Below are 72,089 nucleotides of genomic sequence, written 5' to 3'. Positions count from 1 at the left end.
GCCACACTTGAGATGCTGATAGTAAGAGCTAATCATGGTTCAGGAATGTAACAATGAGGGAAAATATAACAAAAAGTGATATAGAAAGAAAAATTTTATTTCAAAGAGAGAAAAGATTTTTCTATTCTTTTACATTTTGCACATTTTGGGGGTATGTATGTGTCTATCTGTGTATGCCCATATATGTATAACACACAGTAATGGCCATGCAACAGTAAATGAGTGGAGTTTAGAGCACAACTTTTGGGAATATCTTCTTTTTTCTATCATGTGGGTTCAGAGGATGGAGATACTTGGCGGTAAATTCTTTCACCCCCTCAGGAATCTCTGGCCCACATGAATATGATTCCTAATAATTTTCACTAGTACATGATTGTAGTAATGTAGAAGGTAATCCAGGTTATTTTAGTTTGTGGGTAAAACCATACTACCCACACCTTAGAACACAACTGTAAGCACTACTAAGGTTTTGGCAATTTCTAGGCTTTTCATAATTCAAAATAGAAGCTTTCGTTCCATTTTTAACACCAGCAATAAGTCTTATATTCTCATGTAGAGGACTGTGAATGTCAACATGGAAGGCTGTCATCTATTTATTATATGTAGCTTTAAGGCAAATTAATCTCAATATGGATAGGATTCTTCATTCTGTTTATTGCTGATTTTCTTTTATTTTGTGAAGTCTCATAGTATACTCTTTTTGGTTTGTTCATTTTGTTTGTTTGTTTTAAACTTCAGGTTTTATTCCCTTCCTGGTCCACCCTCTTACTGTTCCATATTCCATACCTCCTCTCTGCCCCTTGTCTCCATGAGGGTGTCCACAACCCCCACTCCTACCCCTCCAGTCCTCTAAACTCCCTGGGCCTCCAGTCTCTTGAGGTTTGCGTGTATCTTCTCTGGCTAAACCCAGATCCAACAGTCCTATGCTGTGTATGTGGTGTGGGCCTCATATCAGCTGGTATATGCTATCTGGTTGGTGTTCTAATATCTGAGAAATCTCAGGGGTCCAGGTTAATTGAGACTGCTGGTCCTCCTACAGGGTCACTCTCCCCCTCAGCTTCTTCCAGCTTTCCCCTAATTCAACCACAGGGATCAGCAGCTTCTTTCCATTGGCTGAGTGCAAATATCTACATCTAATTCTTTCAGCTGCTTGTTGGATCTTTCAGAGAGCAGTCAAGGTAGGTCCCTTTTTGTAAGCACTCCATAGCCTCTGTAATAGTGTCAAGCCTTGGGACCTCCTGTTGAGCTGGATCCCACTTTGGGCCTGTTGCTGGACCTTGCTTTTCTTAGGCTCCTCTTCATTTCCATCCCTGTAATTCTTTCAGACAGGAACAATTATGGGTCAGAGTTTTGACTGTGGGATAGCAAACCCATCTCTCATTTGATGCCTCGTCTTTCTGCTGGAGGGAGACTCTACAAGTTCTCTCTACCCACTGTAGGACATTTCAACTAAGCTCTGCCTCCCAAGTCTCTGGTACATTCTGGAGGGTTCCCCCAACCTCCTACCTCCTGAGGTTGCATGTTTCCCTTCTTTCTGCTGGCCCTCAGTGGTTGTATGTTCCCCTCTATGCCCCATCCCTAGTTCCCTTTTCCTCCCAGATCCCTCCCTCCCCCATTGTGGTTGCTTTCTTCTCCCTCCCAAGTAGAACTGAGGCATCCTCACTTGGGCTCTTCAGCTTTTTGACTTTCTTTGAGTTCTATGGTTCTATGGGCCGTATCTTGGGTATTTGGTAGTTTTTTTCTTTCTTTCTTTCTTTTCTTTTCTTTTCTTTCTTATTTTTTGGTAATATCCACTTATTAGGGAGTACATACCATGCATGTCCTTTTGGGTATGAGATACCTCACTCAAGTTGATATTTTCTAGTTCCATCAATTTGACTGCAAAACCCAGGATGTCCTCATCTTAATATCTGAGTAGTATTCCATTGTGTAAATGAACGACATTTTCTGTTTTCATTCTTCTGTTGTGGGACATCTGGGTTGTTTCCAGCTTCTAGATATCACAAACAAGGCCTCTATGGCCATAGTGAAACATGTCCCCCTGTGGCATGATGGGGCATCTTTTGGGTATATTCCCAAGAGTGATATTGCTGAGTCTTCAGGTAGATCTATTTCCAATTTTCTGAAAAATATTATTCTCTCATGTATTACATTCCTTATTTCAATTTTCTCTCCTTACAATCCTCCCAGTCTGTCTACCCTTAGGCTTTCCTCTCCCCCTCCATTCTGCTTCAGAGAAGAGGATGGATATCAACCAAACACAGCCGAACAAATTATAGTAAGAACAGGCACATAACTTATATAAATGCTGCCTCAAGCAACCAGTAGAAGGAAGGGGTCCCAAGAGCAGTCAAAATTCCAGAGTTACCCCCAACTCCCACTGTTTAGAGTTCTACAATAACACCAAGCTACACAACCATAATAACATATAAAGAGATGACCTAGCACAAATACTAGCCTTCTGATTGTCAGTTTAGTTTCCATGAGTCCCTGATTAGTTGATGCTGAGGGTCATGTTCTTGTGGTGTCTTCAACTCCACTGGCTTCTACAATGCTTTCTCCCTCTTCTTCAGTGTTCCATAAGTTCAGCCTAATGTTTGGTTGTGAGCCATCCTCTCATCAGTTTCTGGACACTCCAGAGACCATGACAAAACCTAACATAATAGACAAAAATAAATAAAATAAAATAAAATAAATAAAATAAAAACTGAAACTCCAAATGATATTCTGCAGTACTCATAGATCAGCTGTTAGCCCAATCGTTGTCAGAGAGGTTCCTGCAGTGTTACTCTTTGAACAAATTATTATTCTTTCATACAATATTTCCTGACCACAGAGTCCTCTCCCTGCCCCCTTCGATTCTCTCTATTTCTATCTCCCCAAGGTCCAATGTTTCCTTTCAGAAAAGAGCAGACATCCTGGTGGTACATTTAGACTAGACATAAACCCTCACATCAAGGTGGAATTAGGCCATCCAATAGGAGGAAAAATGGTACTGACCAAGCAAAAGAATTAGAGATATCCCCATTCTCACTGAGTCCAACACAAACCTCCAGCTAAACAACATACATTCAGAGGGCATCACACACATCCGGGTAGGTTCGGTGGTTGCTACATCAGTCTCAATGAGCCCTTATATCCCTTGCTTAGTTGGTTATGTAGGTCATGTTTTGACCTGTGTACTCAATCCCTCTGGTTCCTATTATCATTCCTCTCTATCTTCTGCAGGGTTTCTAAGGTTTGTCTAATGTATGGCTGTGGGCCATTGTATCTATTCCCATCAGCTACTGGAGCAAGCCTCTCTGATAATCAGACTATTTCCTGATCTTATAAATATAACAGAATATCACTAAGAAACATTTTATTTCATTGACTTTTTTCTGCTTTGTGAGTCATGTTTGATTTTATCCTACGTCTCTTACTCACCCAGCTATACAGCTTCTAGATCTCATTCATCTAGGCAGTCTCATATATGGGCGACCTCCCATGATGCAGGTTTCAAATTAGACCAATTATTGGCTGGTCCCTCTAACAAGCTTCATTCATTATTTCCCCAGTGCATCTTGCAGGCTGCACAGATTGTGGATCACAGGTTTTGTGGCTGGCTTAGTGTCCCAATTCCACCAATGGGAGCCCAGTCAACTTCTAGAATATGGCCAGTTCAGACCCCCATATACTGCATTACTAGGAGTCCTTGCTAGCATCACCCTTATAGGTTCCAGAAAGTTTTCACTTCTCACTACACCAGGATTGCATGTTGTTGCCTAAATGTCAACCCATTCCAGGCACCTCTCCCAGTACTATCTCTATTCATCTCTCTCTCCTCTACCTGATCCCTCATTTTTATCCTTTAGTCTTTGAGAGTTTCATAAAGTCTATTTTGATCATATTCAATCTTTCTTCTATGTATTTCCAGATCTATCTATTTTTCTACCTACCCAAGCTTGTGTCCTTCTTTTTTCTTTTTAAAAATTTAAATGCTTTAAGAGCAACTGTGTTTCCCTAATATTCTTGGATGTGTGACCTTACACTAGAGTGTTGCCTGGAGCTATATTCAGAGAAAACACTGACTCTTCATTTCTCAGCAGCTATGAATCAGTTTGGGGTAGAAATGTGTGTGATTTATCCTGGTGTAGGTTTGCACAGGTTTTGTGCATGCTTTCATAATCACTATGTATTCATTCTTCTAAGTTCCCTGCTGTGTCCAGAAGACATTATTTTTCTGTGGTTACCAACTGACCATGACACTTTGCTTTTTATACCCCATCTACTGCAGTAATTTTTAAGTCTTAGGAGGAAGAGGTGAAATATATATGTGACGTTTAGAGTTGAGAATGTTTCAGTTTCTTATTCTTTGCATCTTGGCCAGTCATGGTTCTCTCTATTAATCACCATCTACAGTAAATAAAAGCATCTCTTATGAGGGTAGATAGCTATGTCAATTTGTGGTATTATGATAAGTCATTAGGACTTGGTTTAATGCTATGTCTGCTTTAAAGAGTAATAGTTACTCTTGATAACAGTAATCTGAAAGTCAAAATTGACTTTAGAGGCTTCATTTACTGATATTTTAAGATTTCTTCTATTTTTTAAAGTAACATTGTTTAGCTTCTGGTTTGCCTTTTCTTTTCTTGCTGTCAAGTGGCAAGTTCTATTTTACTCCCCAGCTTAAAATGAGAAGAATATGTACTTTGTTATATTAGCCAGGAAATGTTAAGTAAATGCAGCCTTTTATTCTGCCACATGTTACATGTCACAGATCATTCTAGAGTGTACTCTGCTGATATAGTCAATGTCTGCCTCCAATACTCTGATCGCTCAGGAAATGAGTAAAAGTAAGTAGAAACAAATCCCCAGAATCCATGTAAAAAGGACCACAATGGGCATCTGCACTCCAAGGACTCTGATCGTAAGAACAGAGGCAGAGGTGGAAGAGCTGGACTTCCTTAAACACATCTGTACCAAATAGCTAATAGAACGTATTGTACTTATTACTATATCTACACATCAAATACATATATATATCCATACACAGAGGGATTTATAAAATGTATTAATAAAATATTAGTAAAACATATGTTGACCAGATAAATTATTCTTTACATTATATGACCACTATTCTTTTAATGGCATAGGGTTCTAGTATACTAGTATTCTTTGCAAAACATTGAAGACTGTCAAAATCATAAAAATAACTTAAGCTACATAATAGTAAGAAAAATACAGGTATTTTTAAATATATATAAGACTGAGCTAGTATTCATTAAGTGAATAAAGTTTGCTGACTTTTGTAAATATATATTTTGTCAGAGATATATAATTAAAGGAAAATATTAAAGTTATACATAGGAGGAAATTTCCAGTGACATGATTGACACAGAAGTTATAAGATATGACAGTATAGAGTTTTATGATTTGTGTCATGTTGTTGAAGTAAAGGATGTGTACTTGAATATTTGATAGGAGATACACGTGCTAATATGTATTTATTATTAAGGACAGAGTCACAGTACTTAAGTCTCATATTTCCATACATTAGTTTAAAAATTACCTTGAAGAATATATCTATATTTACTTTAGAAGTAATTAAGTACATCTTCACAGTTTTGAAGAATGGGAGGGACAGATATACCCTCTCCTTAATTAGCAATAATCTGGGAACATTTTTATTTTAATGCAGATGGAGCAGTGAGATGATGGGTAGTGTTTAGAGAACATGGAGTTAAAATGAATTTGAGATAAAAAGAGTCCAAAGAGGAAAGAGTGTATGCCGGGCCTTTTTATATCAATCAAATTATTTATCAGTTTCTAATTATTTCAGCTAGTTAAAATTAATTTGCCATGTTGTTCAATAAAAATACACAGTAGGAGACATTAGGAGTGTAGGTAGCTTGACATCAGAAAATGAGAAAGCTTGGCGTGGTGCTAGTATGGCTGATTATTGCTGGCAATCTGTATTGTCCTACAAAAAAATTCTTTGTATTTATTTGGATTAAGCATATTATTAAAAATTGTCTATCTACTCTTTCAGCTAGTAATTAGTAATATTCTTGTAGATCATGCGTGGACACTTCAGATATTAGTATTATTTCCTTGACAAGGTTTTGAATTTAAAACGTTATGGGGAATTTTGCATTAATAAGCCATGGGTTTTATTTCTGAACTACTTTTCTAGTTTTCAGGAATATTTGAAGCCAAAAGTACTGATGTATTCTGAGCCCAGTGTGGCCCTGGTGGGGACAAAGTGACATGGTTTCTGTCCCTGGGCACTGGGCCCCATTGTGAGCATCTACAAATATTGATAGTTGCTGTGGGCATAAGGCTTTTTTGTGTAATAATATACACATTTTTTGGATCCACCAGCAGTGGAGGACTCTTTCCTTCTGAGGAATCTCCTCCCCATTAACATTAAGGATTCCATGATAATTTGAAACAGCATAAGTGTAGGAGTTGAGGTTGTGGCTATGTATAGGCAAAATGGAAAACTCATGGACCTTCAGGACCTCCTTTAAAGCATTGGGAGAAAGCTTTAAATACATGAGTTCAAAAATATATAATTTCTCAACTGTGCAAAAAATAAGGATGCAATATGAATTCTATGAGGGGCTTCACAAATCTAAATGACAAAAGGCAGTTACACTATGAGCCAACTTGTCTGAAATATCCAACTGAAGGGGATTAAGAGACTTGGGGAGTGGTGATTGCATGAGTTCCCACCCAGCTAAGTTGTTTTCTTTATGCTTACTAAGGCAGATCAATATCTGACTTCTGAATCAACCTAGGAAAGAACAAGTTTAGGCTCAGATGTGATGGAAGCAGTAATTTCATCTAATATATCATCTGTGCTTAACAAAGGCAGATAGATCTCTGAATTCTTTTGCAATGTTAAGAAAAAAAATGTATGCTTGCTGTCTCCTAAGAACCAAAGGACTGGGGTTGGTCATGGCATGCTGATTCATAAGACAATCTAAAAGAAAACCTGGAGTAAGTGACTAGATTGATATGGAAAATAAATATCTGAACCCCTGTTCTGCAGTAGATAAGTTATTCAGAGAATTTTTTAGGACAAAAAGAGAGAACTGCTTGGAGAATCTCTCTCTGTGTGTCTCTGTCTCTCTGTCTCTGTCTCTGTCTCTCTCTCACACACACACATACACACACACACAGGCAAGCAGAACATGGACAAAGAGATCTCTTAAAATAGCAAGCAAACATAATATAGACAGAGAAATCTCTAGAAAAAAAGGAGAACAGAGAGACACAGACTGGAAAAGCTGTATTAAGCAGAATACAAACTGTCAGCTTAGATCCACAATTTGACTTCAAGTCCTTCTTTTTTTTTAAATTTTTTTATTCGATATAATTTATTTACATTTCAAATGATTTCCCCTTTTCTAGCCCCTCCCACTCCCCGAAAGTCCCATAAGCCCCCTTCTCTTCCCCTGTCCTCCCTTCCACCCCTTCCCAGTTCCCCGTTCTGGTTTTGCCGAATACTGTTTCATTGAGTCTTTCCAGAACCAGGGACCGCTCCTCCTTTCTTCTTGTATCTCATTTGATGTGTGGATTATGTTTTGGGTATTCCAGTTTTCTAGGTTAATAACCACTTATTAGTGAGTGCGTACCATGATTCACCTTTTGAGTCTGGGTTACCTCACTTAGTATGATCTTTTTGCCACTCCCAGATACCCCTTTTCTCAGAATCCCTATCCAAGCCAATACTGGTCTTTGGCAGTTATACATTAAGAATAATTTGTAAAAGTACATATCGAAGTCAGCTCTTTGAAGCAACTCTTGATGAGCAATAAAAAATATTTAAAGGTTGCCATGTCTTGTTTAAAGATGATTAATATAACAATGAGTAACTTGAACTTGCTTTGTAAAGAACATAGTTGTTCGAGTATGTTATCAATCACATCAAAGAATTAGAGATAATTGTTTTCTTTTGTTTCTAGACATATTAAGCACTGCTGTAATTTAGAGTTCATTTATTGAATCAGCGGTTTTGAAATCACCTTGACATTTGGAGAGATTAGCAACTATAATAGATGCTTTGTGCAAACGAATACTGCAAAAAGTTTTGACATCAATAAATGCCATCTGTCATTTTTGGCTACCTTGAAGCTGAGATGGCAGTTCCATAATGGAAGAACCTAAAGACCAACAGTTCATCTAGAGTGGATGGTCAGTGAACTCCAGGCATGTGCCTTTCTCCATCACTATATATTGTCTGCAACACTCAGAATGTTATATGAATTTAGGAACTCCACCTTAGAGCTTTACTTTACTAGTTGAGCCAATTTCCTGGATTTTCTCCCGAGAATTGGGAAATAAATATTTTTAACTTAAAATATTAGTATTTAGAAAAAGCAATATGTCTTTTTTGTTAAGTGCAATGAATGTCTGTACTAGAATGATATTTTTAGCCATAAAGTAAGCCAGAAAAAAAGTGAATTTGACATACTTACTTCAGAAAAGAAAGAAATAATAATTGAGATGATTATGCTAAAACTGGGCCTTTGGTATTGGACAATCATTATGGCAAGGAGATTGTAGTCTGCACTGCACCCTGTGTACTCTGTGGCGCATTAGATTATCAGTGAGCATGCTACCAGTATATCTGCAAGGTGTCAGTCACCAAATCTCCTCCCTCACCTTTATTTAAATTCTGTATCCTTAAACAGATGTTACATAATTGAAAGTCAGTGACGAGAATGTGTGCATCTCTTTGCCAACTGCCTTCCACAGCAAAAGCTTGCCTTTCTGACTAAGGCCTAGGGAAACTCAGGTCTACTGCTGGAAACAAATATTTCTTAACTTGGCAGAAGGACTGTTTACCAAAAAACAGCAATTCTGGAGTAGGGTTTAGGGTCTCCTTGGAATTAGATTTTTTAATGTGTTTATTATTTATTTTAATTTATTTGTATTTTAAGTATTATCCCATTACCTGGTTTCCACCTCTCCGGGAAACCCCTCTCCTATCCCCCCAACCCCTCATCTATAAGGGTGTTTCTCCACCCTCCCACATACCCCCTCCTCCACACTCTTGATTCCCCTGCACTGGTTCATCTATCAAACCTTCATTGGACTAAGGACCTCTCTTCTGATTGATGTCTGACATGACTGTCTTCTGCTACATATTCAGCTAGAGCCATGTGTACTCCTTGGTTGGTGGCTTAGTCCCTGGGATCTCTGGAGGGTTTAGTTGGTTGATATTGTTATTCTTCCTATGAAGTTGCAAATCCCTTCAGCTCCTTCAGTCCTTTCTCTAACTCCTCTATTGGGAACTCTGCACTGAGTGCAATGGTTGACTATGAGCCTCTGACTCTGTATTTGTAAGGTTCTCGCAGGGCCTATCAGGAGACAGCTATGTTAGGCTCCTTTCAGAAAGTGTTTCTTAGCATCCACAATAGTGTTGGAGTTTGGTGACGGTCTCTGAGATGAATCCCCAGGTGGGACAGTCTCCACGTGGCCTTTCTATCAGTCTCTGCTCTGCACTTTGTCTCCATGTTTGCTCTAGTATGTAATTTGTTGCCTTTTCTATCAAATTAGGTATATTCTTTATTTACATTTCAAATGATTTCCTGTTTCCTGGTCCCCCCTGAAAATCCCATAAGCCCTCTTCCCTCTCCCTGTTCCCCAATCAACTTCCTCCTGCATCCCTGTCCTGGTATTCCCCTACAGTGCCTTTCCAGGACCAGGGGTCTCTCCTTCTTCTTGGGCATCATTTGGTATGTGAATTGTGTCTTGGGTATTTCAAGCTCCTGGGCTAATATCCACTTACTAGTGAGTACATCCCATGTGTGTTCTTTTGTGATTGGGTTACCTCACTTAGGATGATATTTTTCAGTTCCAGCCATTTGCCTAAGAATTGCATGAATTCATTGCTTTTAATAGCTGACTAGTATCCCATAGTATAAATATACCATATTTTTTGTATCCATTCCTCCATGGAGGGACATCTGGGTTATTTCCAGCTTCTGGCTATTATAAATAGGGCTGCTATGAACATAGTGGAGTTATATCCTGGGGAATCTTCTGGGTATATGCCCAGGAGTAGTGTAATGGGGTCCATCAGTAGTATCATGCCCAGTTTTCTGAGGAACCACCAGACAGATTTCCAGAGTGGTTGTACCAGCTTGCAATTTCACCAGCAGTAGAGAACTATCCCTTTCTCTCACATTCTTGCCAGAACCTGCTGTCTCTTGAGTTTTTTGATCTTAGCCATTCTGAATGGTGTGAAGTGAAATCTCAGGGTTGTTTTGATTTGCATTTCCCTGATGACTAAGGATGTTGAACATTTCTTTAGGTGATTCCTAGCCATTTGGTATTCCTCTGGTGAAAATTCTTTGTATAGCTCTATACCCCATTTTTAATAGGGTTATTTGGTTCTTTGGAGTCTAACTTCTTGAGTTCTTTGTATATATTGGATATTAGTCCTCTGTGGGATGAAGGGTTGGTAAAGATTTTTTTCCAATTTGTTGGCTGACGTTTTGTACTTTTGATAGTGTCCTTTGCCTTACAGAAACTTTGTAATTTTATGAGGTCCCATTTGTCAATTCTTGATCTTAGAGCACAAACTATTGGTGTTCTGTTCAGGAAATTTTCCCCTGTGCCCATGTGCTCAAGGTTCTTCCCCAGTTTCTTTTCTATTAGTTTCAGTGTGTCCAGTTTTTATGTGGAGGTCTTTGATCCACTTGGACTTGAGCTTAGTGCAAGGAGATAAGAATGGATTGATTTGCATTCTTCTGCATGTTGACCTCCAGTTGGACCAACACCATTTGTTGAATAGGCTATCTTTTTCCCTCTGGATGGTTTTTCCTTCTTTGTCAAAAATCATGTGACCATAGGTGTGTGGGTTCATTTCTGGGTCTTCAATTCTATTCCGTTGATCTACCTGCCTGTTACTGTACAAATACCATGCAGTTTTTTAACACTATTGCTCTGTAGTACTGCTTGAGGTCAGGGATACTGATTCCCCCAGAAGTTCTTTTACTGTTGAGAATAGTTTTAGCTATCCTGGGTTTTTTGTTATTGTAGATGATTTTGAGAATTGTTCTTTCTAACTCTATGAAGAATTGAGTTGGGACTTTGATGGGGATTGCATTGAATCTGTATATTGCTTTGGCAAGATGACCCTTTTTAGCTATATTTAGGGATTAGACAAGACTGCCCCGTCTCTCAATATTTGCTCAATATAGTACTTGAAGTTCTGGTTAGAGCAATTAGACAATAAAAGGAGGTCAAAGCAATGCAAATTGGAAAGGAAGAAGTCAAATTATCACTATTTGAAGATGATATGATAGTATAGTTAAGTGACTCAAAATACTCCACGAGAGAAGTACTAAAGCTGATAAACAATGTCAGCAAATTGGTCAGATACAAAATTAACTCAAACAAATCAGTAGCCTTCCTATACTCAAAGGATAAACAAACAGAAAAAGAAATTAGGGAAATGACACCCTTCACAATAGCCACAGACAATATAAAGTATCTTCGTGTGACTCTAACCAAAGAAGTTAAGACTCCGAAGAAAGAAATCAAAGAATACTTTGAAGATTGAAAAATCTTCCATGCTTGTGGATTGGCAGGATTAATATAGTCTTGCCAAAAGAAATATACAGGTTCCCATTTCTAAAAAGGACCAAATCACCCACACTTTGGTCTTCCTTCTTCTTGAGATTCATGTGGTATGTGAATTGTATTTTGATTAATCAGAACTTTTGGGCTAATATCCAGTTATCAGTGAGTGCATATCATCTGTGTTCTTTTGTGATTGTGTTACCTCCATCAGTATGACATTTTCTAGTTCCATCCATTTGCCTAAGAATTTCATGAATTCAGTATTCTTAATAGTTGACTAGTACTCCATTACATAAATGAACCACGTTTTCTGTATCCATTCTTCTGTTGAAGGACATCTGGGTTCTTTCCAGCTTCTGGAGATTATAAGCAAGACTGCTATGAAAATAGTGGAACATGTGTCCCTGTTATATGTTGGAGCATCTTCTGGGTATATACCCAGGAGTGATATAGCCATGTCCTCAGCTTGCAATCCCACCAACAGTGGAGAAGTTTTCCTCTTTCTCCACATCCTTGCCAGCATCTGCTGTCACCTGAGTCTTTGATCTTAGCCATTCTGATGGTATGAAGTGGAATCTCAGGGTTGTTTTAATTTTCATTTGCCTGATGACTAAGGATGTTGAGCATTTGTTTAGGTGCTTCTCAGCCCTTCAAATGTCCTCAGTTGAGAATTCTCTGTTTAGCTCTGGTCCCCATTTTTTAATATGGTTATTTGGTTCTCTGGAGTCTAACTTCTTGAGTTCTTTGTATATATTGGATATTAGCCTTCTATTTGATGTAGGGTTGGTAATGATCTTTTCCAAGACTGTTGATTTGAAGAAGCAGAAATGAATCCACATTTCAATGGTTACTTGACCTTTCACAAAGGAGCTAATACCATACAGTAGGAAAAAGACAGCATTTTCAACAAATGGTGCTGATTTAACTGGCAGTCAACTTGAGAATGCAAATTGATCCATTCTTATCTCCCTGTTCAAAGCTCAAGTCCAAGTAGAACAAGGACCTCCACATAAAACCAGATACACTGAATCTAGTAGAAGAGAAAGTGGGGAAAAGTCTTGAACACATGAACACAGGGGAAATTTTCCTAAACAGAGCACGAATGGCTTATGTTCTAAGATCAAGAATCGACAAATGGGACCTCATAATAATGCAAAGCTTCTGTAAGGCAAAGAAAACTGTCAATAGATTTTTTAAAATTCAGTATTAAAGTATCAGATACAAAATGCCCCTTTAGAGAGAAGGCTTCACGTCCAAACAGAATGTGGTTTGTTACCACATTCATTCATGTTGTTATATACAAGTGAGCATATCTTGCTGTCCAGACCACTGATGTTTTGGATTGCTTTCTTATATAATCAGTAATATAAAATATTGATAGTATTGAAAATATTTCTTGGTCAGTGAGAGACTGATGTTTTTACCTTGGTAGCCAAAGTGGTATGTCTTCAATATACCACATACATACATGTGTCTTACCATGTAATTAAGGTAGATATCCAAGGGTAATGATAATATTGTTTGAAACCTTTATAAGGTTGTATCCAATGTTTTTCACTGTGATTTTTGTTTAATGAACTATATATTATGAATCAATATGGTCTATTTTTTCTTGGTAAGTTTGTTCAAACTATTGCTTTCTTTTTCAGTTGTGTTTTAAAATTAATTTGCTAACTCTTGGGTTTCTATGATGAAAATGGCCTCCATAGGCTCATATATTTGAACACTTGTTCTCCAGTTGGTGGATCTGATGGGGAAAATTGAGAGGTATAGTTCATTTGTAAGAAGTGTCTTTGAAGATCCCAAAACCTATATAATTTTCATTTCTCTCTCTCTCTCTCTCTCTTTCTTTCTCTCTCTCTCTCTCTCTCTCTCTCTCTCTCTCTCTCTCTCTCTCTCGTCCCTCCCTTTCTCTCTCTCCTTCTGAATTATCATGGTCATAGGTTATGATAAAACTTCTCACACACACAACTCTGTTTGAGTGCCATGTCTGTCTGTCTGTTTGGTGTTATGTACCCTGCCATGATGGTCATGGACTATAACTTGCAACCAACAGTCTAAAATCAAATCCTGTCCTTTATGAGTTATCCTGCTCATTGGGATTTATCAGAGCTTTAGGGAAGTAATTAAGAGAATTTCCATAAGGCATTTTTGAATTTCTGGGGTTTGGTTAGCCCACCCACCATCTCATTAGCACTTCTGCCTCCCAGCTCCATCTCACTTATTCCTTTAATTCTCAGAATTCACTCCATTTGCTTCACCTGACAATTATTATAGAATCATTTCAAATTTTGTAAAAAATATGATTATAAGGTAGTAGACTTCTACATAGGTTTTGATATGCACCTCTTTTTTGCTAGCCCTTCCCTTTACCAATTGTTGCCCGCATAGTCCCCCACCTCTCCCTCTTTAAGTCTTTCAGTGCTACAGTACTACATCAATCTCTTTTTATTACCTTAGACCTGCACCTGCACCTGCACCTGCACCTGCACCTGCACCTGCACCTGCACCTACACCTGCACCTATACCTGTGTTATCCTTCTTTCTTTCCATGTCCCTCCCCACATAGTCCTTTTGTGGTTTCCTAGATTACATCTTTGCTCCAGATTAAAAAGTAGGAGATTTGAAGTCAGGATAGATATAAAAAACTTACTACATCTGTCTTTCTGTAATTGAGTTTCCTTTCCCAATATGTTCTTCCTGTTCTTTGCATTTACCTGAAATTTTTATTTCTTTTTTATAGGAAACTAATATTATACTGTATGTATGGCTATATTTTTCTTTTCCAATTCATTTGTTGAAGGCCATATAGGTTGGTTCCATTTGCTAGCAATTGTGACTAGAATGCCTATGAACATAGATATATGAATTTCTCTGTATTATGATATGAAATTATTTGTGCTTATGCTCATGAGTTGTGTAGCTGGGTCATATAATAGTTCCATTTCTATTTTTTGAAAAAAAAACCCTCCAGATTTATTCTCACATTATTTGAATTTAATTGTACCCCATCAACAGCAATAAGAGCTCCTCTGTTCCCATATTTATGCTTGCAACTGTGCTCATTTGTGTTCCAAATGATGATGCCCTTATTGATGGTTATGAGATGGAATCCTAAAAAGCAGATTAATTTTCATTTTGCTGATGGCTACAGATGTTAAACATGGTTTGTGTGATTCCTAGCCAGCCATTTTATTCTGTTTCCTTTGGAACTTTCTGCTTAGGTCACCTATGGGCATTGCTTCAGTTCAAATCTTGTCCTCACTTTGGGATCTGATTCTGTTTTAAAGTTACTATTTCATGGAGAAAATTTTCACTGGAATTGTTAATTATCACACTAATCCTCTTTAGCTCTCAACTCAATGATCAGATTCTCAACATTGTAAGAGCTGAAGATTTGGATCACACTGTATTTTCTCTGTAGAAACAACCTGTGAATGTCTTACTTCTTGTTACTAAATGACAGTAAATGACAGTTGCACGTCTCTTTCAGCCAGTGACAACCACGGATCCTCATGATGTCCCTATGTGCTAGGTGGTAGTCAAGCTTTCTCAGAGCCATAACTTAAACTCAGAAATCTGAACTCTGTTCAAGTTGTTTAAAAAGTTAGTGTACACATTGTGATTAATGTGAATTTGAGTGTTTCTATCAGTCTTAGAGGAAGCTGCATTTCATTGTTGATTTTCTCATCTAATAGTGCCCAGATGGTTCAAATTGACAAATTTATGAAGTTTTCACTTGGATGTCTATTAGGCCTACAGCAGTAGTCGCTATATGAAGCCTCTCTATTTGCAGGTATGTTTCAACTCTTAATCTGGTAATTCCTTGAATTGAGAATTTGGGATTTAGTTCTAACTTTTAATTTCTTTCTTTTGTTCTTTTAGATTTATCTTTATTACTTTTAATTATGTATACAGGCATATATCACTAAAAAGCTTTTAGAGGAGATTAAGAACCTTCACAGTGGTGTAGATTTAAAGCTTGATACAACAATTAGATAAACTGATTTTATGTCTTACACACATTTTCCTCTCTAGAAGTTTCCATTCTCTATACAATTTTAAGCAAGTCCTTGAGTTTGGAGAAATTATTTCTCTGATAATATTCAGTTCTGAACATTTTGACAAATTCATGAATTTTCTTGTGATTAATGGGCTCTTAAAAGACTCTTTCTTTATCACTGCTTAGCTGGTTTCAGTTGTAGGTCTCTACAGTTCCAGCACTACTTTGGAATCCAAGCCAAGATATCTCAAGAACAGGAGTTCAAGACTAGGGCTGGAAATATAGTGAGAGCCAGTCTTGAAAAATAAACAAAGAAAAAACCGGGTGCATAGTGACAAGACATAGATAAAGAGAAAAGAAAACAAGAAGAAAAGACCCTCTAAAACAAGTTGAATTTTGTTATGAAGTCAAGAAGAGTAGAGAACCACAAATGGAGTAACTAAGCCTTCCCAGCTTCACGGGATGCTTATATCTTCTCTTCTTGGCTAAGGAGCAAAGGGTTTGACCTATGTCTATCTGAGAGGCAATGAAGTTCAGGACATGTGAGGACACTGTCGAGGTCAGATCATGAAGAAGTTCAGGTTGACAGAAAGAAATACTTCATCTATATTGAATAGATGCAGCTAGAAAAGATAAGTGGGGCAAATGTGCACATAGGCATTCACCTAGCCAGGACTGCTAACAAGCTGAAAAGACCTCAAAAATGCATAAATAGAAAATCTTATTTTGTTAAATGTGGTATTAAAAGAGTAAATATTAGGAGTAAAGCATAAAGAAGAGGAAGGAATAAAATAAGCTTATGAATCAACTTTCATTAAAAGAGTTAATAACAAGTGAGTAGCATATCTCTTATTTTCTATACTGCAGATTTCTATTAGATTATTTTCTTTTTTTACTTTTTTAATGTGCCCATTTTTCTTTTATAATTTTTAATTTCTATATTCTTTGTTTACATTCAAAATTATTTCCCCTTTCCCAGTTCCCCCCTCCCCATATGTCCCATAAGCCGCCTTCTCTCCACCCATTCTCCAATCACCTCCCTCCTTTTTCTCTGTCCTGGTACTACTCTACAATGCTAGATCAAGCTTTTCCAGGATCAGGACCCTCTCCTTCCTTCTTCATTGGAGTCATTTGTTACACTAATTGTGCCTTGGGTATTCAGAGCTTCTGGGATAATTAATATCCACTTATCAGAGATTGTATTCCGTGTGTATTCTTTTGTCATTGGGTTACCTTACTTAGGATGATATTTTCCAGTTCTTACCACACTGGAAAGTATCTCCTCATTAGTACCCATAGTCTTCTTAGCTCCATTTCTTTGAGTAAGGGAAGATTTGTGTCTAGCCTCAGTCCTACATAGAAAACTGCTAGAGTGAATGGAAACTGGCCAAGTGGGGGAAGGGGTAGGGGATGGCTAGGTTTGAAGGAATGGGGGAAGTACCAGGTAGTCTATGAGGGTAATTCTAGCTAAGACTCCTAGCAGGGGGAGATATGGAGCCTGAAGTGGCCATTTCCTGTAGCCAGGTGGGAGTTCCAGTGGAGAAGAAAAGACACCAAACCATGCACAAATCTTTCAACAAAAATTTGGTCCTGCTACAAGCAGTGCAGGAACAAAAATGGAGAAGAGACTGAGGGAGAGACCCAAACTCAAATCTATCTCATGGACAAGACCAATCCTTCACTTTATTAATGACACTTTGCTATGCTTGCACACAGGATCCTAGCATATCAGTCCTCTGAGAGGCTCCATCCAGCAGTTGACCAAAACGGATGCAAATACCCACAGCCAAACATTAGACAGAGATAGGAAAGTCTTGAGAAAATGTTGGGGGAAGGATTGAGGGACCTGGAAGGAACAGAGACTTCACAAGAAGACCAACAGTCAATTAAACTGGACTTTTAGGGGTTCCAGAGACTGAATCAGGCACAAAATGCATACATGGGCTAGACCTACCCCCCACCCCCTACCTCCTGCACATATGTAACAGATATGCAGTTTGGTCTTCATGAGGGCCTCCCAACAATTGCAGTGGGGGATGTCCCTGACTCTGTTGCCTAACTGTGGACCCTTTTTTCTACCTAGGCAGTCTTGTCTGGGCTCAGTGAGAGAAAATGTATCTAATCCTGAAGTGACTTTGATATGAAGAGTGTGAGCTGTTACACAGGGGTCCTTCCTTTTCTCAGAGAAGAAGAGGAGTGGGAATTTGGAAAAGGGATATATGAGAAGGTGCTGGAAGGAGAGAGGGAGACATGACTGGGAAGTAAACTAAATAAATGTATGGAAAAATAAAAATAAGAAATAAAGAAAAAGAGACAAGGGGAAAGAGATCTGGCAAATGTGTTTATGCTAACAAATAAGTTTACTTAGACTAATAAAGAGTGAAATTAAAAATATGGTTCTACTTTACGGGGATTGAAATTCATACAAAAATGTAATGGCTACGTCATAGTAGAACAACTGTTCATACTCTTTTGCTTGAAAAACTTCCAGTAAATCACCAACAATTTTCCAAATGTAACAACCAAGAGACAATTATAACACCAAGAAAAAATTGGAATTTTGAGTAAAGTTATCCTTATTTGAGCATTACTTACAAAGTGTAGTTCCATATAACTAAGTTATTCAAATTCTTAAAAGAAATAAATGCAAAGAGTCCAGTTTTCATGGAGAATGTAACATAAAGTGAGTGCAAATGTATTTTGGCATATTTAAAGATACAAACTTGAATTACATATATCATTTTAAAAGCTTCCTTTAGTTACTTAGAATAATTGAATTCAATATATCCAAAAACCAAGAGTAAAAAAGTAAATTGTCTTTGTAATATCTTTTGATTTTCAAATCATATTTCTGAATAACCTCCAAGTTAATCTTTTCATTACATATCACATTTCATTATAGCTTATTGTTATCAAAACAGGGCCAAATATTATAATAAAGATACCTCCATCTATTTGATTTGAAAATAATCAGGGTACTTAAAACTCTGGTCGATCTCTGCATACAGAATGAGAATGTTTCCTATTAAAAACAGATCAGATGCATTAGAAAGCATTATTATAATTTCACAAAGCATGGCCTATCTGCTGAGACTATTATAGGGATTTTTTTTTCTCACCGAGCTTGCTCGGTGCTGTCATTTTCTTAGATCCTGCTTGCTACAGTGCTCTGGATAGATACGGTATCCTAAGTATATCTGGCCTTTTTATACTGTAGCAAGGTGTTCCCATATATAAGGCTGACACTTGTGAACTATACAGTTGTGCTAAAAAAACAAAAACAAGAACTTCAACATCAACTGACTCAAGTGCCCAATAAAAAGACACAGTGCAAAAAACAAATAAAAACAAATCTCACTGATATTCGGGGTTTATTTTTGTTTGTGCTGCATTCAGATCCTTGGCCATGACTCATGATGGCAGTGGGTCAAAGGCTCAGCACATCTGCATGTTTTTTGTTTTTTATCAAAGTCTGTGTAATGTTTTTTCCCCTTATCTGAGAGCTTGAAACCTGTAGGTATGCTTTTATAAGACCTGATAATATTAATGCTTCCTTTTAAATTAGTGGTTCTAGAACTGTCTTAGAAAAACAGTGTTTAGTAATTGTTGAAAGATAAAGCAAAAAATGAATTTAATAAAGAAGAAAGGGCATTAGATTGTTCTCACATTGTAGGATTTGCTTACATATTTCTGTTTTGTTCTGTGTTCACCTCCATCATCCTGTTTTTCTCACTTTACTGTACTGTTCCTTCTGTTCCCTAAGTCTTCTGAGACTGGCTCTACTCCATCCTCAAGGCAGTTTTTCAGTTTCTTATGCCCAAGAATTTCCTTTACTCTAAGACTGGTCTATTTAAAAAAACAAGCTATTATTTCATTTCAGTCTGTTTAAAAGAAATAATTTTAATACACTGGTAATTGTATCAAACATTTTGATAGCATCTCAACAATCATTTTAAATTTCTTAGCTGGCAGGTTTATTTTTGAAAATTTCTTCCACAAGTACTATCAACTTTCCAATGCTATTGGAATGAAATACATGTTAGGCTCTGAATTTCTAGCCATTTTCAGAGTTAATGAAAATACAGGTTCACATCAAAGAAATTCACTGCACAAGAGAAGGGCTGTTGGAGTTTTACAATATCTTATTAATAATTGGCATTGGGAATAAAACATGTAAAGTAAATAATATTCAAAACATAACCCAAAATATGAAAGTGTTCTGATTTTCTAGTTTACGGTTTACTAATTGTAATAGCAGCACAATGAAAGGGGAGGGAGCAGGCTTTGTGAACAGCAGAAGCCTTACTAGCAATAACAAGCAGACAATACGAGCATACACTCACTTCACTCTTTCCTGCCAAGTGTGTTACTATTAAGAATTGGAGCAGAGTTGTCTTACAAACTTGTATATTTTAAGGTTGGCTTAATATTTAGAGAAGGAAAGCAGTGTGTTAAACAATAGGACCACACTGATTATCATAGGGTTATATTAATTGAACTCAGTGGGTTTTGGAAATTAAAAGATGGAAAAGATATTGTGTTGGAAAGAAGAAGTGTTGGGGAACTAGTTGGAGGGGAACAGAGGGTATGATTAAGATATATTCTCTGTTGGTGTTACATTTCCAATTTACAAAATATTTTAAAATTACCTAGGATTTTCTTGTGTGCTTGAGGCTCAAGTACTTTAAATGTTAATGAGTCTATACGTTTGGAAGTCACACAAAATGTATAATAAAAACTGAGTTCAACAACAACATGGACCAAACAGTATCCCAAGAGCTCCCACGCACTAAGCCACCAACCAAAGAATACAGATGAAGGAACCCGTGGCTCCAGCCGCATATGTAACAGAAGATGGCCTTGTCAGTCATCAATGGGAGGAGAGGCCTTTGGTCCTGTGAAGGCTCAATACCCCAGTGTAAGCGAATGCTAGGACAGAGAAGCAGGAGTAGGTTGGTTGGTGAATAGATGAAAAAGAGATGGGATAGGGGGGTTTCGGAGGGGAAATGAGAAAAGGGGGATAACATTTGAAATGTAAATAGAGAAAATGTCTAATTCAAAAATAAAAAACGAGTTCAAGAAAATTGTCTTCTGAAACCTTAAAATTTCTTGATGTGTTAGCATGAAATGATTAACCTGAGACCTGACTCAGAGACATGACTCAGAGGGTCCTGTTAGTATATTTGTGCAATTAAATATTTATTATTTACCATATTTCTGACAAGTTTAGAAAGCATCTATTTGAGGCACTTCTTTAGAAGTTATTGATGCTTATATCTTTTCCTGCACTCTGCTCTGTTCTTTCAATGCTAATTATATGATTATGTGTTCTCTGTGCTCTAAGAACTATCTCTTCTACAGTGCTCCTACCATTTACCAAGCCACTGTAGATTTACAAAATTCATCCAATGGACATTATTATTCATCAATAAAAGGAATAAATTTTTATCATTTGTTGGAATACAGATTAGGATTAAGTTGAGAACAAAGAAATTAGACACATAAAGAAAATGCTACAAAAATATTTCTACTCATTAGTAGGAAACAAGTTACAGAGTAAATTAATTCACAGAAACTGAAATTTCTGATGGGAAAGTGTGAATGCATGCCCTGTGGGGTCCAGTTACATAAAAAAAATAATGCCTAGTCATCTGTAATGTAATAAGGTAACTATAGCAAAAAATAATTACATAGTTCAAAGTCATAGAAAATACTTAATTATTGCTTCCCACATAGTGCAATAATAAACACTTTCAGGGAAGGATATGCTACTTAACTCAGTCTTGCCATCATGCATATTATAGGTAAATCAGAATAATACATTACAATTATATTATTTGTAACTACAAAATTATGTACATATAATTAACAATTAAATTACGATAGAAATTACAATATTACATTTCACCTTCACAAAAATATGTATGTATTTCCACATATTTCTGAAAAAAATAGTGAAAATAAATGCTAAAATTTAAAAAAATGTCTTGTGAGAAGGGGCAAACTTGTGAAAGGCAAGCATTCCTAAAAGGGAACCAGGGACGAATGCATTGCTGACCCACGGGGACCTAGGACGAATGCATTGCTGACCCATGGGACCATGGGACCCATGGGATCAGCAGAATGCACTGCTGACTCACAGGTGAGGTCCAGCAGCTCTTTGGGTTGAAGACAATGATGAGACCAGGTTATTGTGACATAATTTCACCCTCCTAGATTTCTATGTGCTTTCCCATTTATTTTTTACTAGTTTCTGAGAATTCACACAATGTGTTTTCTTCCTACTCATTTCCTACCACTACTCCTTCTACATCTGGAGCACTTTCCATCCAACCAACTTCATTGATTTTTTTTATAGTTCTGTCAAGTTCAAGCTTATGTTGGCCATATGCTCTTAAATGTCTGGTCTTTGCTGAAGGGAAGTCTATACTTCAGGGCCTCACCTGTAAAATAAACCTGTTTATCCCTCTCCCAGAAGCTGTCAACTGCTCATAGATACTTAGAGTAGTGTTGGATTTCATTCTCTTGTCTGGGATATAACTTATCTACTCTAAGTCTTTCCATGTCTTATGCATATTGTATCAGTGTTTGTGAGTTAACTCTCATGTACATACAATTCAGTATGTCTATAAACCACTGTTTCCATGTAGCCATCCATCTTTTCTGACTTTTTCATTCTTTTCTGACTTTTTAAATCTTTTCTGCCCTCTCTTCCACCAAGAACAACAAGGGTTGTGTAGAAAGGTATAATATAAATGCCCCATTTAACAGCGAGTATTCAGCAGTCTCTAATTCTCTTGTTTATCATCATATTAAAAACAATTCTATGTTGAGAGTTGTAAGATATTAATATATATAGATATATATCCATGATAATAAATCTTTAGAAGTCAGTTTACAGCTATATCTCTTTAGAGATAGTAGTAACAAAGAGATATTAGTAGGTTCTTTGCTTGGGCCTATAAGCTGTCTAGCCACAAGTCTAAATCAGTGCTAGTGCTAATCATGAGTGTGAACTTTTTAAGTTACTCTTAAGTCAAATCAGAAAGTGGTTGTTTACAACCATGACATTCGTGTCACTATTACAACAGTGTGCATGTCTTGACAGGCTGGTAGATGTTGAAACTCCAAGAATTCTCAGCTTAGTAAAACTATTCTTTTTCTCCTCTGAAAGATGATACCTCTCAGCACTATATGCAAAAGACTTTATATACTATTATATAGATATGTGTTTGTTATATCCATTGATGCTTATTCACAATAACTGGAAGATGTAAACAGCCTAGAAGCTCATCAAATGATAAATGGATAATGAAAGTATGTGTGTATAATATATATATGTATATATGTATATATATATATATAATTTGTTATTATTTGTTAAATAAAAACAAAATTATTAAATTTATAACTAAATGAATGAAACTAGAAACAATCATTTTGAGTAAGGTAACCAAGATCCAGAAAATACTAATGTGAACATTTTCCCTTTTTTGTTGGTATTATCCTTGAATTTAAATTCAAGGATGTATGTGTTTCATTTGAAATATTCTTAGAGGTAACGAGATTGTTATGGGCTTGTGGAATGGTATGTGAAGGAATGGGCAATAGAACAATGTGGCATTCATGGTAAAGGGAAATAGGGTACCCGAAAGATTTAATTGGGAGAGGTTTGAGAGTGCTCGAAAGGAATGGAAATGTGAGGGGAGATAACTAACATCAAAGCCATTTTTAAAATTTATAAACACATTACTCAATAAGTTTCTAAAATATATATGTATACAAATATGGACTTTAAATCAAGTTACTCTGTAATGGGACAAAAACACCCTTACTAATAACCTCACAGTCACAAATAAACATCCTAACTCTAGTAGTGGGCTATCTTCTTTGATGTTGTTGCCGAGTGAGATCCCATAGACCACAAAACATTACAGAATATTTTTAATGCTCTTCTTTACCCTATGGAACTTTATGGGAAGAGCCTGTTTTTGAACACACCATACACTCGAATCAAAGATCTTGGAGAAATTATTGTGGTATGCACCTGAATGCTTTTAATACTTCTTTCATCATGGCCTCTAAAATCATTTATTTTTATTTAATTGTTCCTGAATACTGATGCAGAAATCTGTTTCTTCACAATTACACATTTTTAATTTTAAATAAATGGAAAGCACACTTCCTGTAATTTGTCCTAACCAAAACCTCCACATTGTCAATGCTGTATTTTTCTCTTTCATCCTTAATACCAATTCCATTCTAAGAGTAAATCTGTAAATGATAAATAAATTTATACATGGAACATACCAGAGACCACATACACACCTTCTGTCCTTTCATGTCAGCTTCCTTTACTTTTTGAAAGGCAACTGGATACCAAAGTCTTCTTTCTTGTTCTTTATATTTTAAAATGGATCACAGACAATCGAACTAAGATTCTCATACTTGCACAGGAAACACTTCACTGACTGAGTCATCTCCAGTGCCTAGGTTTTTACATTTTATTGTCATTAACAACAGATTCCTAACAGATAGTTAGCAACAGTATCTTCTAGTGTTTTCAGCATGAGAACAATGATTTGGTCTTGCTTTTAGACTACACTGATATAAAGTTTAATGCAAGTTCTTCCATGATACATAGAACTTTTAATAGAACTGTAACTCTTTACTTTTCTTGAAATTATTGTCAGAGCAGTCACTGTTTATCACTAATAATTCAAATCCTGTTCAGGAGTGTGATTAAAATAGATAACCTTTGGGTCTCTTTCCCACCTAACATTATGTAATTTTATGTTTTTTTCCCATAAAAATACTCAAAGAAAGAACTCAAGTAGAAGAAAATGTTTGTGTTAATTCCCCATAATTTTCTCTGTGTAAATACAATGTCAAAAATGATGATTGAAAAAATCTATTATCCTTGAATAAGTAAATGGAATTGATGCTTTTATGCCACAGTGAAAAATTATGACCTGGCCTTAAAATAGACATAATAGGATGTTACCATGATAATTACAGTATTTACCAAGTCCTCTTCTGAGTATCTTATTTGCACATTGAATTTCTTGAAGTTACGCTAATGTTAATTATTTAGAAACTATTTTGATGGCTATTCACTTTTTACTTAATGAATGTACAAAAATTTAGTATTTGATGTTCTTTTATTGTAAAAACCACATTGCTGACATAGGTTCGGGTTTTTGTAGTATTTCAGTAGATTCTTAAATCTGAGGAAAGGTAATATCTTCTCACTCAGATCCTTCTCTAATTTCCAGAGTTTCAAAGCATGCTGTTAATTGTAATACTGATGCTCATGCATACTTGAAGTTTTATAGAGAACAGTATCTTTCATAATGTGTGAATGTTTAAATGGTATTTTGGGGGAATTTAATAAATTAAAATATATAGGAAATGGCTGCATTTAATTAGAACTCCAATTCTTTATATGTCATAGCCTATTATAAGCCAGGTACAGTTCAAGATTTCTTTTTTGCTGTTTATTTATTTTTATTTTATTTATCCCATTATAATAAAATTATATCTCGTTTTAAACTTTTCTTCCCTTTTATCTCTTCAATCAAAGCTTCCCTATTCTAAAACAAATCCATGGACCTTTTTAAACTAATTGTTATTGCATTCATTTGTATGCATGTATACATATTCCTAAATATAAATGGTTCATTCCATACAATGTTGCTTGTATGTATGTTTTCATTCCTATCCATTTTTGGGGATCTCAAGATTTCTTTATAGACATTTCTTAGGCCTCATATGGTCTCTATGGTCTTGTTATGATAGACCACTTACCACTTCAATTTCCCCTGAGTTGATAGATTCCATCCTGCAGAGCATCTCTTTCAGGCCCAGTATGTTCTATAAAGAGGTAAAACAATCTGAAGTTAACTCAAATGTGTCTTGATTTCCTTCAAAGTGATAATACTTTAGGCCCCTTCCTCTTCAAGCTTACACAAAGACTCAGGACTACTGAGATAGGTTGGCTAGAAGAACCTCAGAATGCTAAACGAGAGAGAGAGAGAGAGAGAGAGAGAGAGAGAGAGAGAGAGAGAGAGAGAGAGAGAGAGAGAGAAAGACCGAGACAGAGACAGAGACAGAGACAGAGACACAGAGACAGAGAAAGAAACAGAGAAAGAGGCAGAGAGACAGAGAGGCAGAGACAGACATAGAGAGACAGAGACCAATCAACCTGCCCAGAAGATGAAATTAACCAAACTTTCTGAAAGAGAGCAGACAGGCTATGTGGAAGAGACATGGGCCAGTCATGCCATCTAGAAGAATCTCATAACAAATGATACTCTTTAAAAAATAATCTATAACATGTTGAGTTACCTGCAAGCTATGAAATACATTAAATTTCAGTTTGTATGAACTATCACTCCTGATGTCATGGGCTTTTGGTGATATAGCTGTCTTTGAGTCATTTATGCTCCTGTATGTAACTGCTTACCCGTAATTTTCTGAGTTCTACAAATAACAACTATTAGTTTAACAAATTGGATTTGCTGATCTGTTTCCAGTTCCCTGCCTGGATTTGTTCACATTTCCCAAGAACAGTGTTTCACACAGTGTGTGTGTGTGTGTGTGTGTGTGTGTGTGTGTGTGCGCACGTGTGTGTATGTATGTGTGTGTGCATGTGCACATGCTCACATGTGTGTGTGTGTATTTATATAATCACCCACATGTATATGCATGTATGTATCACCCACATATCAATTAACAATTTGGCCAATGTTTTGAAAAGAGTTATCTCTAAAAGTAACTTTTATTTCCAGATGTAACTAGCATCTCAGAATGTTACTATTCAATAAGCTCACACTTTCTAGATCATTCTGAATTCTGGCTAGCTGGCTCAACTCAGCTATTCTGGTCCAAATTCTTCTTCAAGATGACTGAGTGAATCTGGCTTCTCTCTCCTATTGAATTGTTCTGCCTGGCCTCATACTAACTTTAAAAATATTTTCTAATATTTTGACTCCTTCTTATTCTCTGCCTTATTTTGTTTTCACAGGCACCCTGATTTTTGTAAAACTATTCTTTCTATTCCTCCAATCCCCTCCTGTCTCTGTCTCTGTTTTGCTATAGTATATCACCTCTTCCCTGTGCTGTTCTCTTAAGTAGTCTCTCCTTCCTATTCTGTTCTTATTTTGTCAGATATTTCTATCATTAGTCACTTTGTCTATGTCTCAGTAATTAGATATCATTGTTTAGGATTAAATGTGTGTGTATATTCCAGCCAGAAGGACTATAAAGTATGTGTTCTGACTGCATTCCAATAGGATCATACACACCTAGAAAGTCTGTATGTGATTTGGATGTGATCGCCAGAGCAGTCATGTAGCTGGATCAAAATTCCTCTACATTCACCCCTTCCTTCATAACTTCAATGATAATTATTGCTTGTAATCTACCAACTTTAATATCAGAGTATTGGTTTTTTTCTTGTTTTCCAGAGAAGACCTGTTAATAATATGTTTTGTGCATTATACATTTTTTCTTATTGACAAATCCACTGAAAAGTCTCTAAGATACTGTGCACTGCTTCTATGATGAAGGTGATATGACTCTGAAACAGGATAACTTCCTGGACCGGCCCTTTAATTTGTATGTGGACTGAAATAGTTAGTTGACTCATCCAGGATTCTTTTCATTACAATATGGAGATAACTGGGTAGCAGTCACTGTCTATCGAGCACATGCAATGTTTTCTTTATAGCAGTTTAGTACCTTCCAGCTACATGTAGATATACACTGTCTAATATTAAACAGATAAAGACTCCATTTTTGCTAGTGCTAGTATCCTAGTTCCAATATTTTCTGTTGATATTTGTTCTGTTTGTAAGTATTGTAGTGTTAAATTTTATACCTGAGCATCTAGGCTTAGGACTGTCTTCTCTTGCTTATAAACTTTTGTTCTGCAAACCTCCATAGTCTGTGTATCATTAGTTTGTAAGCTTCAAGTGGTTGTACTACAATTGTCCTTTTGTTAGAGTATCAAAAATCATAACATCATCTGAGAAGGTAAATTTTAAGAAAAAATACTTTATATTCCAATAATTTCTATGTGATGATAAAAATGAAAACATAAATCATAGAATAAATGCATACTTTTGTACTTAGTTTTGTACACACACACACACACACACACAAACACACACACACACATGCTAACAGGATTTCTATGATGACAAAATATATAATGACCTTTATTTCTCACCATATCCATTTCTCAGTGGATACCAAAAAGATGTCCTCTGCAGTTCAGTCTGGACAGTGTTTGAAGACTGTCAATTCTCATAGTCTCGAAGCTGTCTCTTAAATAGAACATGTACACAGCAAAAAAGAGATACAGAGTACAGATGCACTCTGTAGTTTTACATCAAAAGATGGAAAATTAGTCAGTATCAGATGAAAATTATATTTCATGTAGCTAGCATACCTGGTGCCTGACACCCGGCAAGATCAGAGAATTTTTCAATGAATAGCAGATGAAATATAATATAATATAATATAATATAATATAATATAATATAATATAATATAATATAATACAATACAATACAATACAATACAATACAATATAATATGAATATATATTGTGATAATGGTATTTAGTAAGTGTAATGTGGATATGTTTAGTAGGAGAGCAAGTAGCCATTTTCAGTCAGAAATTAGAAGATCATCAGTATGACTGACAGACCAAAATAAAAATAACCTCCCAGATATTATTTATCAACTCTCCTATCTGTTCGGAGTTACTAGTATGACTATAGATAAAGTTTCCATTTTAACCCATTTAAGGTATTATTATTTTGTAATTTTGGTTATCCAGAGCTGAAATTAATTTTGACAAGTAAAGATATTTGACCAAGAACAAAGTATAATGAGTGACATACAATTTTGGATAACAGATATGTAATTTGGCAGCTAAATACTTAAAAATTATTTCATTCCTCATTTTTCTCTTTTTTTAATAAGAAGTGATATGAGTTTAATTATACATGCTGTGAGCATTGAATAAGGTCTTGCACGTCTTCTTTCTTAATTAGCCTTTGTTTTGCTGTGACAAAATTCTTTAAAGATCACCTTAAGGAAAGGATATTTGTTTTGACACATGGTTTCAGAAAGTATAACACATTGGAGAGTAGCTCACATGATGGTTAAGTAGGAAGGGAAGGAGAGGAGGGAGAAAGACGAGGCGGGGGGAGGGAGGGAGGAAGAGAGAGAGAGAGAATGAACATATGAACGTCCAGGCCCTAGTTTATATGATGAAGGTATCTACAACAGGGTAAGGATTTTTCTCTTAGTTAACCTGCTCTAAATTACATTCATAGACACACATACGTGGATTTTAATAATATTATTGGCATGTCTCAATCTAACTAATCTCTCTTGAAATAGAGATTGGCCATCACATACTATAATAATCACAGGGGCCACCTGGACTCTATCTTATCAAAAAGAAATATCCTGCCTTTGACTGTTTATGTGAACATTGTTTTCAATGGATCCTAACCATATCAATTTGCTTATAGACTGTAGATATTTGCTGGCTATAATGGTAGAAATGCATAGTTGAAACAAAAGAATTCATGATGCTTGTTATGAGGCTATTTATAATCTAAAAAAAAAAAAAAAAAAGGTTGTATGATTCCTGATGTTTGATTGAGAATGTGCTAAGTGAACTTCTGGGATAAAATCATTTGCTTGAGTTTGATCTTAATCTATTACTAATGCATAAGCCTCTATTCTTTTAGATTCTTCATTTTGCAACTATGTGTAAATATGAAGTGTCGAGAAATCTGTGCTTGGAGTATTTTTGTTTTGAAAATTTTATGCCTGAATGTACTATACTAACTTCAGAAATAATAATGTTTCCATTTTACAGACCAATTCAAAATGGGGTTTAATAGTGAATTTTTTTTTTTAAATTTCTTCAGATTTCATTTTTCACTTTCTAATTTTGTGGGAATTTTATACCTGATATCTGAGGTGTGTTGAATATAAAGAGGATGTCATATGTATACTTTCATTTAGAAGTTTGATTATTAAATTTGATCTCATACTGCACAAATATATTTGTTAAATAAGTATATAATAATAATGAAATAAACAAAAAATTAATGAATTCACTTTCAGTTTATGAGTAAATCTGATTTTTAACATTAAAATGTATTTAAACATATATGTATGTATATATACACACGTATGTATGTGTAAATAATATGTATATATATTTAAATCTACAATTTAAACAAGCTTTAATATTAAAATTAGACATATACATAAACTCAAATAGCATCTATGAAACTTTATGTTCAAATATAAACATGAAAATTCTATATTATTAAGTTTTCAAGATGCCAAATGCCTTCTAATGTCTTTTCCAAAGCTTTTTTGTGTTATTCATCTCCCTAAGATACCCTCCTTTTTTCTATCCTCTGCTTTCACACCCCTTTTAATCCTTCATGATTCACTATTTCAGGTTTTTATTGGATATATTCTTTATTTACATTTCAAATGTTATCCCCTTTGCCAGTTTCCCCTCCTCCCGGATAGCCCCTATCCCATCTTCCCTTCCCCTACTTCTATGACGCTGTTCCTCCATCCAGCCCCTCCTACCTACCTGGCCTCAATTTCCTTACAGTAAGCATTTATCCAGCCTTCATAGGACCAAAGATCTCTCCTCCCATTGATGCCTGACAAGGCAGTCCTCTTCTACATATGCAGCTGGAGCCATGTGTACTCCTTGGTTGGTGGCTTAGTCCCAGGTGCTCTGGAGGGTCTGGTTGGTTGATATTGTTGTTCTTCCTATGGAATTGTAAACCCCTTCAGATCCTTCAGTCCTTTCTCTAGCTCCTCCTTTTGGGACCCTGCACTCAGTCCAATGGTTGACTGTAAGCATCTGCCTCTGTATTTATAAGGCTCTGGCAGGGTCTCTCACGAGATAGCCATATCAGACTCCTGTCAGCAAGCATTTCTTGGCATCCACAATAGTGTCTCGATTTGGTGACTGTATATGGCATGAATTCTTAGAAGGAACAGTCTCTGGATAGCCTTTGCTTTGGTCTCTGCATTTTTATCTACATATTTGCTCCTTTGAGTATTTTACTCTCCTTCTCAGTAGAACAGAAGCACCTTCTTCCTTCTTCTGGACTTCCTTTCTCTTGAGCTTCATTTGGTCTGTGAATTGTACCTTGGGTATTCCAAGCTTCAAATATCCACTTATTAGTGAGTGGATACCATGTGTGTTCTTTTGTGATTGGGTTACCTCACTCAGGATGATATTTTCTAGTTCCATCCATTTGCCTCAGAATTTCATGAATTCATTGTTTTTAATAGCTGAATAGTACTCCTCCATTATGTAAATGTACCACATTTTCTGTATCCATTCCTCTGTTGAAGTACATCCACTTTTCTGAGGAGCCACCGAACTGATTTCCAGAGTGGTTGTACCAGCTTGCAATCCCACCAGTAATCGAGGAGAGTTCCTCTCTCTCTCCACACCCTTGCCAGTATTGATGTCACCTGAGTTTTTGATTTTAGCCAGTCTGACAAGTGTGAGGTAGAAATTTTGATTTGCATTTCCCTAATAACTAAGTCTGCTGAACATTTCTTTAGGTGCTTCTCAGCCATTCGGTATTCCTTAGTTGAGAATCCTTTGTTTTCCTCTGTACACCATTTTTTATTGATATATTTTTATATACATTTCAAATGATTCCCCCTTTTCTGGGTCCCCACTCCCAGCAAATCCCATTTGATTCTCTGCAGTCCAACTATTTGAGATCTTTCTGTATAGTGGATTTTAGCCCTCTCTCGGAAGCAGGATTGGTAAACATCTTTTCCCAGTCTGTTGGTTCATATTTTGTCCTATTGACAGTGTTCTTTGCCTTACAGAAGCTTCACAATTTTTTGAGGTCCCATTTGTTGATACTTTATCTTAGAGCATAAGCCATTAGTGTTCTGTTGAAATTTTCTCTTGTACCAATGTATTCAAGGCTCTTCCCCACTTTGCCTTCTATAAGTTTCAATGTATTTGGCTTTATGTGGAGGTCTGTTATCCATTGGGATTTGAACTTTGTATAGGATATAAGAATGGGTTGATTTGCATTTTTCTACATGCTGACCTCCAATTGAACAAGCATCATTTATTAAAAGTGCTATCTTGTTGCATTGATCCTCCTGCCTGTCACTGGACCAATACCATGCAGTTTTTAACACTATTGCTCTGTAGTATTGCTTGAGGTCAGGGATACTGATTCCCCCAGATTTTCTTTTGTTGCTGAGAATAGTTTTTGCTATCCTGGGTTTTTTGTTGTTCCAGATGAATTTGATAATTGCTCTTTCTAACTCTGTGAAGAATTGAGTTGGGATTTTGATGGGTATTGCATTGAATCTGTATAGTGCTTTAGGCCAAATGGCCATTTTAACTATATTGATTCTACCAATCCATGAGCATGGGAGGTTTTCCCATTTTTTGAGGTCTTCTTCCATTTCCTTCTTCAGAGTCTTGAAGTTCTTGTCATACAGATCTTTCACATGTTTGGTAAGAGTCACCCCAAGATACTTTATACTGTTTGTGGCTATTGTGAAGGGGGTCATTTCCCTAATTTCTTTCTCAGCCTGCTTATCCTTTGAGTATAGGAAGGCCACTGATTTGCTAGAGTTGATTTTATAACCTGCCACTTTGCTGAAGTTGTTTATCAGCTGTAGGAGCTCTCTAGTGGAGTTCTTTGGGTCACTTAGGTAGACGATCATGTCGTCTGCGAATAATGATAGTTTGACTTCTTCCTTTCCAATTTGTATCCCTTTGACCTCCTTATGTTGTCGAATTGCCCGAGCTAGTACCTCAAGTACAATATTGAAAAGATAAGGAGAAAGGGGGCAGCCTTGTCTGGTCCCTGATTTCAGTGGGATTGCTTCAAGTTTCTCTCCATTTAGTTTGATGCTGGCTACCGGTTTGCTGTATATTGCTTTTACTATGTTTAGGTATGCGCCTTGAATTCCTGTTCTCTCCAAGACTTTAAGCATGAAAGGATGCTGAATTTTGTCAAATGCTTTTTCAGCATCCAATGAAATGACCATGTGGTTTTGTTCTTTGAGTTTGTTTATGTAGTGGATTGTATTGATGGATTTCCGTATATTGAACCAACCCTGCATTCCCGGGATAAAGCCTACTTGATCATGGTGGATGATCGTTTTGATGTGTTCTTGGATTCGGTTGGCAAGAATTTTATTGAGTATTTTTGCATCGATGTTCATAAGGGAAATTGCTCTGAAGTTCTCTTTCTTTGTTGGATCTTTTTGTGGCTTTGGTATCAGCGTAATTGTGGCTTCGTAGAAGGAATTGGGTAGTGTTCCTTCTGTTTCTATTTTGTGTAATAGTTTGAACCAGAAATGAACCCACACACCTATGGCCACTTGATCCTCGACAAAGAGGCTGAAAACATCCAATGGAAAAAAGATAGCCTTTTCAGCAAATGGTGCTGGTTCAAGTGGAGGTCAGCATGCAGAAGAATGCGAATTGATCCATCCTTGTCTCCTTGTACTAAGCTCAAATCCAAATGGATCAAGGACCTCCACATAAAGCCAGACACTCTGAAGCTAATAGAAAAGAAACTGGGGAAGACCCTTGAGGACATCGGTACAGGGAGAAAGTTTCTGAACAGAACACCAATAGCGTATGCTCTAAGAGCAAGAATTGACAAATGGGACCTTATAAAATTACAAAGTTTCTGTAAGGCAAAGGACACCATCAAGAGGACAAATCGGCAACCAACAAATTGGGAAAAGATCTTCACCAATCCTACATCAGATAGAGGGCTAATATCCAATATATATAAAGAACTCAAGAAGTTAGACTCCAGAAAACCAAACAACCCTATTAAAAAATGGGGTATAGAGTTAAACAAAGAATTCTCACCTGAAGAACTTCGGATGGCGGAGAAGCATCTTAAAAAATGCTCAACTTCATTAGTCATTAGGGAAATGCAAATCAAAACAACCCTAAGATTTCATCTTACACCAGTCAGAATGGCTAAGATTAAAAATTCAGGAGACAGCAGGTGTTGGAGAGGGTGTGGAGAAAGAGGAACACTCCTCCACTGCTGGTGGGGTTGCAAATTGGTACAACCACTCTGCAAATCAGTCTGGTGGTTCCTCCGAAAACTGGGCACCTCACTTCCAGAAGATCCTGCTATACCACTCCTGGGCATATACCCAGAGGATTCCCCACCGTAATAAGGATACATGTTCTACTATGTTCATAGCAGCCCTATTTATAATTGCCAGATGCTGGAAAGAACCCAGGTATCCCTCAACAGAAGAGTAGATGCAAAAAATGTGGTACATCTACACAATGGAGTACTATTCAGCCATTAGAAACAATGAATTCATGAAATTCTTAGGCAAATGGATGGAGCTAGAGAATATCATACTAAGTGAGGTAACCCAGACTCAAAAGGTGAATCATGGTATGCACTCACTAATAAGTGGATATTAACCTAGAAAACTGGAATACCCAAAACATTATCCACACATCAAATGAGGTACAAGAAGAAAGGAGGAGTGGCCCCTGGTTCTGGAAAGACTCAGTGAAACAGTATTTGGCAAAACCAGAACGGGGAAGTGGGAAGGGATGGGTGGGGGGACAGGGGAAAAGAAGGGGGCTTACGGGACTTTCAGGGAGTGGGAGGGGGCTAGAAAAGGGAAATCATTTGAAATGTAAATAAATTATATCGAATAAAAAAAAGTGCTATCTTTTTTTCCACTGGATTAGTTTATCTTCTTTGTCAAATATTAAGTGTCCATAAGTTTGTGGGTTCATTTCTGGGTCTTCAATTTTATTCCACTGATCTTCCTGCCTGTCTCAGTACCAATACCATACAGTTTTCTTCCTGCCTGTCTCTTTACCAATACTGTATAATTTTTTATCACTATTGCTCTGTAATACAGATTGAGATCAGGGATGGTGATTTCCCCCAAAGTTCTTTTGTTGTTGAGAACAGTTTTTTGCTATCCTGGGATTTTTGTTATTCCAAATAAATTTCTGAATTGCTCTTTCTAACTCTATGAAGAATTGAGCTGGAATTTTGATGGAGATTGCATTGAATCTGTAGATTGCTTTCGGCAATCTACTATAATCTACTATAATAAACCTGCCAATCCATGAGCATGGGAGAACTTTCCATTTTCTGAGATTTTCTTCAATTTCTTTCTTCAGAGACTTGAAGTTCATCAAAGAAGATCACTATTTCTTTTTAATCATTTTTATTTGATATTTTATTTTTTTAAATTTCAAATGTTATCCCTTTACCTGGTTTCCCCTCTGGAAATCCCTATCTCATTCCCCCCATACCCTGCTTATATGAGGGTGCTCCCCCACCCACCCACCCACCCACTCTGGCCTTCCTGTACTGGGAAATCTAGCCTCCCTCCCATTGGCATCCAACTGTGTACTCTCTGGTTGGTGGTTTAATCCCTGCTAGCTCTGGGCATCTTGTTGGTTGATATTGTTGTTCTTCCTATGTGGTTGCAAATCCCTTCAGCTCCTTTAGTCCTTTCTTTAACTTCTCCATTGGGATTCCTGTGCTCACTCCAATGGTTGGCTTTGAGTATGCACACCTTTATTTGTCAATTTCTGGTAGATTCTCTCAGGAGACAGGTATATCAAGCTCCTGTCAGCAAGCACTTCTTGGTATCTGCAATAGTGTCTGTGTTTGGTGTCTGTATATGGGATGGATCACCAGGTGGGACAGTCTCTAGATGGCCTTTCCTTCAGTCTGTGCTACAAACTTTGTCTCCATATTTCCTCCCATGAGTATTTTGTTCCTCCTATGAGTATTTTGTTCTTCCTTCTTAGAAGGACTGAAGCATCCACACCTTGGTCTTCTTTCTTCTTGAACTTGAAGAGAAGCACCTTCTTTCTTCTTCTGGACTTCCTTTTTCTTGAACTTCATGTGGCCTCTGAATTATATCTTGGGTATTCTGAACTTTCAGGTTACTATCCACTTATCAGTGAGTGCATACCATGTGTGTTCTTTTGTGATTGGGTTACCTTACTCAGGATGATATTTTCTACTTCCATCCATTTGCCTAAGAATTTCATGAACTCATTGCTTTTTAATCATTTTTATAAGTATATTTTATCTATCTTTCCTTTAAATCCTCTACCCCATCCTTAGTAACTCTCACCTCCATGGATATTTCAGATGATACTCTTGTAACTAGAGATTCAAAGATAACATCTAAAAGTGAGATCAAGCACATGGTATATAACTATATGGGCTTGTGTTACCCCACACAGGTTACTTGTTTACAGTTCTATTCATTTACCTATGGATTGCACAGTTTTATATTTCTTTAGTTGTATACAATTCTAGTGTAAATAACAATTTTCATCAGTCACTCATTTGGTTATAGACATTTAAAATATTTAAATTTATTTATCTTTGTGACTAGAACAACAGTGGATGTGACTGTGCAGGTATCTCTAAAGTAAGCTGTAGAGTACTTTGGATACATGTCCAAGAATGGAATAGTTCAGTCATATCATAGATCTATTTTATCTTTTTGTGCAACCTCCATCCTGACTTCCACAGTGACTTCAGAACATCTCATTCTCAGGAGTAATACATAAGTGGTCATTTTCTCTCATATCCATGCCAGAAACTGTTGTCAATACATTTTTGTTTGTTTGTTTGACGATAGGTATTCTGATTTGGGTGAGATTAAATCTCGAAAACATTTCAATTTGTATTTCTCTTGATGGCTGAACAATGAACATTTTTAAAGGGTTTCTTAGACATTTGTGTCTTATCTTTTAGTTATTTGCCCTGTTTTTAATTGCCTTGTTTGTTTTCCCTGTGTTTAAATGTCTTAGATCTGTGTGTGTTCTACATACAAATTGTGTCATGTGTATAACTGCTAGAGCTTTTCCCTAGTATAAGGCATCACTAAAATGGAGCTACATTACCAGTATCAATACCCTTATCAAACATTAGCAGCTAAAAAATTAAAATCACAGTGCAGGAATGTACTGTTTTCTTTTTGAAGTTCTTGGTCAAGAAGATCTAATAAACCCTTAAACATCATAGTTATTTACAGTGTTTTTATTTATTTCACAAAACTTTATGGTAAGCATTGTTGAAGATAGCAGATATTCAAACCACAGACCATTTAAAAATTAAATCAATATAGGCCTGGAAGTGTTGCGTGAAACATTTGAAAAAGACCAGCAAGTTCCCGTGCTACACCAGGCACCGGCAGGCCACACGGCTTGGGTTGGGGGAGGTGTTTTCATGCGAGCAGATTCTCTGGTCCAGAGTTCCCAAGTTCCCTTGGTGGGTTGTTGCCATGCTAGCCCCATGCAATGACCTCCCATCTTGTGGTTAAATGTCACAATACCCATTAACCTGATAAAATAAAAACTCTTGAAGCTTATAGTTAATCAACTAGATTTATATATTAACAAATTCTCAATTCACAAGATGCCCACACAATAATTTCAGAATCAATTGATACAAGCTGCCCACTTAGATTACACAAGTTATCCCAATTATTCTATCCCTATATGATGTATAACTCCCTGTTGCTATTTAAAGCCATGCTAAATCTTGATCATCTTCCTCTTGCTGCATCTTTCCTCCTTCTCTCCTTCCCTGTCTCCCCTGTCCCGTCTCTGCAACTTTTTGCTCTGCCTCCACTTTCTCTGTCCAAACACAGGCCTCCTGATACACCAATATTTAAATTATTTGGACAGGATAAATCCTGTCAATGGAAGATTCATTTTTACTTGATAAATCTTATAATTCTGAAAAGTTCTATGCAAGCTACTAAAAGAGAAGAGTAATAAATAATTGTACACAAATGAATCCTGTGAGCTACAGTGAATGGCTGTTCAATACATGCCCATTGCTGCAATAGTAGATGTATATTATAGGAATAATCAATGGTTTTCTGGGATGTATGAGACGAAACCAATACCTGGCACAGTTATCAGGGAAGTTTCAAGTTATAACTAGAAAGACTGTAAGTTCTAGGGCAGAATGCATAGCTATTATGCTGCTAAATGGAAATAGTATTTCATTGACTACTAATAACAAGATGTCTCTCCAATCTGAGAAGATTCTCTTTGCAGTAGATGAGAATTAACAACAGCTGTCTAATATAGAGAATGTTTATATATAAAGGGTGCACTTATACTGTATCTCCCCGACCCCAAACATCAGAGGTCATTGTGGAAGAGAGACAGAGAGCTCTAAAAGCTAGAGGTGAGTTTTTACAAAGAAACATGATCTAGTAATCATAGCTGGGTAGCTAATAACAGTTGTACCACCACTAACATATGTCCAAGACCAAGCCAGAACAATTCCCAGCTTGGACAAACACTTGGGTACACTCTCCTATTTCTAGCAGCAGAGCTATTGACATGTGTTAGGAGCTAAAAGAAAGAAAGACAGTTTTCCCTAAAAAGGTAGCCTATGGTTAGTTGCCTATGCTCTAGTTTGTCTAAGGGAAGATTATATATCCAAAAATAGTTGTGCAAAACATATTGGCTTTGAAAGGTCTAAAAATAGATACAAAGTTGGATAAAAAGAAAATAAGGAAAAATGGGAAAATTTGGGGGAAGTGGGCAAATATAATCAAAACATACTGTATGAAACTCTCAAGGTACTAATGAAGCATTTAAAATATATCTGAGTACCATGCTTTGTATTCAAAAGTCTGGGTAAAATTAGAGTATCAATTTTCGACTTTTATTGTTGAAAAGACAGATTGTTAAGTATTTTTGGTTAGAATTAGATTTCAACTCAGTAGCAAACTAAAAATACTGCAACCCTGGAACTTCAGTTAGAGCTATACATATTGGTTTAAATATCAATAAAATAAATTTAAATTACTGTGAGAGGAAATTAGTTTTTGAATTGCATTATTTAAATCAATATGTGAAATGGGAGGCAATTAGTTGCTATTAATGATCAGTTTCTCTTGTGATTTTGTTGACCTGCTAGAAACCAAATGCAAAAAAGGACTTCTTATTTAAGGACACATTTTTTTTCTAAAATCTTAAATGTGCACACCCTAAAATATATAAGGACAGGACCTCACTTGACAGCATAGCACTTACTATTTATTTTTAATACCAGAAATGAGTCTTTATGCCACATATACCCTCAGTGACTTTACATCATCTTAAATGAGGCTATAAAAAATGAAGTGCCTACAGCAGAAGTCCATAAATTAATGCTAACAAGACATGCAAAAGCACTGTCTTTAAGTATATGCAATAAGTAGACTTAGACTTCTGATAGCATTTTTGTGGTTATTGCTGATTATTAACAAGGATTGGGAAATAAATATCCATATGCAACTAATAGCTTTGCCTGAGAAGTTTCATAACCAGAGCACTAAGTGCTCAAATTTATAATATCTGTAGAACCAGAATCACTGCACTGCACAGTGTTTATTTATGGTTGGTCATCTATACTAGCAAGTTGAGTCTAAGAACTAAAATCTCAGGGGAACAATTTAAATCATGATCATTAAAATTAATCTTGTCTTTTGAATTCCTAGGGGTACTCAGAACATTTATCTCTTTAGATTTTGAAAATAAATTAGCAAATAAACAATTCTTAGGAATAAGTGTGAAATGTGTATATTATCAAAATTAGAAATACCAAATTTTCTCTGTGAAACAGTAATATATATTTGCCTATATAAAATATGTATACATATATATCTACTATATATATGTATGTATATAGAGATGACAGGTGTATATATTACTTTTAGAGCAATTCATAACTTTTTAATATAAAATATTCATTTACATTCCAGTTGTTGCACCCCAGTTTCCCCTCCCACAATTCTTCATCCTATTGATCCTCCCCCTTGCCTCTGAGAGGGTGTGCCCCCCCCCCCAGATCTTTTCTGGATCCTCAGGTTCCTCAAGGATTAAGTGTACCTCTGCTCTATATATGCCTGGGGCCTCAGACCAACCTGTGTATGCTCCTGGAAGGTGGCTCATTCTCTGGGAGCTCCCTGAGGTCTGGGTTAGCTGAGACTGCTGGTCTTCCTTTGGGGGTTTTTCTCCCCTTCAGCTTCTTTAACCCTTTATCTAATTCATTCATAGGGGTCCCCGACTTCAGTCCAATGATTGGTTATACATATCTGCCAGGGTTTCAGTCTGCTGGTGGTATGGCCTCTCAGAAAACAGCCATTCCAGGCCCCAATCTGTAAGTGCAACATAGCATCAGTAATAGTGTCAGACCTTGATGTCTCTCCCACAATGCCATCCCCGCCATGAGATGGATCCCAAGGTGGGCATGTCACTGGACTGCCTTTCCTTCAGTCTCTTCTTCACTTTTATCCCTGCAGTTCTTTTAGACAGGAACAAGTCTAGGTCAGAAATTTTGACTGTGGTTTAGTAACCCTGACTTTGCTCTTAAGTCCCTACCTATGTAATGGAGGTGGATTCTCCCAAGTTTTTAAAATATAAAATGTATACATTCTAATTATTTGTTAGTTAATAGGGAAACAATGATGCATTAAAACTATTTAAAAAGAATTAAATGAACAGACATGCGCACATAGTCACAATTGTAGACATGAGGTTGCTAATTAGTTCAAACTTTGTTTCTTCAATGGTCAGTGAGGCAGTGCTACCTCCATGTTATCCCAGTCAGAAAATAGAATGTATGTCTGGCTTTATATAGTCTTAGTAATGGGAAATAATATTCAGACAATGTGTAGGAAGAAGGAAATTCTGGTTGACCAAGTTGGTAATGCTGTGAAGTCATGTTAAAGACCTGATGGCAGAAAACAAGAAATAAGGTTTCTTACATAGAGGCAGAGATCAAGAGCTTTGTGGAAGGGTTGAGGACTGAGAAAACTAGAGTGGCAAGGACATAAGAAAACCAAGAGTCAACTAACACAGGCCCATGGGTAATCACAGAGACTATATCACCAACAAAAGAGCATCCATGGGCTAGACCAAGGCCCGCTACATATTTGTAGCAGATGTGCCCCTTTGTCTTCATGTGGAATCCCTAAAATTTGGAGCAGGAGTTGTCCTTGACTTTGTTGCTTACCTTTGGATCTTCTTCCCCTGTTTGAGCTGCCTTATCTGGACTCAGTGGTATGCTTGGGCCTGCTGGTAATCATGGAGGCTTTGCCTTCTCTGAGGAGAAAGGGTCAGGTAAATGGAGAAAGGGAAATTTTAGGGTAGAACTTGGATGGAAAAGAAGGGAGCTAAGATTGAGATGTAAAGTGAATAAGTAAATTAATTAGAGAGGCAGAGACAGAAAGACAGGGAGACCTATAGCTGAGATCATGTCAGGAATGCAAAGCCAAGGAACCTATCTGAAGCTTTGAAAAGATACGAGTTAAATGAACACATACAGTTTCAGGAGGTCAACCCCAATATAGAAAATTATATTTTGCTCACAATAATCTCTTTTTGGTTTTGTTCTGTTTTTGTTTTTCATGGAACTCTTAGAATAAATGGAAAGGTTTTATGTCAGTTTTGAGAGGAAAATAATCCAAAAACCCATATTACTCTGTTTAGAAGCTTCGATTCTTTGTACAACAAGGCCGTTTGAGCTACTAAATGTCATTTGTATAGCCTGTTTCTTCTCCGGGAAACATATCCTTTCTTAATACATTCTCTACCTTTTCTTGCTACCATCTACAAGTGTTAGTGCAATTACTTGGTTCAGGACAGTAGAAACTATAACTCTTCCTGCTGTGGTTACTGAACTCTAGTGTCTGCTAGTATTAGAACAGAGGACAGAGAAAGATTGCTTGCCTTAAAAGAGCAAAATTTCTCCAAGTTGTTTAAAACCATCAAAATATCATACTGCGTATCTAGTCTATAACTTGCTGCTTCTTAATCTTGAAGAGATGGTTATACAGTGCTTGGCAGTTAATTGCACTTGCAATAATTCCAGAAACAGAAATTGAAGGACCAGCACCCTCACATAATTTTAACCATCTATAACTTTAGTTTTGAAAGCTATGATGTCTCATTTTAGATTCCAGCCACACCCGTAAAAAGAAACTAGAATATGAAAAGATAAAAAAAAAATGGACTCATTAAGTTTGATCACTCCAAGAGGGGAGGGGTTAGCTTTTGCATGCTTTTTATATAGTAGTGTTACAGTTTTAAAAATATATATTTTTTTATATTCTATATTCTTTGTTTACACTCCAAAAGTTTTCCCCTATCCCAGATGGCCCCCCCCCCCCATATGTCCCATAAGTCCTCTTCTCTCCATGCATTCTCCTATCTTTCCCCCTCCCTTTTCTCTGTCCGGATATTCCCCGACAATGCTGGATCAAGCCTTTTCAGGATTAGGGCCCTCTTCTTCCTTCTTCATGGGAATCATTTGATATGCTAATTGTATCTTCAGTATTCAGAGCTTCAGGGCTAATTAATAACCACTTATCAATGATTGCATTCCACGTGTATTCTTTTGTGATTGCATTACCTCGCTTAGGATGATATTTTCCAGTTCCAACCATTTGCCTAAAAAATGCATAAATTCATTGTTTTTAATTGCTGAATAGTACTCCATTGTTTATATATACCACATTTTCTGTATCCATTCCTTCACTAAGGGATATCTGGGTTCTTTCCAGCTTCTGGCTATTATAAATGTGCCTGCTATGAATAGAGTGGAGCATGTGTCCTTATTGCATGCTGGGGAATCTTCTGGGTATATGCTTAGGAGAAGTATGGCAGGGTCCCCTGGAAGTGTCATCTCCAGTTTTCTTAGGAACCACCAGACTGATTTCCATAGTGGTTGTACCATCCTACAATTCCACCAGCAGTGAAGGAGTCTTCTTCTTTCTCCACATCCTCACCAACACCTACTTTCTCCTGAGTTTTTATCCTTAGCCATTGTGACTGGTGTGAGGTGAAATCTCAGCGTTGTTTTGATTTGCATTTCCCTAATGACTAACGATGTTGAGCATATCTTAAGGTGCTTCTCGGCCATCTGAATTTTTTCAGGAGAAAATTCTTTGTTTAGATCTGTACTCCATTTTTTCATAGGGTTATTTGGTTCCCTGGGGTCTAACTTCTTGAGTTCTTTGTATATATTGGATATTAGCCCTGTATCTGATGTAGGGTTGGTGAAGATCATTTCCCAATTTGTGGGTTGCCATTTTGTCCTTTTGACAGTGTCCTTTGCCTTACAGAAACTTTGTAATTTTATGAGATCCCATTTGTCAATTCTTGATCTAAGAGCATAAGCTATGGGTGTTCTGTTCAGGAACTTTTCCCCTGTGCCCATGTCCTCAAGGGTTTTCCCAAGTTTCTTTTCTATTAGTTTCAGTGTGTCTGGTTTTATGTGAAGGTCCTTGATACACTTGGAGTTGAGCTTAGTACAAGCAGATAAGAATGGATAAATTCGCATTCTCCTGATTGCTTTCCTCCACTTGAACAAGCACCATTTGTTGAAAAAGCTATTTTTTCCCACTGGATGTTTTCTGCTCCTTTGTCAAAGATCAAGTGACTATGGGTGTGTGGATTCATTTCTGGATCTTCAATTGTATTCCATTGGTCCACTTGCCTGTCCCTGTGCCAATACCATGCAGTTTTTAACACTATTTCTCTGTAGTATTGCTTGAGGTCTGGGATACTAATTCCCCCAGAAGTTCTTTTACTGTGGAGAATAGTTTTAGCTATCCTGGGTTTTTGTTATTCCAGATACATTTGAGAATTGCCTTTTCTAACTCTGTGAAGAACTGAGTTGGGATTTTGATGGGGATTGCATTGAATCTGTATATTACTTTTGGCAAGATGGCCATTTTAACTATATTAATCCTGCCAATCCACGAGCATGGCAGATTTTTTCCATTTTCTGAGGTCTTCTTTGATTTCCTTCTTCAGAGACCTGAAGTTCTTGTCATATAGATCTTTCACTTGTTTGGTTAGAGTCACACCAAGATACTTTATATTGTTTGTGGCTATTGTGAAGGGTGTAATTTCCCTAACTTCTTTCTCAGCCTGCTTATCCTTTGAGTATAGGATGGCAACTGATTTGCTTGAGTTGACTTTATAACCTGCCACTTTGGTGAAGTTGTTTATCAGCTGTAGGAGTGCTCTGGAGGAGTTTTTTGGATCACTTAAGTACAATATCACGTCATCTGCAAATAGTGATAACTTTACTTCTTCCTTTCCAATTTGTATCCCTTTGACTTCCTTATGTTGTCTAATTGCTCTAGCTAGAACTTCAAGTACTATATTGAAAAGATATGGAGAGAGAGGGCAGCCTTTCCTAGTCCCTGATTTTAGTGGGATTGCTTCAAGTTTCTCTCCATTTAGTTTGATATTGGCTACCAGTTTGCTGTATATTGCTTTAACTATTTTTAGGTATGGGCCTTGAATTCCTGTTCTTTCCAAGACTTTTAGCATGAAAGGATGCTGAATTTTGTCAAATGTTTTTTCAGCATCTAATGAAATGATCAAATGGTTTTTTTTCTTTGAGTTTGTTTATGTAGTGGATTGCATTGATGAATTGACTTATATTGAACCATACCTGCATCCCTGGGATGAAGCCCACCTGATCGTGGTGGATGATTGTTTTGATCTGTTCTTGGATTCGGTTGGCAAGAATTTTATTGAGTATTTTTTCATCAATATTCATAAGGGAAATTGTCCTGAAATTTTCTTTCTTTGTTGGATCTTTGTGTGGTTTTGTTATCAGTATAATTGTGACTTCGTAGAACAAGTTGGGTTGTGTTCCTTCTGTTTCTATTTTGTGGAACACTTTGAAGAGTATTGGTGTTAAGTCTTCTTTGAAGGTCTGATAAAATTCTGCACTGAAGCCATCTGGTCCTGTGCTTTTTTTGGTTGGGAGACTTTCTATGACCCCTTTTATTTCGTTAGGGGTTATGGGACTGTTTAGATGATCTATTTGATCCTGATTTAATTTTTGTGTTTGGTATCTGTCTAGGAAATTGTCCATTTCCTCCAGATTCTCCAGTTGTGTTGAGTATAGGCTTTGGTAGTAAGATCTGATGATTTTTTGAATTTCCTCAGTTTCTGTTGTTTTATCTCCCTTTTCATTTCTAATTTCATTAATCTGGATACTGTCTCTGTGCCCTTTGGTCAGTCTGTCTAAGGGTTTATCTATCTTGTAGATTTTCTCAAAAAGCCAGCTGCTGGTTTTGTTGATTTTTTGTATGCTTCTCTTAGTTTCTACTTGATTGATTTCAGCCCTGAGTTTGATGATTTCCTGCCTTCTACTCCTCCTGGGTGAATTCATTTCTTTTTGCTCCAGGCCTTTCAGGTGTGTCATTAAGTTGCTATTGTATGCTCTCTCCATTTTCTTTTTGGAGTCACTCAGGGCTATGAGTTTTCCTCTTAGCACAGCTTTCATTGTGTCCCATAGATTTGGGTATGTTGTGTCTTCAATTTCATTAAATTCTAAAAAGTCTTTGATTTCTTTATTTCTTCCTTCCTATTTGACCAAGGTATCATTGAGTAGAGTATTGTTCAGTTTCCATGTGTATGTGGACTTTCTGTTGTTTTTGTTGCTATTGAAGTCCACATTTACTCCATAGAGATCTGATAGGAGGCATGGGATTATTTCCATCTTCTTACGTTTGTTGAGGTCTGTCTTGTGACCAATTATATGGTCGATTTTGGAGAAGGCACCATGAGGTGCTGAGAAAAGGGTATATTCTTTTGCTTTAGGGTGAAATGTTATTTTTACATATGTGTGTGTGTGTGTGTGTGTGTGTGTGTGTGTGTGTGTGTAGTTTCACTGTTTCTCTGGTGAGAAGTCTGGTGTAATTCTGAAAAGGCTTCCTTTATATCTTACTTGCCCTTTTTCTCTTACTGCCTTTAGTATTCTTTCTTTGTTCAGTACATTTGGGGTTTTGATTATTATGTGACAGGAGGTATTTCTATTCTGGTCCAGTCTGTTTGGAGTGCTGTGGGCTTCTTGTATATTCATGAACATCTCTCTCTTTAGGTTAGGGAAGTTTTCTTCCATAATTTTGTTGAAGATATTTGCTGGCCCTTTAAGTTGTAAATTATCACTCTCATAAATGCCTATAATCCTTAGGTTTGGCTTTCTCATTGTGTCCTGTATTTCCTGGTTATTTTGGGTTACAGACTTTTTGCATTTTGCCTTTTCTTTGACTGTTGAGTCCATGGTTTCTATGGTATCTTTGGCATCTGAGATTCTTTCTTCTATCTCTTGTATTCTGTTGTTGATATTTGTATCTAAGGCCCCTGATTTCTTCCCAAGGTTTTCGATCTCCAAAGTTGTCTCCCTTTGTGATTTCTTAGTTGTTTCTACTTCTGTTTTTAGATCCTGAATGTTTTTGCTCAGTTCCTTCACTTGCTTGTTTGTGTTTTCCTGTAATTCTTTGAGAGATTTTTGTGTTTCCTCTTTCATGACTTCTGCCTGTTGATCAAAGTTCTCCTGTATTTCTTTTAAGTGATTTTTGAATTTCCTCCTTATTGGCTACTATCTTTTGACCCATATTCTCCTGAATTTCTTTAAGTGGTTTTTGTGTTTTCCTTGTAAAGGCTTCTAGCGTTTGATCATTTTTCTCCTAAATTTCTTAAGAGATTTATTTATGTTCTGCATGTGTTCCTCTAACAGCATCATGACCAGTGATTTTAAATCCAACTCTTGTTTTTCTGGTGTGTTGGGGTTTCCAGGACTTGTTGTTGTTTGAGAATTGGGTTCAGATGCTGCCATAATTCCTTGGTTTCTGTTAGTAACAGTCCTACATTTGCCTTTAGCCATCTAGTTCTCACTGGTGTTAGATGGTCTTATTGTCACTGACTGGTGCTTCAACCTCCTGTGGACCTTTAAGGCTATTTCTGTGAACTGGATGCCTGGGTTTCCTCTGGCCCAGGTTGCTGATGTGCTACCTTCCTCTTTTGTGCTGTTGGAACCCTGCTGAGTTTTACCCCAAGCGAATTTATACTTGGGTTGTCTCAGTGAACCAGGTGTTCCCAGACTGCTCTGTCATGGAGGGAAGATAGTGGTGGAGAATCACTCCCTCTGCTGATTCCCATGTAGGACACAGGCCCCATGACAGGCTGGCTGGCAGATGAACCACCTATGTGCTCAGGTTCTGGGTGCAGGCAGACCCCTGGTGGTTTGTGCCCCCAGAGCTCTTAAACTCAGAATATCTCAGTACTTGGTGCTGCTCTTTTGCCCTGGCAGGCAGGGAAGATGACAGCAGGAAGTCACTCCCTCTCCTGATCTCCACATAGGACACAGGCCCCAGGACAGGCCGGCTAGCAGATGAACCACCTATGTGCTCAGGTCCTGGGCACAGGCAGACCCCTGGCGGTTTGCGCCCCCAGAGATCTTAAACTCAATGTATCTCAGTACCTGCAGCCTCTTTTCTGACCCAGCAGGCAGGGAAGAACGCGGCAGGGAGTCCTAGTTCATTGTTGTTTAGAAGTAGGACATTTCCAATAAATCTAAAAAAATAATGATGTAGTATAGCTGTATGATAATATATATTGCTAAATTGATTTTGAAAATAAAAAACATGTATTTTAATAAAATAGAGCCAGTTAGCCCCATTTCCTCCACTTGCAGTTGCTTACTAATTTATGAATTTGTTAAACTCAGTTATGCACAATTATATCTATATGATTTTTTATATATACATATTCATAGTTGAACCTTTGTTGTATTGAAGCAAATTAACATGTAAAATTTTTTTTACAGTTACCTTTTTGTATGGGAACTACATGAACACTCAATTCCATCAAATGCAACATATGAAGTTATAATAACAATAACAAAAATTAAGTTATAAGCACTGCAAGGCTTGAACATACATACCAAGTAACTGAGAAACCTCAGAAATTAATCTCTAATCACAGGAAGAGACTTCCGTAAGATTCAGATAGTGGTAGACTGAGGAAAAAGAGCTACACAGTTCAGTTTGTTTTTTTTTTTTACTATTTTCATTTAATTATTCTTTATTTTGTTCTTCCTTTTTCTTTACACTCCAGATTTTATTCCCTTCCTGCTCCATCCTCTGACTGTTCCACATCCCATACATCCTCCCCACCCCCTGTCTACAAAAGGATGCCCCCCTCCCCCTCCCACTCCACCAGACCTTTAAACTCCCTGTGGCCTCCAGTCTCTTGAAAGTTAGGTGCATCTTCTCTGACAGAACCCAGATCCAGTAGTCCTCTGCTGTATATGTGTTGGGGACCTCTTATCAGCTGGTGTATGCTGTCTGGTTGGTGTTTCAGTATGTGAGAGATCTTGGGGGTCCAGGTTAATTAAGACTGTTGGTCCTCCTACAGGGTTGCCCTGCTCCTCAGCTTTTCCCAGCTTTCCCTAATTCAGCCACCAGGGTCAGCAACATTCCTCCCTTGGTTGGGTGAAAATATCTGCATCTCACTCTCAGTGGCTTGTTGGGTCTTTGGAGGGCAGGCATGATAGACACTTTTTGTGAGACTCCATAGCCTTAGTATTAGTGTCAGGCCTTGGGGCCTCCCCTTGAGCTAGATCCCACTTTGGGCCTGTGGATGGACCTTCTTTTCCTCAGGCTTTTCTCCATTTTCATCTCTGCTGTTCTTTTCAGAGAAGAAAAATTATGGGTCAGAGTTTTTCCTGTGGGATAGTAACCCCATCCCTCACTTGATGCCCTGTCTTTTTACTGGAGGTGGGTTCTACATGTTCCCTCTCTCCACTGTAGGGCATTTCATCAAGAATCCCTCCCTTTGAGTCATGAGAGTCTGTCACCTCCCAAGTCTCTGATACATTCTGGAGGGATCCTCTAACTTCCTATATCCCAAGGTTACCTGTTTCTATTCTTTCTGCTGGCCCTCAGGGCTTCAGTCCTTTACCTCCACCAATAAGATATCATGTTCCCCTCTCCCCCCCCCATCCTGTCCCTTTTCTCTCCCAGGTCCCTTCCTTCATTCCCCCTTGTGGTTGCTTTCTTCTCCCTCCCAAGTGGGACTGAGGTGTCCTCACTTGGGCCTTTCAGCTTGTTGACTTTTTTTATTTCTGTGGGCTCTATCTTGAGTATTCGGCACTATTTTTTAAGCTAGTATCTATATATTAATGAGTTCATACCATGCATGTCCTTTTTGATCTGAGTTACCTCATTCAGGATATTTTCTAGTTCCATCCATTTGCCTGCAAAACTCAGGATGTCCTTGTTCTTAATAGCTGAGTAGTATTCCTTCGTGTAAATGAACCACGGGTCTAAGTGTAAGTGAAAATGGAAAATGCAAAGATTCCTTCTTCTCATCAAGATGTCAGAGGATGTTCTCTGCTTCCCATTACTTAGAGCATTTGCTTAAGCAAACTTTCAATCTTGAGTCCTTCTCTCTGAAATATATGTATATAAATCTTTATAAACGTGAAAGAATCCTCTTGCCAGGGGCTGACTTTGATGCTTACAGCACACTGAGCCCTGCCTTGGGCAAGCACATGACCTCATCTCTCCTTTCTAGGAAACATCATTTTCACCCGTACCCCAGTGTCTTTCTGAAGGGCATGAGAAGCACTTTTAAATAACATCAGTAAAAATGACAGTTGCATCTCCTAGTTTGTGGGACTGTTAGGAGCCTAAGGATGACAGGCATTTTATTCCAAGCTGCAAAGCTGCCTCATCAGAAACAATGAGTTTTCCCCTTTGGATAAAGCTAGCTAGCAAATTTAGATGTCTGCTCAAATTACCAGCCGAATTTAGAATCAACTACGTGTGACAAATAGTGCTGTCAAGTCTTCTTACCTAAGAACTAATTGGTCTTTATTACGATAGGATGTGTGTACTGGATTGAATAAAGTTTGGACTTAGATTACTTTTAATGTGTCTTTATTGCTTCAATAATTGTAGCAAGTGTGCTATGATAATTTATGTCATTCACAGTAGAGGAAATGGGTCAGAAGGTGTATGAAATGCTGCAATCCCCTTTTCTCTGAAAATTTAAGACATTTAAAATGAAATGTTTTTGAAAATAGTTTTACAAGATCCTTCATTCTATTCCTAAGTATATAAGACTATGTGTCCCAACAAAATTTTAGCAGTTTTATTTAAAATAATGAGGAATTAAAAATTACTTATCAAAAGGTGGTGAATAAACAAAATTTTATATATAAGTACTATACATATATTAATATAAATAAATTGTTGGTATATATTTTATTATAAATTAACCTCCAAGTGATTTTGCAAAATGAGGTCATTGAGACATTTATAATATTTTATATGTGATATATCACACACACAATTTTGCGGAAATTGAAAAAACTGCAGAACAACCATCAGAGACAAATTAATCAGTAGCACTTTAAATAGTAGAGTAGTTAGAGGAAGGAGGAGGGATAGACTGCAAAAAAGTAAGTGGAAATATTGATAGGCTGATATTTTTGGTGGTAATTGTTTTACATATCTGTGCATTTGTAAATTATATGTAAAACATATTTCCATTGAATTGAAAAAACATGAAACCAGGGAGGGAATATAGCTCAAACTTCCAAATGAAAATACAAAGGTCAAAGAAATTGGGTTCTTTATATAACTCAATGTTCCATTTCATGTAGCAATTTCTTAGAAAAATGGCTTATTCTCACAATTTTTACTCATGACATATTATGTAAATAAGGTTTAATAGTCTCTCTTTTTTTATGTCACTATCTGAAAGGGACAAAAATGACAAGTATGCACCATGCACCACATTTTGCACTATATCCTGTAGATCAAGAGAGGGTATCATACAGTAGAAATGAGGAGAACGGACCTGAAGTTTTCAGGAATTATCTTCATCAGGGTGAACGATTCTACAAGGTGCACTGACTAATTGAACCATCTGTTCTTCAGAAGATCTGGAATGCTTTAATCCCAATGCCAAATTATCTTGGATTATGTGTGGTCCTCTATCCTTTCAATTCCTCTATATTTGCTTTAGCAGTCCATTGGGAGATTAGTAGTTAAGTCCTTGGGGAACTAACAAATGCAAATCTAACTTCTGCCATATCAAAGGCTAACAATATCTTCTGACATCATCTCTCGGGATTGAAATAGTGACTCGATGTTTTAACTTGTCTATCTGATATTTCCATCCATGTACCTAAAATACCTCCATGTGTGGCTTTCTTTGTTTCAATATTACAAAAACGTTATGGAAGTGTTACCAAGTTGGAACATGGTACTTGAATTAACTTGAATCCAATTTCTTTGCCATAGCGTCTCACATTTAACTCCTAAATTTCCGAATATGCAAAACGGGAAATATTTGAACCTAGTGAGATGAGATCATCAGAGTATAATGCCACACTTAACCAAAATGTATTCAGGGTTTTATTTACTCCATTTCTCCTTAAGGTGAAGTAAAATTGATAATGTAGCTAATTTTGAAATGTTTAATAAATTATTTGGGAGAGATTCAATGGTCTTTAAAAGCATGCATTGAGCCCGGAGAACAGAAAAAAAAAATGGTTCTTCTCTTTAGAAATAAAATTGAGAGCAACAGAGTATGAAAAAGTCCGTTGAGACTTTTATCTTCGAGTAATGTGGGTTTAGATAGGAAAAACTCAGACAAGAGAATAAATATATATTTACAGAGAGGAAACTTATATTGGCAGAAAATGATGGTAAGGGACCTTTTCAGAAAAGTTCTCCATGGCATGGGTGTAAACCATGATAAGGTCAGAGAAAACTTAATTCTGATTGAAGTGATAAGGCACTTTAGTTCGCCAGAGCACTAGTCTTTCTGTTTCTTTTTTTTTTATTCGATATAATTTTTTATTTACATTTCAAATGATTTCTCCTTTTCTAGCCCCCCACTCTCCGAAAGTCCCATAAGCCCCCTTCTCTTCCCCTGTCCTCCCACTCACCCTTTCCCACTTCCCTGTTCTGGTTTTGCCGAATACTGCTTCACTGAGTCTTTCCAGAACAAGGGGCCACTCCTCCTTTCTTCTTGTAGCTCATTTGATGTGTGGATTATGTTTTGGGTATTCCAGTTTTCTAGGTTAATATCCACTTATTAGTGAGTGCATACCATGATTCACCTTTTGAGTCTGGGTTACCTCACTTAGTATGATGTTCTCTAGTTCCATCCATTTGCCTAAGAATTTCATGAATTCATTGTTTCTAATGGCTGGATAGTACTCCATTGTGTAGATATACCATATTTTTTGCATCCACTCTTCTGTTGAGGGATACCTGGGTTCTTTCCAACATCTGGCAATTATAAATAGGGCTGCTATGAACATAGTAAAGCATGTGTCCTTATTACATGGTGGGGAATCCTCTGGGTATATGCCCAGGAGTGGTATAGCAGGATCTTCTGGAAGTGAGGTGCCCAGTTTTCGGAGGAACCGCTAGACTGATTTCCAGAGTGGTTGTACCAATTTGCAACCCCACCAGCAGTGGAGGAGTGTTCCTGAATTCTAACAAAATACACTGTGAAATGGGTAGATTTCCTTACAATAACAGCCTGTTTTTGCTTTCAGTTTTATCTCAAAGTTTATACTTTCTGATATTAGAACACTTAACATATACTATCTTAGTGTTTCTCAAGTATATACTATTTTATCATGACTATAGTCATACTGTTGACTAGGTATTTAAATCAATTTTTGATTAGAATTACTCTACAAAGTAATGTTTCCCCAAACACTCTAGGCATAATTAATGGTGGTACTTTTGCTTTCAATAAATATAATTGTATCCTCCCCAAGAAACTTCACTTATTAATATTTATAATCCCTCTGAAATTATACTAGCACTCATTCATTCCACTAAGCCATTTCATTTTCCTGTTAAAATGCAAATATATTATCTGGGATGGTGATCACATTAAATCAACAGCAGCCATTAGAGATGTATTTCAATTAGTTCAGTAGTCCCCCTCCATTTGGCTAGTTGAAAATATCAGAAGTGTTGGTAGTTAAAACCTTAAGTAACTGATTTAGATGAATACCTTCACTTTGTAAGCATATGGGTAAGCAAAGAGAGAGAATGTGCTAGATAATTTGATTATTGCCAAGAAACAACAACAACAAAAAAAAAGAGGAAGATGTCATAAGTTTGACTAAAACATTTTTGGCCTTATAATTAAATTCCTTTTGGTGGATGAAAACATTTAGGGACTTAGGTTAATTTTATACTTTGTACTTTCTCGTAGTTTACTTCCTTTTCACAATATTTTTATTAGTTTATTCTTTTCAATTTCACATATGCATAATAATATATTCTGATATCACTCATTAACATGGAGAATTTTAGTCACCTCAAATCATATACCTTAAATCTGCAAAGTTTGCAAGGGTTATACAAACTCTACCTGTGGATGCAAATGTTATCATTGGCAGCTGGAGAACTGAAAACATTCTAGCATTTTTATGTTATGAATTTCAGAAAATCCTTTTACAACATTTTGGATTTTTGGTAGTATCATTTATTCCATGAGTACCATTTTTAGACAAATTCTAGACTAGGTTAATTGAAAAGAGGGAAATGATTATAAAACTCAGTAGTTTTTATTCTTGCTGCTATTATTACTTGACTAAGAATAATATATTAAAAGATTTAATCCCATACAAGGTATTACTCACAAGTGGTTTTTTGTTAACCATTAGTGTTTATTGTGGTTATGAGACATGCTAGATTTTTGTACTTTGGTAGTATAAACTGTTATAATGTTTGATTAAATAAGTCATTTCTGCCTATGAGAAGTACAAGAAACAGCAGAGTCCTGAGGAAGTAAAGCTTGAGCGAGTTTGATTTCCATAGGTAAAGAAAAGTGAAGAGTTGGTTGCAGTTTCTCATCATGTATTTTCTTTCTAATTAAACTGCTGATAAGGGAAGGTTCTGAAAGCATTAAAAGTTAGTTTGTACGTAGTAATTTCAATCATTTAATTGACAATAAATGATTCTCTCAAACATTGCTGCTACCAAATATCGGTTTAATTCCATTGATAGGGAGTAATCTATGAAGACAGAATGATCATGTGGAAATTCCAGATGATGGCAACAAGTATGTGAAAAAAGTTAAATAAGTAATACAGTAAGAGAAGTATTTTATATGTAAAGATTTTTGTTACCTCGCTTAGGATGATATTTCAGTTCAAGAATTCTAAAAACACAGATTTATATGTTCTTTGGCATGCAGATACTCTATTACCACTGTTGCTGTCAAAATTTCTCTATCTAGAATTGTATTTAGGGGGACAAATTTCTAAGCTTTTATTTATAAGAATATGTCCTAAATATGCTTAGCAACATTAGAAATATATAATCAAGGTGGGCTACTTAAGACAATATATTTCATTTGAATTTGAAAAGGAAGGGAAATATTTCCATAGTTATAATGATAACATCATAATATTGATGCTATCAGACAATGCCAGAAAGAGATAGGATCAAGTTGTGATAACAACAACTTGGGAATAAAGGCTGGGAAGACCCAAAGTACTCACAGTAACGAACATTTGATATGCATGTTTACATTCCAAAGATAAATGGATATTGAAAGGAAGGAGCATAATTGCTCCTACTTGAAATAAAGGAGAAACTGTCACTCTCTTCTTAGAGAATTGACTTCAGAGACATATGCAATTATCAATGATTCACTTCTCTAGAAATTGTACATCCCATTAGAAACTAAAAGAAATTTATGTCACGTTTATGACACAGAAAGATGCTTCTTAAAATCTTGGGTACCATTTCTTTGAAATGTAAGCTTCAAGGAAGGAAAAACCCCATTCTTCTGTGAATGCAGGATCTGGCACTTAGTATACAAAGGGTACTGAAAGAGTTGTAATTAAAATTAGAAAACTGCCTTGTGTCACTGAGAAGCTCATTCCTTCTCTAGGTAAAGTCAAGTAGCTAAAAGGAGTTATCATTCCAAATAATGTGTGTATTTAGATCACATTGTACATCAAATGGTGCTGCACATTATACCTGAAGCATAGCTATAATTGTTTTTAAATTCTTTGAGAGTTTCATGCATGTATATTTATTAACTTTTAGTGTTTGTATCCACCCATTCTCCTTCCTTCCTCTCCAACTGAAATACTGCTTCCTAATATGTTTCTCCTCCTCTTATATCTTCTTATATTGTGTGAGACACTGACTCTAAATGGAATTGCTTCCATTAGAATGAGTTGGGCATTATTTACTGGAATGAATACTTTATCAGTGGCTACATCACTGGAGAAAATGGCACCAAATCCCTCAGGACCCAGTATCTTCTCATAGATTCTCACAAAGAGGAGGGACCTCTTGGGCTGCTCTCCAAATCCATAAATAAGTGTTGAAGGGTCAGTCTTCTGGTTGTCTTGCTATGAATTATCTTGAAAATGTCCAGATAATAAGCTGGCATTTCCTGGGCTCTATAAAAAATGAAGATATCTATTTGTGCTTCATGGTCTCTAAGCACATTAACTATGACAGGAAGTACTTTCTACTTTGAATCCTGGTTACTCATGAAGTATTATCTTTTCTTGCAAGTGATGTTAGAATTTCTCTTCAGAAAAAACTATTTCCATATAACAGGGATATATATCTATATCTATATCTATATCTATATCTATATCTATATCTATATCTATATCTATATCTATATCTATATCTATATCTATATATGTTACTTATTTTAATACTAAATCCTATGTTTGTGTGGTGTTAGTAAGGTATGCAGTGCATGAGATTGTAAAAAACTACATGTAACAAAAAAAGGAATATATATACATGTATCTGATATATATATCGCTTTACAATTTTCTTGTTTGTCAAATTTACAAATATACAAAGTACCAAAGTGCATCCTCATTTACTGATTAGATCATGGGAATTACTTTCACAGAAATTACTTTTATCATTTAGCCCCTCAAAAAAGAACTTCGGGTTTTGCATTCCTGAAACAATATAAAAATATCAAAAAATAAATATGAAAAATGTGGAATGCTATTCTAAATTCTGTAATTATTATTGTACATCGCTAAATATGTGTGTGTAGTTAGAACTCTATAATGAACACTATATGGTAGAAGTTTTCTATAAAAAGAAGGATCTGGGGACAATATCATCAAATTGGTTAGTATGATTAAACTCACATTTTTTATTTAGTCTTATTTTAAGAATTGATAAGACAAAGGAAACAATTCTCTAATGATGTCAGCTTATATAAGGACTAATGGACAACCATGGAGAGCCTTCAGATTGGTGTATCCTAGAGCAACAAATCAAGTAGAAACATGTCATTGAAGCAAAAGACAAAGGCAAGTTATCAGGAAATGATGTACTTCCAGGTGAGGAAACAGGTCAATCAATGCAAGAGAGGCTCAGTAGCTGTTATGGCTACCTAGTAGGAAGGATCAAGGCTGCTGTGAAAATAACAAGGGCTCTTGGCTCTTTGGCATAGTAGAGACTTTTGTGAGCCTACATTTTCTGTCACATGTAGTTCCTTTTACAGTCTCATATACTGCATACCTCACTAACACGACCTAAACATAGAACTTAGAATTAAAATAATCTGTAAACAGCACCTTCAGAAACTCTAGAGTGCTCCCTTGCCTGTTCCAATGAGAAAACAGGCCGCACTATTTTCATGTGGTAGAAGCTTTGCAAGGTATTACATGTTTCCTAATATTTTTGTGTATTTGAATACAATCTGACATGACTATGCACTCTAAAATGACAGGTATTATTACAAGGTTATAAATTATATGCATATATGCTGTCTATGTTGTCTGTGTTTACATCAGTTAAGCGTGAACTTGAACTCAGCTTTTAAAATGAACATATGTGTGTGTCTGTGTGTGTGTCTGTGTGAATATATATGTGTGTGATATATATCACAATACATTAAATTTTCAGTTGATTATTATTAGTATTAGTATAGCTATTATCTATTGCTCACATACTATTACTTTGAGATTTAGCTTTCACAGAGTCATGTTGGAGGGAGGAGGAGATAGGACATTTGTGAAGGGAATCTGGAAAGGGAATAACATTTGAAATGTAAATAAATAAAATAATCTATAAAAAAGACTCTCTCTCCTTTATGACATTTAAACATAATTCTCTGTTAGGGGCACAATGGCTCTTATATAAACCCACACATGATCACTAGGGAACCGGGAACTTAATCACCCAAATACCCCAATCTTTATCTTTAATTCTCAAATAAGTGACCCCATCTTATCAGAGCTATCACATGTATTTTATTTCCTGCTAACCTCTGTGATTTCTCAATCAGAGACAATCCTTGATTCTAGGCCTTTAAGCTCCTTAATCTATCTTCATGGCCATAGATAGTTTGCAAAAAATTTTCTATGTAGCCATACCTTAAGCTTTATTGTGCAACTGGAATTGGAATTATTGTTAACTGTAAACCTGGGAGTGGAAGGATTATTGCTCTGGAAACTTTTGCCCCAATTGTACTGTGTTTAAATGTTTTGGCAATAAACATCCTGTTATCAGACTCTTGAAGGTTGATCAAGTCTGAATAAGTTGAGTAGGACTGAGGTTTTATTCTCACCTCTTTGCAATTTGTTACTGTGCCTGCCATGAGTTTTGAAAGGTCCCCACCATATTGATTTCTATACTGGTATGTTTTCACAAACTCTCATCTTTCATTTATTATAGGATTTAGCATTAAATTCACATTTGCCTTAAAAATGGGCTAAATTAAAATTTTTCAAGACATTCTTTTCCTTACTATCATGAGATCATTTCTCAGTGATATTTTTCTTGGTAAGCTGCAGTAGTGAGTCTTTTTGGTCTAAGAGATGATACCTTTGGACACAGATGCAAGTAAGTTTTTCGTAACCATTATTTCCTTCCCTGTCTCTATCACTGCATTCCCTCTGTTAACCTTTTTTTGGATATCTCTTTCTTCATTACTTTTATCAGTAATTGTGCCATTTTTTCTTTGTGGGCCTATAAAATTTAGTTTTTATTCGTAGAATCATAATTTCAATTTATTGTTATTTCTCTGTTACCTCTGCCCTGGACTGCCCACACCCTGACCCTACTTGCCCTTAGAGAGGAGAGGTGAGGTGGCATGGAATCAATGGCACAGACTCTAGGAGCAGGCGAGAAACATCTCAGCAAGCTTACCTTAATACAGCTGCAAGTTTCTTTAATACCCCCACCCATGCCCCATTGGTTCCAAGAAAACATATCGTCTAAACAGCAGTTCCCAATTGTTTGGCATTGTCTGCACTAGCAATCCTTGGTCTCTCAGGTAGTCCCCAGTTAAGTCCTTCTACAGGAAATTCCTTTGCAGATGCACACTCCATCCCCACATTTCTCATACATTTCTCTATTGATTTCTGATTTTGCTTTTCATTGATTTTTGCTGTAACTATTGTTTACCATCTTCTTTCCATTTTTGCTTTCTCAGATGGAAAACAAAGCTTACATTATGTATTTCAGATTGTTCTTTAGACATCATAGATCAGAGTCCAGGAGAAGAATACTAGGAGAAGGTACACCTTATTTATCCTGTAAAGTTGACTTGGTGTCACATAGTGGTTTTTTTGTTTGTTTGTTTGTTTGTTTGGGTTTTGGGGGGGCTAGAGTCTTAACTACTTGTCCTCTGAAACTAGCTCATTGAGAAACAAAAGTACCAGATAGGAACAGAAATCCAAATTCTCCATATGGGATCCCATGATATAGGGTCAAACATACCCTAAGTGTCCTTTTCCTACCCACCTTAGTTGGATCTAGGAGAAGTGGAAGTCTTAAGAACTTTCCGGGCCTTTGGTGGCATTGATAGGATGGAGACTCAGATATCTCTATAGTATTTGGTAAAGGATATCTTACTTTGATGTTTCTTTTAAAAGGCACTGTGTTGACAAAATCCATTGCTATTTCAAGCACTACAGGTCTAGGGCACTCATGAGCAAAGGAAAACAAAAAGACAGTTGGAAGGAAAATCATTATTTGGGGTAGGGGAAGGGATCCTTTGCACAGCAGGCACTTCATTATCAGGTTTAGCTCCTAATGAACTTTGTTTTATATAAACTGTAGATGGCTTCTGGTTGTAGTATGAAGGATTGGGGAATATGATTACATTCTTTTTCCTGGCCAGCACAGCCAACTATCTTGTAATTTTTGTCTTTTTTTTAATAAAAATGTTTATAGAACTCAAAAAGCATAATATCCAATATATACAAAGAACTCAAGAAGTTAGACCCCAGGGAACCAAATAACCCTATTAAAAAATGGGGTACACAATTCCTTCTACGAAGCCACAATTAAGCTGATACCAAAGCCACACAAAGATTCAACAAAGAAAGAGAACTTCAGACCAATTTCCCTTATGAACATCGATGCAAAAATACTCAATAAAATTCTTGCCAACCGAATCCAAGAACACATCAAAACGATCATCCACCATGATCAAGTAGGCTTTATCCCGGGAATGCAGGGTTGGTTCAATATACGGAAATCCATCAATACAATCCACTACATAAACAAACTCAAAGAACAAAACCACATGATCATTTCATTGGATGCTGAAAAAGCATTTGACAAAATTCAGCATCCTTTCATGCTTAAAGTCTTGGAGAGAACAGGAATTCAAGGCCCATACCTAAACATAGTAAAAGCAATATACAGCAAACCGGTAGCCAGCATCAAACTAAATGGAGAGAAACTTGAAGCAATCCCACTGAAATCAGGGACCAGACAAGGCTGCCCCCTTTCTCCTTATCTTTTCAATATTGTACTTGAGGTACTAGCTCGGGCAATTCGACAACATAAGGAGGTCAAAGGGATACAAATTGGAAAGGAGGAAGTCAAACTATCATTATTTGCAGACGACATGATAGTCTACCTAAGTGACCCAAAAAACTCCACTAGAGAGCTCCTACAGCTGATAAACAACTTCAGCAAAGTGGGAGGTTATAAAATCAACTCAAGCAAATCAGTGGCCTTCCTATACTCAAAGGATAAGCAGGCTGAGAAAGAAATTAGAGAAATGACCCCCTTCACAATAGCCACAAACAGTATAAAGTATCTTGGGGTGACTCTTACCAAACACGTGAAAGATCTGTATGACAAGAACTTCAAGACTCTGAAGAAGGAAATGGAAGAAGACCTCAAAAAATGGGAAAACCTCCCATGCTCATGGATCGGTAGAATCAATATAGTTAAAATGGCCATTTTGCCAACAGCAATATACAGATTCAATGCAATACCCATCAAAATCCCAACTCAATTCTTCACAGAGTTAGAAAGAGCAATTATCAAATTCATCTGGAACAACAAAAAACCCAGGATAGCTAAAACTATTCTCAGCAACAAAAGAAAATCTGGGGGAATCAGTATCCCTGACCTCAAGCAATACTACAGAGCAATAGTGTTAAAAACTGCATGGTATTGGTACAGTGACAGGCAGGAGGATCAATGGAACAGGATTGAAGATCCAGAAATGAACCCACACACCTATGGCCACTTGATCCTCGACAAAGAGGCTGAAAACATCCAATGGAAAAAAGATAGCCTTTTTAACAAATGGTGCTGGTTCAACTGGAGGTCAGCATGCAGAAGAATGGGAATTGATCCATCCTTGTCTCCTGGTACTAAGCTCAACTCCAAATGGATCAAGGACCTCCACATAAAGCCAGACACTCTGAAGCTAATAGAAAAGAAACTGGGGAAGACCCTTGAGGACATCGGTACAGGGAGAAAGTTTCTGAACAGAACACCAATAGCGTATGCTCTAAGAGCAAGAATTGACAAATGGGACCTCATAAGGTTACAGAGTTTCTGTAAGGCAAAGGACACCATCAAGAGGACAGATCGGCAACCAACAAATTGGGAAAAGATCTTCACCAATCCTACATCAGATAGAGGGCTAATATACAATATATATAAAGAACTCAAGAAGTTAGACTCCAGAAAACCAAACAACCCTATTAAAAAATGGGGTACAGAGTTAAACAAAGAATTCTCACCTGAAGAACTTCAGATGGCGGAGAAGCATCTTAAAAAATGCTCAACTGCATTAGTCATTAGGGAAATGCAAATCAAAACAACACTAAGATTTCATCTTACAAGTCAGAATGGCTAAGATTAAAAATTCAGGAGACAGCAGGTGTTGGAGAGGGTGTGGAGAAAGAGGAACACTCCTCCACTGCTGATGGGGTTGCAAATTGGTACAACCACTCTGGAAATCAGTCTGGCGGTTCCTCCGAAAACTGGGCATCTCACTTCCAGAAGATCCTGCTATACCACTCCTGGGCATATACCCAGAGGATTCCCCACCATGTAATAAGGATACATGCTCTACTATGTTCATAGCAGCCCTATTTATAATTGCCAGATGCTGAAAAGAACCCAGGTATGCCTCAACAGAAGAGTGGATGCAAAAAATGTGGTATATCTACACAATGGAGTACTATTCAGCCATTAGAAACAACGAATTCATGAAATTCTTAGGCAAATGGATGGAGCTAGAGAACATCATACTAAGTGAGGTAACCCAGACTCAAAAGGTGAATCATGGTATGCACTCACTAATAAGTGGTTATTAACCTAGAAAACTGGAATACCCAAAACATAATCCACACATCAAATGAGATACAAGAAGAAAGGAGGAGCGGTCCCTGGTTCTGGAAAGACTCAGTGAAACAGTATTTGGCAAAACCAGAAGGGGGAACTGGGAAGGGGTGGGAGGGAGGACAGGGGAAAAGAAGGGGGCTTACGGGACTTTCGGGGAGTGGGGGGGGCTAGAAAAGGGGAAATCATTTGAAATGTAAATAAATTATATCGAATAAAAAAATTAAAAAAAATGGGGTACAGATCTAAACAAAGAATTTTCACCTAAAGAAATTCGGATGGCCGAGAGGCACCTTAAGAAGTGCTCAACATCATTAGTCATTAGGGAAATGCAGAACATTTCAAACCCTGAGATTTCACCTTACACCAGTCAGAATGGCTTAGGTCAAAAACTCAGGAGACAGCAGGTGTTCGCAAGGATGTGGAGAAAGAGGAACACTCCTCCACTGCTGGTGGGGCTGTAAGATGGTACAACCACTTTGGAAATCAGTCTGGAGGTTCCTCAGAAAACTGGACATGAGACTACCAGAGGAACCTGCTGTACCCCTCCTGGGTATACCCAAAGGATACCCTGGTGTGCAATAAAGACACATGCTCCATTATGTTCATAGCAGCCTTATTTATAATAGCCAGAAGGTGGAAAGAACCCAGATGCCCCTCAAAGGAGGAATGGATACAGAAAATGTGGTATATTTACACAATGGAATACTACTCAGCAATTAGAAACAATGAATTCACAAAATTTTTAGGCAAATGGTTTGATCTGGAAAATATCTTCCTAAGTGAGGTAACCCAATCACAAAAGAATACACATGGAATGCAATCTCTGATAAGTGGGTATTAATTAGCCCAGAAGCTCTGAATACCCAAGGCACAAATTGCATAACAAATGACTCCCATGAAGAAGTATGGAGAGGGTCCTGATCCTGAAAAGAATTGATCTAGCATTGGAAGGAAATATAAGGACAGAGAAAAAGGAGGGAAGTGATTGGAGAAGGGATGGCGAGAAGAAGGTTTATGGGACATATGGGGAGGGGGCATCCGGGAAAGGGGAAGTCATTTGGAATGTAAACAAAGAATGTAGAAAATAAAAATATTTTTTTAAAAAAGCATTTTCTTAACCTTTAGTTTTGTATATGCATATGTGTGTGCTTCTGGGTAAATCAGAGGAAGTGCTCTTGAAGACCAGATGCATCTGTTCTCTCTGGAGTAGGAGTTACAGGAAATCCTAAGCCATCTGATGTGGATTCTAGGAGGTAAACTTCCATCCTCTGAAAGAATATCAAGTGCCATTAACTGCTGAACATTCTCTACAGTTCTTGCAGAGTATACTTTAAATAGATCTTCCTATTTTTCTTGTATGTTGGCAGTTAGTTGAAGGGCTTTTATATCCTTTGTAGACTATTTACACTGCTGCAGACTATGTGTGTGTATTGTGTCTACATGTATGCATACACAGTAATTAAAATAGTACCCACATTTTAGCAAAATTTGCTACATTTAAAAAACAATTTCAATGTTTATACATATGATTTACATATAATTTACATTTACATATAATATATGTATATAATTTATTATTTAAATTATGTACATTATTTTACATATTTACTTGTATCTTCAAGTAGGACAATTTAATCACTGAAATGCAATATTGAGAAATGTCTATTTGGTGAACATTCTTTTGAGATTTGACACTGAGCTCATGGGTGTAAAACCATGTTACATTTTGTGTTAATTTACCTAGCTTAATAGCTTACTTAACTTTTCCTCTTTTACAACTCATTTGATATTTCTGTTAACAGCAGGAAATTCACATTAAGGACCATGCTATATTTGCAGCTAAAGGTATTCCTCAGTTTCTTCAAGGCCCTTTTCATTTTTCTTTCCAATAATCAATATATGGCTTATGATGCTTTTAATAGGAAGATAGTAAACTCAGGGAGATTTTATGTTATTATAGGTTTATGGTATTTTACATATTTTATGATAGATAATTTCATTTATTATGCTGTGGGTTATAACTTAGAAAAACTTTTATGGTAGATTTCAAAATATATATATCCAATTTTAAATAGGTAAAAAAATATATAATCATAGTTGACATTCTTCAAGTTTACATACTATTTAAAGAGGCCCCAGACAAATTACAGTTCTAATTATTAAAGTAGCTAGCATCTCCAATCTAATTGAAAAAATGAGGAGCTGGCCTCAGCCGCTTGTCATGCATTTTTCAGGATATTTCCTTTGCTTCCATTTCTTTCCCATAACCAGGGGGCCCCTCATGTAGGGACATTTTTCCTGGCAAACTTCTGATAGCTTTTATTTGAGCCCCATAGAGTTGATATCTGCTGGCAATTATTACCACACTGGGAGCCTGACATTTCCATTCAGAGCTAGGGAAATGCCATTTTCTAGAAGATAGAGTTTTCTCGAAATGATCTCTGGCAGTCATCAAGAGAATTGTAGGGTGTAGAAGTAGGAGCTATGTGGAGGGTGACGAACACTGCTTCTGTATGAGAATTTTATTTACTTTTATTTTTATTTTTTTAAAATCACCATGTGATATTATTTTAATTCTCTTTGAAATTGGTGCATTATGACAAAATAATACCAAGTAAATTCTGTCTCTGCATTGATATAACTGAAATATGTGTCTGACATAGAAAAAGAGCAGTTAATATGTTTGTGTTTAGAAAGTCTTTGAACTATTCAAGCATCACGTGACCAGGAGGAAAACGATTCCAGCTTATTTCAACATAAATTTTAATGACAGTGCCCCGCAAGCAGCATGGACCCGGTGGTGCAAGGGACAGTGAGCACAATTAACAGGTAACAATAAAAAGTGTCCTACCTGGAGGGGTCTATACCAGGGCCCAGCAATTAGAGATTATTTTTAAAGTAATTACACAAATACAAGTATTTGTTACAGCTCAATTCTTACCTAGGCAGAGACATGCAGAGAGCATCCAAAAAGCAGTTTTCTATATTTGAAAGTACATATCATATGTAGTCTATATTATAGGTTCTGCACTGTATTCTTTTTTTACATTTATTGTTTTTTAGATATTCTCTTTACTTACATTTCAAATGTTATTCCTTTTCCTTGTTTTCCCTCGGGAAACACCCTATCAGATACCCCTCCCACTGCTCACTAACCCACCTACTCCCACTTTTGTGTCCTGGCATTACCCTACACTTGGGCAACTAACCTTTACCTGACCAAGGGTCTCTCCTCTCATTGATATCCAACAAGGACATCCTCTGGTACGTATGCGGCTGGAACCATTGGTCCCTCCATGTATACTCCTTGGTTGGTGGTATAGTCCCTACTAGCTCTGAAGGTACTAGTTGGTTCTTATTGTTGTTTCTACTGTGGGTCTGCAAAGCCCTTCAGCTCCTTAGGACCTTTCTCCAGCTCCTCAATTGGGAGCCCTGTACTCAGTTCAGTGGTTGGCTGAGAGCATCCCCCTCAATCTGTATTCACTTGAATAATAAGAAGACATGTACTTATAGAAATTCTCCATACATTCTTGGAAAGAACTAATGATTTTCTATTAAAAATTGCTTTATTAAAAACAGAGCTACTGAAAAACAAATGGTATACATCCAGTATTATATTAAATATAAGAGGCTTAGCAGATAACAGTACCTATCTTCATGTCTCACAATCTGAGCTGCATTCTCATGACTATATGGTAGAAAGAGATAACTCACTCCTGGAAAATATCCTCTAACTTCTACATGTGTGCTATAGTGCACACACACACAAATAAAGAGATTTAAAATAGATGATAGCCGGGCAGTGGTGGCCCATGCCTGTAATGCCTCTGGGAGGCAGAGGCAGGCAGATTTTTGAGTTTGAGGCCAGCTTGGTCTACAGAGTGAGTTCCAGGACAGTCAGGGCTACACAGAGAAACCTTGTCTCAAAAAACTAAAAGAAAAAAATAGATGATAGATGTTAGATAGATAGATAGATAGATAGATAGATGATAGATAGAGTCCAATTATATTTTTAAATATACAAAATTACTGCTAGCACTTAAATATCATAAGCTGTCCAAAACTAACTACATATTAGATATTACAGACATATTTTAAGCATACACTCAACAAGTGTAAACAGTAAGTAAATATGTGTTATAATAGAGTTCAATTTCAATTTTATCTTGAAATGTGAAATTTATACTTTTACCTACTTTTCTTCTTATGTAATTGAACTCACATTATAAAATTCATATGATTTTATAGTGAAATTTTAAATGCTACTGTGCATTTAATGATTGTAAGACACAAAGTACAATTCTGATTTTCTAGAAAATAGTTGTGCTAATATATTAATTATTTGGTAAATGTCTTGTAGTGTCTCATTATTTGTAGTATTTTAAAAACACTGGCCACATTAGTTTTTCCTAGTCTTATAGGAAGTTCAGTATGCTTCTGAAGATTAAATAACTTGATAGCTTAAAATTCCTCACCATGTTTGTTTTTTTCTATACTGAAGTTTTAAATACCATAAGACTCTGCCTAAGTGCCAATCAAAAGGCATTACCACAGGACTGTGTTGTGCAGTTAAAAGGCCTTCATTCCAAAGTCGGAAAATGAAGTTCTGGAGTATTAGACACAGTCATAGTTCGTCCTTCAGCACAGGTTAGAGTCTAATTTACCACGGGTCATGTAAAATATCTCAGAATAAAATCCAACCTAGAGCTATAAAATAAAAAGTGACCTTTAAAATCCAATATTAGAGACAAACAACTTTTGCCTCTGGAAGCTGTTGAAGGACAAAATAGGGAAAGTTCACTTCTATTTCCTGGTATACATGTCAATTTCTCTAGCCAAAGTAGCCGCCAGCAGAAAAGGATTGTAATGCTTCTGAAGCTTTGAAAATAATCTGAATATCTCTTCCCCTTCATTAGTAAATAAACAAGTAAACAAAAGCTAGCAGGACTCAACCCCAATTTCACAATGAAAAATGTCAAAAGAATTTTTCCTTTGGTCCTTTATTCAGTTTTGCTTAAGCAAATCCAAACAAACAAATATTGGGTATGATGAATAAAGGACTTACAGCTGCACAATATTCAAATAACTGTTCACAGCATCTTGATTAAAGCATGAAGAAATGACCACTCTTTGAGTTATATTTCAACTAATGTAATTGTTGAATTACATTTTCCATTTAACCATCTAACTATAGAGACCCTTTAAAAGAGGAACCAATGAACACTTGTTTAAATCATATCAACACAACATGAAATTATTTCAAGATTTTATTCCTAATAGTGAATTTTTGACAGTTCTCATAAGTATGTTTTTCAGGCATGAACTTTCAAATTTCAATTTGCAGAACTCTGAAGGCAGCCTATGAGTGTGCTTTTTAGGCACATCCACACAGGTCACAGAGAATCATTCAGTGACAGTAAAGTAGAGCAGAACAGAGAACAGAAACTTTGACAGACTAAATATAGCTAGAAATGCATTGTATTTGCATGTTAAAATTATTTTAAATTTGAGAAGATACAATGCTAGAGTAATAAAAAGCACTTGGAGATCTCAGCAAGTGTTGCTCCCAGAAGATGGCACTAAGATGGTCCCATTTTTTCATCAATTTATCTATTCGCTGTACATCCAGATTATAGCTCTTTCTTCCTCCTTGCCTCCCAGTACCTCCCCTAGTCCTTTTCCTCACCCACTCTTTCTTCTCAGAGAAAGGGATGTCTCCCATGGATATCAACCAGCCTTGGCATATAAAGTTGCAGTAATAGCACTAAGTACATCCTCTATTGAGGCTAGACAAGGTTTCCCAGTTAGGGAAAAAGAACTCAAAGGCAGGTAATAGAGTCAGAGACAAGCCCTGATCCTGCTGTTAGGGGTCACACAATAAGACCGAGCTTCATATCTGTTACATATGTATAGGAGGACTAGCTTCATTCCATGAAGAATGCTTGATGAGGAGACAAAGGAGGAGAGAACTGGAAGACAGAACTGAAATCAGAAGAGAGCATCTTTAGGACAAGCTAGAAACCCAGGACAATGGAAACTCTCACAAATTTATGAGCGTGACCATAGCCAAAAATCTTAGCAATAGGGGATCTGGAACCTAAAATAGTTACTTCCTGTATCCAAGCAAAATGTTGAGTGGAGGGATGGAACCCAGGAACAAAACCTTTGGCCCACAATTTTTCCTGCCTGTAAGATGTGCAGGCATTAAACGGGAGCAATAACTGGGGGGAATGGCCCACCTTGAGACCATACCATGAGAGAGAGCCCAACTCTAGTATCATTAATGTTATTCTGCTATACTTGCAGATAGGAGGCTATCATCACTGTCATCTGAGAGGTTTGGCCAAGGGTTGATGGAAACTGATGCAGAAATACACAGCCAAACCTTAGGCATAGGCCTGCAGAATTTGATAGAAGAAAGGGAGCAAAAATTGAAGGAGTCAGAGAGGTCAAGGACTGTGTTTACCTATAGAGAGCAAGAGCATTAGAAAAAGACATCTTTCTTCAAAATAACAACACTAATACAGACTGATAAGTACTAAATGAAGCACAATAGTTGCTCATGTGCTGAGCTAGTTGTAGTAATTGCAATACTAAATCAGCATGTTTAAGTATTTTATTGAAATTTGTAAGCACACTGACTGAACATACCCATGAAGAAGCAGGGTTGGACCTAATGAGTATTTGCAAAGCAATTTATCTCTTCCTCTTAAACCAGAAGTACCTTGCTGAACACCCTGAACATAAGCCTGACACTCATATCACAATAAATTACGTTCACTATGTGCTTCAAAATGGTCCACACATTCATTTAACAAACAAAACTTTAGCTAACTGTCCCTATCATAAAAGCTGTCATTGATTTTGTTTTAATAGCATTATGACATTTAAAAAGAATTAAGGACAAGATTTTTTTTTTAAAAAAAAAAGTCTAAGTTGTTTATATTTTACTTAAAATTGTTGATTTTTGGTGCTTGGGTATATAGTTTATTATCATGAGTGCATTATTTAAATTGTATATTGCTGCAATTTCTCCTCTATGATGAAGAGAAGGAAAACAAGTCAAAGCATAAAAATATCTGTGCCTGAGTCTAGCTATGGGTTAAGTGCTTCAGTGCTTCTCATGCATCTTTCTTAGTTTTTGAAAAATTTGTGGGTAAACATTATTACCAATTTTTAGATAATAAAATTAGGATTTATTCACCTTAAGTAAATCGCTCAAACAAGCAGTAAAGGAAAAATAAGAACTTAAATTCAATATTAGATCTAGTTCATAATTTCATGTTACATAAAATATTCTTCATCCAAAACGATGGTATATAACAACTATATATCATTACTGGACCCTTACAATTATTGAGAAAAATCTCTGGTCCATGTGATTGTTTTCAAAATATGAAGTTTTGCTGATAATGTACCACTGATTCTATTCAATGACAGTATGCTAATCAATTCAATTTCATTTAACACAGCAAATTTTACATAATTGTCAAATATTAAACATCTCATGATTTACATAGTTTGTATAGACTCAATATAGTAAAGATCCTATTTCAGCTTATAAAACTTAAAACAAAATCAGAAATATCATAATACCTATTACTGGTACTTAAAACTTAATCTAGGCAGGGCGGTGGTGGCGCACGCCTTTAGTCCCAGCACTCGGGAGGCAGAGGCAGGCGGATTTCTGAGTTCGAGGCCAGCCTGGTCTACAGAGTGAGTTCCAGGACAGCCAGGGCTACACAGAGAAACCCTGTCTCCAAAAAAAAAAATCTTAAGATAATTCACAGGAAAGTCCTGTCAGAATAAGAAATATGCAACTCAATAATGTGTTCAAGATATGTTTCTATTTGACTCCAAAATATTATGATGCTGTTACTCTCAGAATCACATCTCATGCACCAATGAAATTTGCTTCATTACTATGGTAACACAAAAAAGAAAATAACATTGGAAAGGCAATATTATTGGCTTTTAAAAACAATTATCAACTAACAAATAAGTGTATAGATTAATCAGCTAGAGATCACGGTAAAGTTTAAGATCCTGGTGAAGGCGGGTAGATTTAAGGTACTTACTGACACCCTGTATTTCTTTATTTACAACAACAACAAAAAACAAGAAACAAAAGAAAATAAATAAGCAAACAACACCCACATGTGTTTATTCAGTGAGTGTGTAGTTTAGAGGGGAGCTTGAGGGTGGGCACTTCTCTCCTTATCCCATTTGGGTTCTGGAGGTCAAACTCTGTTGTCAGGCTTGGCAGCAAAGAACTTTACTCCCAAGTCATCTGTCTGACTCCCTGTTCTTATTTTTTATTAGGTATTTTATTTATTTACATTTCAAATGTTATCCCCTTTCCTATTTTCTCCTTCGGAAACCCCTTATACCATCCCCACCTATTCTGATATGCTAAGTCATGGTCAGATAATTCTCCCTTGAATAGATTATAAATGCTTCCACAGGTACTACAGGGTTTGTTTATACTGAGAAATACAGTGTCTCTTCATGGATAGGAATCTTATAGTGTCCTCAAACTCGCAGTTACAGACACTACTTCCAGAAAGTTCACTGAGAAGACAGTCTTTTTTGGTAATGTCTACATGGGACAGAAGCTGGAAGAAGACTGGGATCAGATAGTAGCTGCTTAGTGGCAAAATAATTGACACTATACTTAGGTATGCATCATGGAAAAACATACCATATATATACAAATTTGCATAACAATATTGTTTTGAACTTACAAAAAGTATAACCAAAATTCCTTAACCACAGTAGGATGTGTAATGTAGTGGACTTAATTCTGTATGTGCTATCAATATGTTATATAGCAAAACCTAATCAGTGATGGTTTGTCACCTATCTATATCTATCCCAATAACAATAAAAATCAAAATAAGTATGATTGCATATATTGTGAAATTATAACTGCAAAATAAAGAGTCTTATCTCAGCCTTCTTTAAATCTGTGGTGATATTCGATTGTCATTTTTCACTGAAATTGTGTTCTATCAAGTCCCGGCAAATGATTTTCTAATAATGACTTGTAACTGATAAGGATAACATCTTGTGATTACCACATTTGTCAATGAATCAGGAAATAATGGTGTTATGTAAGTTCCAAGTTATTAAGCACATTTTATAAACATGTACATCGCTGATCCATTAATGTTGAACTCCTGGGCAATGGCACTAAAATTCATAATAGAATATAACTGGTCTCATAAATTTATAGTCTCTATGAGGTTCATCCATTTTTCATTTGCCTTCCAACCTGAAGCATTACTTCAGTGGTTACTGTTCTTAGGGCATTTTAAACAAGCAAACTACCCCGAGCAGTTGTGATTGATGTGAAACTAGGACATTAAATAGGGTACAACAAGAAGGCAGTGCAATTCCTTCTTTAGTGCAGAATGGCCATTGCTTTGAGGTTCTCTGTATGTTTATGATTGAGCACAACTTCATGGGATTTTATTTAAAAATAAATTTTCACTGTCAAAGTTACAATAAGGAATGAGTGAATGATGAGGGTTTCTTTTTCACATATGGGATCAAAATGAATGGATCAATATAGAGGTAGATCTTTGCCTCTAAGGCAACTGTTGAACTTGAAAACCATCTAAGATATGAATCAGGTCTTAGCAAAGCAGTATTGACTAAACCATGGAAGTTTAAATAATATTTTCCTAAATATATTATTCATTAAAATATGAAAGTATATTTTGCAAAATCTTCTCTATATATGAAAACTTCATAATAATTAATAATTCTTGGGCCTAGAGTGCTATTTATGCAAACAAGAAGACCCAAGTTCCAATATCAGATCCAGGTAAAAGCCAGAAATTGCATTATGCCATGATTCCTACACACAAGATGGAGACAGGCAGTCCAGACACTCAATTGCAAGCTAACCTAGCACAAAATTATAAGTTGGAGATTCAGTGAGGGAATCTGTCTTAAAAATGAAGGTAGGAAATTAAAGAAGACTATACTCACATCTTTTGTCTTCTCCATGAATGCACATGATTGTGCACACCTACACACATGGAAGATATCTGTTTCTCTAACTTCTTAGTAGGTACCTTTCTATTATAATTTAAACTATTTCTATTTTTACTTTATATCAAAATGTCTTAACTGTTTAGTGTATATTAAATGTACATTAAGTTTTATTTTCAAGCCCTTAAATCATTTTCAGGAATGCAACTTATAGGAGCTGTGTCTTCTGCTTCTTGTATGACACTATATTAATAGGATGTAATGTTTGTATTTGCTCCAGATATTTAATGCATATTCTGTGTATTTCTACACTGAAGATTCAGTTTCATCTTTCAGTTTTGAGTTTTGCAGGTTCTTTTTAAATATAAGTGCTATATCTTTCCAGTTTTACAATTTACAGGTTATTCTTTGGAAAATATTTTCACTCAATTTTTGACTGTTTTCAGATTTCTTCTTTTATTATACAGTCATTTTAATGCAGTTGTTTATAGTATATAAGCCTAAAAACATTCTCCCAAATTATATACCCTCCATTATAAAATACAGTCTTACTTTAGAATTATTAATACTTCAAAGGTGGAACATTCTAAAAAATCCAAAAACTAGAATTCTGGAAAAAAAAAATGGAAAAAAGGCTCAGAGGTTAAGAGCACTGATGACACTCCTTGAAAAGATCAGGGTTTGATTCCAAGTACAGACATGATAGCTCTCAACTGTATGCAACTCCAGTTTCAGTAGATATGACACCCCACCTTCTTCCAGTGTCTGAGGTCACTGCACAGATGTGGTTCACAGGCATACATGAAGACAAAACATCCATTCATATAACACAAAATAAATATAACTTCAAAGATTTTGTAGATTGAATTCTAATATCTGTACAACTTTATGTCCCTTAAATATGTAGTAAGTCTACAATTTCACTTAAAAATGTTAGTTGTATACTTCACATATTGAA

Source organism: Apodemus sylvaticus, chromosome 3 (assembly GCF_947179515.1).
Source record: "Apodemus sylvaticus chromosome 3, mApoSyl1.1, whole genome shotgun sequence".
NCBI lineage: Eukaryota > Metazoa > Chordata > Mammalia > Rodentia > Muridae > Apodemus > Apodemus sylvaticus.
Note: the sequence above shows the minus strand (reverse complement) of the source record.